This window comes from Zingiber officinale, chromosome 8A, assembly GCF_018446385.1.
Source record: "Zingiber officinale cultivar Zhangliang chromosome 8A, Zo_v1.1, whole genome shotgun sequence".
NCBI lineage: Eukaryota > Viridiplantae > Streptophyta > Magnoliopsida > Zingiberales > Zingiberaceae > Zingiber > Zingiber officinale.
The window spans coordinates 109,942,481-110,014,569 of record NC_056000.1 but is presented as its reverse complement, the minus strand read 5'-3'; the positions used below and the strand labels follow the sequence as shown (position 1 = coordinate 110,014,569).

Below are 72,089 nucleotides of genomic sequence, written 5' to 3'. Positions count from 1 at the left end.
GGATATGCTCGGGCGATTGCGGAATGACGTCAGGCATACTTTTCTGACACAACCCTACTGAGGTATGTTTGGAGAAGCGTGCACGCATCAAGGAGCGTGCCCGCGCCTCCCCGGGGTCCTATATAAGGACTCCCAGATTTCGACGGAGGTATGCAATCTTGATCACCGTAGCCACAGTAACGTTACTCTGCTTTTTCGTTGCCTGACTTAAGCGTCGGAGGGTCGTCGCCGGGAAACCCCTCCCCGCTCGGCTTCTTTGCAGGTTCGCCGGAGATCTACATCACCAGTCGGATCAGCAGCGGAGAGTGTCACATCCCCAGCGCCCGTCGACTCAGTGCTCGGACAAGATCATATACTTAGGTTTACTAAAATTGGCTAGTTCGGTCAATCACGATCATACTTATTTAGAGTTCATTCTTTCAAAACTCCTCATTATTTAGGGTTACCTTGTTTTAGAATTTTTCTTTACTTAAAATTTATTCCTCTAAAATTTCTCATTATCTAATATTACCTTCCTAAAATTTTCTCTTACTTAGAATTTACTTTTTAAAAATTTCTCATTATCTGAAGTTATCCCCATTGAAATTTTCTCTTACTTGGAATTTACTCTCATAAAACTTATGATCTAAGAATATCTCTTTTTAAAATTTTCTTTTACTTAGAGTTTACACCTCTTCCTAAGATTTGATGTAATTTGATGTGAGCATTATTTTATATATACATATATATATATACAACCGTGCTAGTAGAAAGATACAATATGCAACTCTTATAACAACTCTGAAGCGCTGTAAGATACCATATTTTAGTAGCTATTATAATAATGCTGAAATTAAGAATATTTTCAGGATAAAATTCCCCAGTAGGTGAAATCTGATGAACTTTGTTAAAAGGATGTTCATTGACAAATGATGTCCTAATTTTTGGTCAATATTTTTTTTTAAGAAAAAATCAAAAGACGCCTCAATGTTTTTTTCAAATCATTAAAAGGTCGTTCGATTTTATTTTATTTTTTTCTTTAAAAGTGTCCCATCCACAAATTTGTGATTCATGTATAATTATTTATCTACCTTTCAATGTATTATTATAATTATTATCTTTGTATGTAATTTTTACTTAAATCTTAAATTGAGGGGTGTTGTAGTCGTTATAATTTCATAACTGTTATAAAATAAATATTAAATAAATAATACAATATATATGATAGATGAACATAATTAAATTTATATTGTAATAATTATAAAATTATAACTAATACAGCGCCAATATATTTAAATATATTAAGTATAAATTATGGTAGCTATTAAATCGTATCTATGCTATCACATATAGTCGTTACACTAGTTTCAGATTAAAGTGTAAAATATATATAATAGATAATAATAGAGGAGGAATAATTAAGTAATTATATCTGAATTACTGAGCGGACTGCTTTTTTAAATTTTAATCAAAATGGTGTTGAATCGAAAAGCGCTAGAGGAGGGAGGGTGAATAGCGCTAGTGGCTTTCATGTTTCGGAATCGTAAATCGTTCGAGTAATAAAGTAGCGGAATTAATAGAAAGATCACACAAACACAGAAGACACAGGTCGTTTACATGGTTCGGAGCCTGTGACGACTCCTACTCCAAGGCCCTCAATCGTTGATCGCTTACTGTGGGCCAAAGAGTTTGTACAAATGTAAGTTACAAATGAGTGCAATAATTAAAGAAAACTTATACCAACGACAGAATCAAACAATGTCGGAGCTCCGGGTCGTCGGGAACTTGAAACAGCACTTCAAGGTCGTCACGTAGGCAGTAGGTTGATGAAAGATTGATTTAGAATTTCTGTTCTGAGCCTCTGCGTCGAACCCCCTTTTAAACAATGCTGGAGGCGCCTCCAAGCCTGTCCGAGGCGCCTCCAGGCCGCCGAGTCGCACCGTGGATCAGCTCTGATCTGGTCGCGCCTTATCCCATTGAAGGCGCCTCCAACGCCTGGTCCAAGGCGCCTTCAGCTTCCTCCAAGGCGCCTCCAGCTTCCTCCAAGGCGCCTCCAGCTCCTTCGGACAGCTGACTTCGGCTAGCACCCGAGGCGCCTCCAAGCCCCATGGAGGCGCCTCAGATCTCGGACACTGTTCATCCGAGGTCAAAATGTGCTTCTTTGTTCCAGCAAAATGTGTTAGTCCCAGACATAAAATCCTGTAAAACAAAGTTAGCACAGACATATTATAAGTGATATAATTGACAGTCATCGGACTGTCCGGGTCTGAGTTCGAATTTCCAACCGGAAACCCTAGGTCGACCCGACGCCTACTGTTCCCTCTACGGGGAACGCGTCCTCACCTACTCCACTCAGGAGATTTACCTGTTGCCAGTGCGATCCTCCAGATGGACTGGACTTTTGCTCAGCGTTCGAAGCTTCCAGACTTTCTGCTGGACTTCCGCTTCCCGGCCCGTCCAGTCTTTCACCTGGTTTGCGACACCAGAACTTTCCACCTAGGGTTACCCCCTAAGACTTTTACCTGAAGCTCTCGATCCGTCAAGACTTTCCGCATAGGGTTACCACCCCTATGACCTAGGGTTACCACCCCTTAGGGTTGTCCACCTGCTTAACCGCAGCTAGGACTTTTGCCTAAGTACCACTTAGGACGTTCCTGCAAACTCCATGAACTTGTTAGATCACAACACTACTTAACTTTGAATCCTTTGCCATTATCAAAACTTGGGTTTGATCGTCTGATGCTTCCCGCACCAACAATCTCCCCCTTTTTGATTATGACAACTCAAATTCAAAGTTAAGTAAAACAAAAATGCATAAATAAACATAAGCATGCTTTAAAATAATAAGTTTAAGCACAAATGTAAGCATACTTAAGTAACAGGTTAAGTACAAGCAAAAAGGTTTTTAAAATTTAAGGTAAACTTAAAGTTTCCAAGGTTAAGGCTCCCCCTTAATAAGAGAACTCTTATTCTTAATTTGAATTTTGTTTTGAATGAATTTTGTCCTACTCTTCCCCTTTGTCATATATCAAAAACTTTGTAGAAAAAACTTAGTAAAAATGTTGAAGCCCAAAAATAACATTTAAAAGACCTCGCTTTTAAAACTTAGTGAAATTTGGCTAAGTAAAAATAGTTTAAGTGCAAAACAACTATGTTTAGCCAAAATTTTAAAAACTGAAGCTTTTAAAGACTTTATTTAAAGATTTTTCATTAAACTTTTAAAAGTCTTTTTAAAAGGGAATTTCTTATGTACGAAAATTGAATTAAGTTTTGAAATTTTTTTTATAGAAAACCCTTAGCTTTAAAGAAAGGATGTTTGGCTAAAAAACTTTTCAAACACTTAGCTTTTTATAATTATTTTCATTGTAAAGCTAAATGTCTAAAGAGATAATTTTATTTCAATTAAGCTAGTAGAAGGTTTACTTTGAAAAGTAACTTTAGCCAATTTTGAAACTTAGTTGAAATCTTGGGGAAAAATATATTTTTCAAACTATGTTAAATAGATTTTAAAGACTTTATTGGTAAATATTCTTTTCATTTTGAACAAGTTTTTAAATAATAGTTTGAAAAGAACAAAATAAACTTCACTAAATTTTTCAAAGGATTTTGAAAAAAATATTAAGAAAATTTGAAAAAATGAATAATGAATTCCAAAATACTTAACGGCCAAGGAGGAGCAATTAAGGTTAAACCTTAGTGTCCAAGCATGAGTTGAGTTGATTGATTGTAAGTTAACTAAGTTCTTTTAGTAAGGTATCAGAACCCTAATGTGCAAGTTGAGTAACCCTAACAAATACTTAATTACTTGGCCACATGTCTAACCACTTAGCTACTAGCTGATTGTCTACAGGACAACAGTTTTTACTTGGTTAGTCAAGTTAAGTCAATAGATCCAGTTAGATTTGACTAGGGCTAGATGACTTGACTTGATTACTGTATATTAGGTATTTAACGCTCAGACTCATATTGATGCACGGATATAAGCATTCTTGAGTCCAGGCTGTACCCTATGCATCTCACACCATTCTATGTTTTTCAAGCACAATCAAGGTAAGCCTAGGTGTTTGTGAGATGTTCTGGCTCAATTCTAGGGGAGCATGATTTATAGGGTAGAGCCTAGGCTAAGTCCATATTTTGAAAATCTAAGAAAAATTGGGATTTTGAAAACAAACTTTTGCCTAGAATTTAGAAATATAACTTTAAACTTAAGCAGATTTTGTAAAACATTTAAGAGTAAAGTTAGGAAACTGATTTGAAAATCAATACCTATTTTACCCAACACATTCCTATTTGCCTTCTAAGTGCATTGAACTCAAGTTCAGGTAAGGGTTTTGTGAAAATGTCCGCTAGGTTTGATTTGGACTCAACATAGTTGAGTACAATTTCACCCTTGGCTACATGATCCCTTACAAAATGATGTTTTACCTCTATATGTTTAGTCCTTGAGTGGTGAATTGGATTTTTGGTTATATTAATTGAGCTCATATTGTTAATTAAAATTTTTGTATTTTTGTATTTTAGTTGATAGTCTTTTAATGTATGCATCATCCACAAGAGTTGAGAGGCACACTCTCCTAGGACTATGTATTCAGCTTCAGTGGTGGATAGAGCAACACAGTGTTGCTTTCTGCTTGACCAACTTACTAGCCACTAACCTAGAATTTGGCAGCTACCACTTGTGCTTTTTCTATCTAGTTTACACCCGATATAGTCTGAATCAGAATAGCCAAAAAGATCAAAGGTGCAAGTTCTAGGGTACCAAAGTCCTACATTTAGGGTACCTTTAATGTACCTAAGTATCCTTTTAACATATGTTAGGTGCGACTCTTTTGCACAAGATTGGTATCTTGCGCACATACCTACTACAAATAATATATTGGGTCGACTTGCAATTAGGTAGAGTAAGCTACCTATTGCACTTCTATAGTACTTTAAGTCTACTGGTTTTCCTTCTGGGTCAGAGTCAATGTTGATATTGGTTGCCATTGGAGTATTTATAATTTTTGAATTTTCCATGCCAAATTTTTAATTAATTCTTTAGCATATTTAGTTTGATAAATATAGATTCCATCTTTGGTTTGTTTGATTTGTAAGCCTAAGAAAAAGGTAAGTTCCCCAACCAAACTCATTTCAAATTCATTTTCCATTAGTTTAATAAATTCTTTTAAAAGTTTAGAGTTGGTTGAGCCAAAAAGTATATCATCGACATAGATTTGGGCTATGAAGATGTCTTTTTCTACGGTTTTTACAAATAGTGTCGGATGTATTTGTCCTTGGTTAAAACCTTTGGATATCAAGTGATTGGATAGTCGTTCATACCATGCCCTAGATGCTTGCTTTAATCCATATAATGCTTTTTTCAGTCTAAATACATGGTTTGGGTTGTCTAAGTCCTCAAACCCTGGAGGTTGACTTACATATACTTCTTCCTTAATAAACCCATTTAAAAAGGCTGACTTGACATCCATTTGATATAATCTAAATCCTTTATGTGTTGTATAAGCCAGTAGCATTCTAATGGATTCGAGTCTAGCTACTGGTACATAGGTTTTGTCATAGTCTAAACCTTCAACCTGGCTGAACCCTTTGGCTACTAGTCTTACCTTATTTCTCACTATATCACCTTAATCATCTAATTTGTTCCTAAATACCCATTTGGTGTCAATTATGGACTTATCTACGGGTTTAGGTACAAGTTCCCAGACTTGGTTTCTATCAAACTGGGCTAATTCTTCCTGCATGGCAATGATCCAGTCTGGGTCAGGTAGGGCTTCTTCAATGGTGTTAGATTCAATTTTAGAGATAAGGGCAATCTGACTCTGGTTTCTATAAGAAGATCTGGTTCTGACTCCTAGGTTTGGATCTCCCAAAATTTGGTCAGGTGGGTGAGAAGTACTTACTCTTGTTGGTCTTATATTTGGGTCAGAGGTTTGTTCCTCTGGTTTGTTAGAGTTAGATTGAATTTCATCATCTTCAATAAGTCTTGGGTTAAGATTTTCTGTATTATTTTTATTTGTTATTTTATTATCTTCATCAAATATTACATTTATTGTTTCTTCAACTTTTAGAGTATGTTTGTTATACACCCTATATGCCCTACTGGTTGTTGAATACTCTAAAAATATTCCTAGAGTTGTTTTTGACGAAAATTTATCTAAGTAGTCTTTGGTGTTTAAAATGTGTACTTTACATCAAAAAACTTTTAAGTAATTTAGATTAGGAATTTTATTATAATATATTTCATAGGGTGTTTTATTATGAGATTTGTTAATTAAGATTCTATTTTGGATATAACATGTTGTATTTATTGCTTCAGCCCGGAATTGGTTGCATAGTTTGTATTCATTTAACATAGTCCTAGCGGCTTCTTGTAGGGTTCAGTTTTTACGTTCTACTAGGCTATTTTGTTGGGGGGGTCCTAGGGCAAGAGTATTAATGTTGATATCCATTAATTTCATAAAATTCAGTAAAGTTATGATTTTCAAATCCCCCCCCGGTGGTGACTTCTAATTCTTTTTATTTGGGCGTCATTTTCATTTTCTATTAGTTTACAGAATATTTTAAATACTTCAAAGGTTTCACTTTTATTTCTTATAAGTTTTACCCAAGTAAATCTTGAGTAATCGTCGATTATCACTAAGCAATATTGATTTTTACTTAGTGACTTGGCTCCATGTGAATCAAACAAGTCTAGGTGAAGGAGCTCAAGTATTAATGTTGTTATATTAATGTTGGTTAATTTATGGTTTGCCTTAGTTTGTTTACCTTGTTGACATGCATTACAGGTTGAGTTTTCAATAAATTTTAATTTGGGCAAACCTCTAACTAGGCCATTTTGACTCATTTTTGCAATGAGTCTACTGTGAGTGTGTCCCAGTCTTCTGTGCCACAACTCAGTTTCCTCTTGTTGTGCTAGAAAACACTTTATTGAGGATGTTGGTAGGTTAATGGTGTAGACATTATCTTTCCTAGTGCCCTTAAGTATGATTTCAGGATTCTCAATATTTTTAACTATACATTTAGATTTTGTAAAGTGAACTGAATAATCACTATCACACAATTGACTTATACTGAGTAAATTAAAGTTAAAGTTTTCAACTAACAACACTTTTTGAATAGTAAAATCGGATTTGAGCGCTCGATGTTGCCTCTTCCGATTACCTTAAGTTTGTCATCGTTGCCGAATGTAACAGACCCTAAACTCTTTAGTTTGAGCTTTGTGAACTTTAACTTATCTCTAGTCATATGTCTGGAGCATCCACTATCCAACATCCACTGATTCAATTCTTTATGTTCCTACACATAAAGTGTTTGAATTGGACTCTATTTGATGAAAAGAAAGTGAAGTGATTAAATAAATATTAGGATTGTGAAAGTTAATTAAATGTTGAAAAATAATTAAGTTAATTAAATTTTGAAAGATATTTTAAGTTAATTAATTTTTTGAAAAATATTTTAAGTTAATTAAATTTTTGAAACATAATTAAGTTAATTAAATTTTGAAAGATAATTAATTAAATTTTTTGAAAAATATTTTAAGTTAATTAAATTTTTGAAAAATATTTTAAGTTAATTAAATTTTTAAAAAATATTTTAAGTTTAATTAAATTTGGAAAATGATTAAGTTAATTAAATTAAGTTAATTTAAGATAAGATAATTAAGTTAAAATAGTTAATTAAATCTGAAAAATAATTATGTTAATTAAATTTGAAAAAAATAATTAAGTTAATTTTTTAAGTTAATGGAATTTGAACGAATTTTGAATTTTGAATTTGAATTTGAATTAATTTAATTTTATTTACGAATTTTAATTTCGAATTTCAAATTTTAATTTGAATTAATTTAATTTTAATTACGAATTTTAAAATTGAATTTCGAATTTTAATTTGAATTTCAAATTTGATTTTCTTTTAATTTCTATCCCTTAGTCATCTCACCCGATCTAAATTTTCAATCAGGTAATCCTATAATTTTTGTGAGATGAATTAGGTTCAATTTTAGGGTTTAGTTTAACTTTGTGTTAGATTCAAGTTTAGCTTTGGGTTCAACAAGTAGACATTCTTTGGATAAACTTCTAGGCTATGGTGAGTCACAAGGACATCATTAAAGTAATCATGCATTTGAGGTTTTCCAAATAGTCCTACCCATTGAACTTAGTACAAAACCTTGGTCTAACTGGTTAGGATCCATAAAGGGTAGCTTCGGTCAGTTCCACTTAGTCAAATGCACCAGGTCGAAGCCATATCTTCCTAGACATGCGATGACTAAGTTTCCCTAACGTACTATCATCCAATATTTCACCAGTACCGTGAGTCAAGTTAAACCTAGCCCATTTTATTCTAACCTTAATTACCCTGCCGGGTAGTCTATTCTTGGTTACCCTTGTCGGGTGGATTAAGTTAGGAGGTGCCAGCTATTCTGGAGCCTTCCCTTGGATTTTTAAGATTTTGTAAGAATTTAATTTAATTTAATTTGAATTTTAATTTAATTTGATTTAATTTGGATTTTAAGTTAATTCAATTTAATTTAAATTTAAATTTATTTTTATGTTTACTGTTCTTCTTCTAGCTCCCCCTGGATCATAACCTCGGTATGGTCTATCGAGGTAATGTATTTGATCCTTAGGACCCCAATATTGACCAAGTCCAACTTGATTAACCAGGTTAGACTTGGGTACCCATGCTTGAACTGATTTACTATTTTATCTATTTGCTAAGGACAGGTAAGATCTATATTTTCTTTTAGTTTTATAACCTAGCCCAGTTTTGTTGTAAACAGCTCTTTGTGTCCCAAGAATCAGGTCAAGCTTCTTGGAGCCCAAAGAGAACCGTTCTAAAGTATTTTTCAAATCCTTGACCTGAGTTTTCAGACTGGAATTTTCTTCCTCAAGTTTTCGAACTTGAGTTGAATTTCCAGTCTGAACTGGGTCAGGCAAGGTTTTGGAGTTAGTCACTTCTTTAAGGACTGCTACTTCCTTTAGAAGTGACTTGACCTTAAGGTTTGATTTAGCTAATTTGTGTAATAAGTAATTAACTAAATTGTTTAACCGAGGTACACTTACAGCGGTGTCAGGCCCTTCGGAAACGGATACAGATCCGTGGCTTCGCTCGGACTCGGCTTCCGACTCACTCTCGCTCTCGGACAGATTGATCTAGTCCCGGGCCATTAGTGCGAGTAGACTTGTTTGATCGAGTTCGTCGTCGGTATCTTCTTCTGAGGATTCACCCCATGTCGCTTTTAGCGCATTCTTTTTCCTCTGCTTCTTTGCATCCTTCTGATTAGGGCAGTTGACCTTGATGTGTCCTTTCTGGTTGCATCCGTAGCAGATCACTTCGAGCTTGACTTTTGAACTGGATTGAACCTGCTTGGATTGTACTGTCTTCTTTAGATCTCTCTTGTTGAAGCCTTTCTTTTTCTTGTAAAGCTTCTTCACTAGGTTCATGAGCTCGGAGGTTAATTCGTCATCTTCATTGTCTGAATCGGGTTCGTCTTCCTCCTCTGGTTCAATCCTTCGTCGTGATCTTGGTTTGTGTGTTCGACTGGTACCTGCAATCAAAGCAATACCCTTCTCGGTTGGTAGTGTATTAGTCTGTTCATGCAGTTCAAATTCCGAAGACAATTCATCTAATCTAATGGAAGATAAGTCCTTGGAGACTTTGTAGGCATCTACCATTGATGCCCACAATGTACTCCTCGGAAAAGCGTTGAGTGTGTACCTTATGATGTCTCGATTCTCGACTCTTTACCCGATCGCATGGAGGGAGTTGAGGATGCCTTGTATGTGAGCGTGGAGTTGACTTGCTGTCTCTCCGTCCTGCATTTTCAGATTATATAATTTATTGAACAAAAGATCTCTTTTACTCACCTTGGTGTCGGAGGTGCCCTCGTGGAGTTCGATCAGCTTCTCCCAAAGCTCTTTTGCGTTGGAGAACGGTCTAACTCTGTGAGCTCCTCCTTGGTCAGTCCGTATTGGAGGGTGCAGGTAGCTCTGGCATCAGCTTCCACTTTCTTGATTAGTGATGGTTCCCATTTTTCGCAAGGTGTTGGCTTGCCATCTTCGTCGGTTGGTAGTTGTAATCCCGTCTTGATGATCATCCACGTGTCGAACTGTATCTTGAGGAAGGTTTCCATTCGTCCCTTCCAGTACCCAAAGTCTTCTCCGGTGAAGAGCGGGGGTCGAACGGTGTTGAATCATTCTTGTTAGGCCATTGATAATATACACAATAATAAAAAACAGAAATGTCCCAAGGCTAGGTCTTGGATTAGCAGTGCGGGAAATAAAATTAATATACGAGTTCGAGTGGTGTTGCACCAACTTCGAGCAAAAACCGATTCAAAAAAAAAAAAAAAAGGATATAGCTATTAAGCTAGATTCTAATTGACTCCCTAAAAATTCAAAACACCACGAAAAAATTGCGTGATCGGTGGTTGCACCAGATCAATGCGACCCCACTCTGATACCAATTGTTGGATAGAGAAACACTTGGGGAGGTGAATAACGCTCGTGGCTTTTACGTTTTGGAATCGTAAATCGTTCGAGTAATAAAACAACGGAATTAATAGAAAGAATCACACAAACACAGAAGACACAGGTCGTTTACTTGGTTCGGATCACGACTCCTACTCCAAGGCCCTCGATCGTTGATCGCTTACTGTGGGCAACAACTATATCGCGCAAAGAGTTTGTACAAATGTAAGTTACAAATGAGTGTAATAATTAAAGAAAACTTATACCAACGACAGAATCAAACAATGTCGGAGCTCCGGGTCGTCGGGAACTTGAAATAGCACTTCAAGGTCATCACGTAGGCAGTAGGTCGATGAAAGATTGATTTAGAATTTCTATTCTGAGCCTCTGCCTCGAACCCCCTTTTAAACAGTGCTGGAGGTGCCTCCAAGCCTGTCCAAGGCGCCTCCAGGCCGCCGAGTCGCACGCGTGGATCAGCTCTGATCTGGTCGCGCCTTATCCCATTGAAGGCGCCTCCAAGCTGGTCCAAGGCGCCTCCAACGCCTGGTCCAAGGCGCCTTCAGCTTCCTCCAAGGTGCCTCCAGTTCCTCTGGACAGCTGACTTCGGCTAGCACCCGAGGCGCCTCCATGGGGCTTGGAGGCGCCTCAAACACTGTTCATCCGAGGTCAAAATGTGCTTCTTTGTTCCTGCAAAATGTATTAGTCCCAAACACAAAACCCTGCAAAACAAAGTTAGCACAGACATATTATAAGTGATATAATTGACAGTCATCGGACTATCCGAGTCTGACTTCGGATTTCCAATCGGAAATCCTAGGTCGACTCGACGCCTATTGTTCCCTATACGGGGAACGCGTCCTCACCTACTTCACTCAGGAGATTTACTTGTTGCCAGTGCGATCTTCCAGATCGACTGGACTTTTGCTCAGCGTTCGAAGCTTCCGGACTTTCTGTTAGACTTCCACTTCCCCGCCCGTCCAGTCTTTCACCTGATTCGCGACACAGGACTTTCCACCTAGGGTTACCCCCTAGGACTTTTGCCTGAAGCTCTCAACTCGTCAAAACTTTCCGCATAGGGTTACCACCCCCTATGACTTAGGGTTACCACCCCTTAAGGTTTTCCACTTGCCTAATCGCAGTTAAGACTTTTGCCTAAGTACCACTTAGGACTTTCCTACAAACTCCATAAACTTATTAGATCATAACATTACTTAACTTTAAACCCTTACTATTATTAAAACTTGGATTCAATCGTCTGATATTTCTGACACCAACAAATGAGATGTCGATGCTTTTGATGATTTAAAAAATAGCGACGGTCTTTGGCTTTTGCCAGAGTTCTATATTGGTAAATTTATTTGGTTGGGTCAAAATTGAATTATAATATATACATATAATTATAGTGATGTTATTATTAAAATATTTTAATAATGATTTATAAAATGTATTCATCAAATTTTTAATCATTTAGTATTCTACTTATTTTATTTTGATTTATTATTTATTCTGAATCTCCTATCCGTTTATAGTCCACCTTGTCTCCGTGAGAGCCACAATACTTTGAACGGCGCCGCGCGAAGCTGTCGAAGAGGGATGGCGCAGTTGGGCTCCTCCTCCGTTGCAGGATCGAGCCTCGCGTCGTCTTCTTCCTTTTTCCTTACAGGCCGACCCCTCCTTCGGTCTTCGTTTTCTGCTGTCCGAGGAAGAGGTACTATGGACTTCGATGCGCTTGCGTCTCTGGTATGCTGTAACTTTACTTAGGGTTTGTCTTCGTCGGGGATCTTTTCAGGAACTTGAAAACCTTTCCGATAGGATCGTTCAGTTGTTCTGGAATCAGATCGATGGTTTTTTTTAGTAGGAATGAAACTCAATGTTTGGGTTTAGTAATGTTAGTGACGATGCCGCCGTGGTTGCTTTACTTGATTGCTTTTCTACTGTGCTTTCTCGTTTTCTATTTTGCGCAAGTAGGTGGTCATAACTTGCCCCCGGATTAGAAAACTAATTTATCGTATTTATTATTCAATTGTCTTAGATGATCATAATTCATAACTGATATAGTGATATTTTCCATCCGTTAGATTGTTAATTGGTTGTTTGTATACCGTGCAATTTACTCAGTTTTTGATTTTGTGACTTCTTTATTGTTCAGAAACTGTACTTATTCCAAAGAAAATTTCAATTTTATCAAGAAGGTTATCAGGACTTGAAGAAGCCATGCGAATTAGGAGGTAAGTCTGTGAAGTGACTTTGTTGTTAGATATTTCATTTTCAATGAAGTTTCCTAGTGTGATATAGTTCTAACCTAAGTTTGTTACAAATGGAGCTCCATATCCACACACTCTTCGACACCCTAGAGGTTTTGAAGAATTTGGAATGTACAAAGTTTACTAATAGTATACAAACTCCAATATTTACACATTGGCATCTACTTTTTTCTGTCTTTGCCTTTCCCTACCTCATGTATGCATATTGACAGGTTAAGCGTGAATTTGATTATTGTTAAATATTCTGCTTCCCCCAGGGCTAGAGAGCTTGAGAGTTTAAATAAAGCAAGAAAAAAGCCTCCTCTTAGACGTGGTAAACTGTCAGAAACACTTCCTGTGCCAGAGCACATTCTTAGGCCACCATATGTAACCACAAAACTACTACCTGAAATTTCTAAAGAACACCAAATACATGATGAGGAGGGCATTGCTTGCATGAAGGCTGCTGGTGAGCTTGCTGCACGTGTATTAGACTTTGCAGGGACACTAGTAAGAGTAAGTTTGAAGTTTGCAATTTATGGGCTCATTTGAGGTTGCAACCAAAGGAATATAATGTCTATTTCTGATTGCATTACAAAACAAAATTTAACATATCTCCAAAAATTCTAATTTGTTAATATTGTTTTGACATTCTAATTTGTTATCATCATGCCTCTTAGTTGGCAAAGGGCCTAATCATTCTCATTTATCCTATGCATTTCCAGTACACCATCATTTTAGAAGCTGATTTTTAACTGTTTTCAATTACTCTGAATTTTTTGATGAATTTTGTTGTGTCTTCGCTGTTCTAGCCCTGAAGCTCATCAACCGTTCATGTGTGTACTTGTCTATGTGAAATTAGAGTTGACTGCCTTTGGCATTATAATCATTATGCAACTAACATATCTTTAACTACAAGTATAGTAGGATGGATATACATATCCTACAAAGTTTCTAATTTTCTTCAGGGAAGGGTAGTACCTCCAATTCAAGAGGAACGGACATAGACCACTACTTTACAATTTGCATATCCATATAAACCCTAGCATCCATGCTTCGTGGGTTTACAAGCTCACTAATTAATACAAAGCTCAACAGCATTTGTTTCACCACTCCACAAAGGTGGACCAACATTGGCCACTTAAACTTTTAACGTTTTATACTTTTTATGGCACCCTCGTAGTCACTCCAACAAAAGCCATATATTCATTGCAACAATGCCCGATTTATACCTCACTTCTTTCTGTTTCTAGACTTTAGGAATCTCATCCAACTTTACAAGGTGATTCAAGATGCAATCTGCCTGTCTACAAATGCTTTGGATGTTATTGCCGTAGCCTCATCAACTATCTTTTACTGATTGAGATAATCTGGTTCTGGCAATCCATTATAATATGTTGTCTTTTCCAAATTGTTTTCCCCTATTATTATATCCGTTTAATGTAATCATTTGCTTCCTGCCAGCCATCAGTAACTACTGATGAGATTGATAAAGCAGTGCATAAGATGATAATTGAAGCTGGTGCTTATCCTTCTCCTCTTGGATATGGGGGATTTCCAAAAAGTGTTTGTACATCAGTTAATGAATGCATGTGTCATGGAATACCTGATTCTCGACAGTTAGAGGTTACAAAAGAGATTTTCTTAGTATTTCCATTCTCTAAATAAGATTTTCTTATTCATATATTTTGAGATTATCCCTCTTTTGTAGGATGGAGACATAATAAACATAGATGTGACAGTTTTCCTGAGCGTATGTTCTTTACTCGATTTTTCATTTTATAATCTATTTTTTTTAAAGATATAAATGTTTCATCTTGAAAGCTTCAGCCGACCATTCAATTCATTATTTTAATAAATATTATCCTTGTTTGTCTTCTCATTTTATTCAAATATTTTGTTTCTAAGATTTTTTGTTTTTGGATTATTAGTTCCTTAACATTTGGCAATTCCTTGGTTGCATTGGATAAACTTTCAAGCCTGAAAGGTTGAGCTAAGAGAATCAAAAGAGAAATTATTTTCCTCTTATATGTATCTATTGGTAAACTAGCGTAGGTTTACCTGTATGTGTGGATAGGATCACCTTAGGAGTTGTATATCACATTAATATTTACCACCCTAATTGGTAATAGAAGCAAAATATTAGCTTGTGCATTGAATCAACATTATTGGATTTGCCATTGATAATTTCCAGTTGTTTTGCAATCAAATGACTCTTTATGACATGCATTGCCATTAAAAGGACATTTATCGTGTCCATTGCGATCAAAAGGATATCTAGTCCTTAATGGTTGATTTTTTTTTTTAAACAAGATCAAAAGTGAAATCACTTTGGCTTGTATCCAAGATGACAAACCTACTTTTGAGTTTTCCCAAAATGCATATTCTCTTTCTACATATCCAGATCACCCTAGTTTGATGAACTAAAATCTCTTTTTATGTTTATTTTAATAATTCAAGCATTCTCATTTTCAAGAAATATTATACTTAGTGAAATTTTGAGTGAGAATTATAAGAAATTGAAATGGATTGTCAACCACCTTTCATCAAAAACTCATTAATGCCCAAAATTATCTTATTTTGGCCACAAAATAATACTAGAAGTTTTCTCAGAGTCTTAAGTAGAGTCTTTATGTATTTTTAAGCTGAAAAATTCTTTAATGGTTCATAACATATCATTTTGGCTAAAATCATAGCTATTTAAGGAGTGAGGCGCTCAAAAGCACATAGATGTTATGGGACTCGAGGCGCATGACACAAGTTGAGGTGCACGCCTTACCGAAGTAAGGCACATAGGTGCCATAGGTGCTCTATTATCTTCCAGACGGATTCAGCCAATGCTCTGCACATTAAGGAGGCACACACTGGTTGTGAAGAGTCAAAGTGCCCATTACAATTAGACCGGAATACATATGAACCTTAAGCCACACAGTTTGCTTCAGTCCTACTCATCTGTGTTAATTAATTTTTATGTTTTTCCTTACCATGTTGCTTCAACCTGCTCTGCACTGCAACCTTTATCTATTAATATATAATGGTTGAACATCCTTGGTTCACTCAAATTGTTCTTTTTTTTTTTCAAAAACACCTAAATACTCAACTTAAACTCCTTTGAAGCTTCTAGTATGATTTCTAGCGAAAATGATATAATTTTGGGCCGTCAAAAAGTTTGGGCAAAAACTCTATGATATAGATGGAGTGTTTCAACTAAAAGAAAAAAAATGGATATACATCTCATTCCCATAATTTCACTGATTTAATCCTTGTCCAAAGACAGTAAGTCTTGGCCACCAAAACAATTGAGAAAGAGAGGGATCAATACATCAAAATAGGGATATTTTAGGTATATAGAGTGAGAAGATTCTTTTTTGAACAAAACAAAGTAGGTTGGAGTCTTTGGAAAAACATAAAAATTTGCTTGTCTATTTTCTCTTGTATGCATCCATAGACTCATTAACTTGGGATGACTTTCATGTGTGAATGGTATTTTAAATTTTGTATTATATAAATATTTGTCCGTGCTAATTCTTAATAAAGAAATAAAATATTAGCTTGCTTCCTGAATATGTAATGCCTGATAATGCTAAATGTTTAAATTTATGCAATCAAGGACATTTATATTTCTATTTTCAAAATTTTGAGGTCAGAATGAGGAATTCTAACATACTTCCACTTGAGCTCATTTTCTTTCCACTTAACTCCTGTCCTATGTTTTCTTGATATCTTATCATCCTTCAATTGCTATAATTTCATCCAATATTTTCCTAAATATTTATCTTCTACATTATTGACATTTATGATGGACTTAGTTAATCCTTTTCTAGTTTGATTAACGAGAGAATAAGATAAAACGAAAAAACTCTCAAGTTGAATGATATAAAGCTACAAAATATATTGAAGGATACTTATATTATTAGATAATTGTGAGAATAGCTCAACAATTTTTATAGTACAAGAGGGTGCCTCTGATGTACTCAAAGACAAATAAAGGTTAACTAGTATATAAGGAGGATACAAGAGGAAAATAAGAACTAGAATCCACACTCATACCAAATGAAACAAGCATGATATTGTAGGATCAAATGACCTAGCTAGAGGCAACATATATAAATAGAAATGTAAAAAATGGCAACAAGAAATTTAACGTGGTTTAAAAAGCCCTCCTACTCCACATCCTGGTTGCGTCCGATGCAACATGCTCCAAAGAAATTCACAAAGAGTTAAGGTGCTCTCACAATGGTTTTGACGTATCTAGAACCTTAGATTTGATAATACAGAAGTGTCTATAGGATCCTTGGAGACTCATACTCTCTTTAAAACTCACATTGTCTTTAAAAGATATATATTAAGCACAAAATAGAAAATTTATAGCCTCTATCCCACCATAGAGAATGCAAAGATTGTACTAGTTGTGAAGAAGCTACCCAATGAGAGTGCTTGAAGTGCAATTGAAGCCGAAGCTCTTGGAGAGAGTTGTTAAATCAATGTGAATTAATAGTGAAAGCTTAAAAGATAATGTGTAAAACCCCTCTAAAGGCCCTTTTAAATAAGAGCTCCAACAAATACTTACATAAGCGGTCCACAACACTTGTGTCAACCAACTTACAAACTTAGTTGATGCACTGTGTAAAAATAGCAATTGAAAAGCCCAACATTAAAAAAATAGGTCTCTTGGAGAATGTGTGTCGACCAACTTTTACAGTTGGTCAACACACTTTGCCTTCTGTTTGTGCATCTGCCAACTAACTTGAAGCTTAATCAAAACACCTGCTAACAAAATGCAAAAGATGTAGACAAGGGTGAAATTCCAAGTTCATCTCAACTTTTTTGTCATCCTACAAAAGCCGAGAATCAATGCTAGGCTTTGCAATGACTTCTTGGACATTCTTTAAGCTCCTAAGACATTTCAATTTCACTTATGAAGTTGGCATTGCTTTTGATCAAGTTCAAGCATTGATTTAGAACTCCCTACATCGACCGTAGCCTGTAGGTAGTCCTCAATAGTTTAGTCTAAAATTCAAGGTTCTGATTCAAAGCAGGTGTGACATGACTTCATAAAATGTCATCTCTAGGTAACTGCAACCTACCTACATGCAAGAAAAACATTTAATGCAATCCGCCCAAAATACATAACGTGTCTTATGCCTTCTGTTATTCAAGTTCATCTTTAACCTTGATGACATCTCTTTGAGGCTGAAGCTTTCCACGGTTTCACATCTGATCCAATAAATCCATCCAAGCTTGAGATGTGTCATCCTCTGTACTCAATTTAATTTGTCAAACACAAAACTGCTCACTTAACAAGTGAAAGAGTAGATTAACAGAATGGGAGTTAAAAATATTTGAAAACTAGGAATGTGAAGATAATATGAAGTTTACTCGAGATTAAATATTGTTCCCTCGACCCAAATATGCCATGTACCCTTCTGACCAGCCATGGTCAAAACACCATCAGAAGTCACAACACCATTTTTTGCACTGTGATTGCATTTAAACCTTGAGTTTACCATTTCATGTTCAATAGTTACCCCAAAATAATCTAAATGGTTATAAGTAGTTAATGGTATAATGTTTAGGGGCTGGAATGCATCAGGAAAATACATGGTTTAGATGCCAATTTATTTGTATTTGTTTGTTTAAATCAAGTCTTCTTCCATGTATATGATGTGACACAGTATGCGGTCAGCAATACTTGGGATAATAGAGAGCAACATGCAAAGAAAAATTGTATGTGACAACCTCTTACAATACAGGGTAAGACTGCGTACAATAGACCCTTTCTCGAGACCCGTATTTGTAGGAGCTTTGTGCTTCGAGCTGCCCTTTGTTCATTGAATTTGACATGATATATCCAAGTAAATATAGGATTGTGTAGGCGTTAAGGTCATGTGAGTGTACCTAACAAGTGTTTATGGGTGTTCTTAGAATTGAATGGGCATGAGAAGAATAGAGTATTTTGCAAAATAAAATGTTATATTTCAGATGCAATGATGTCTTCTTAGGTTTGTATTGTAATTGAATCAAGAAAACATATTTATATATATGTATATTGGCAGAAAATTGGAATTAACACATTAATTTTTCCTTGTGAGTTTTATATGTAACATCTGTTTTGTTTGTGTTTCAGGGCTACCATGGAGACACTTCAAAAACATTTTTATGTGGAAATGTTGACGAACGCACAAAGAGACTAGTAAAGGTTTTGTTTTGGTCTATTGCACAAATAAGTTATATTATCAATGTTTGCGTTGTAATTCTATGGTTTAAATGCTATTGACATGCCAATTTCCTGTGTTTAATCCAAACCAATTTTTAGAAAAGTTCTGAAGTGAGAACATTAGTTTTTTTAGAAAATCATTGCTGCCGAAGGGGAGCCTTGGCGCAACGGTAAAATTGTTGCCATGTGACCAAAAAGTCACGGGTTCGAATCCTGGAAACAACCTCTTGCAAAAAGTAAGGTAAGGTTGCGTACAATGGATCCTTCCCCGGGACCTTGCATGGCGGGAGCTTCGTGCACCGGACTGTCCTGTTTTTTTAGAAAATCATTGGTGCCATTAGACATATTTTCACCTGAATTTGTGTTGAGTGGATTGCAAACTTTGATGATGTGACACAGCCATTGCTCTTACAACCAGGCTCGTGAGGGCCTAAAGTGAGAATATTATTATCTCTCCTATTATTGCCTAAGGTAATTTAATGCCTGCTATATCATTTGCTACTAAAATATTGGAATCCTTATGTTTATGATTTTATTTAGACAACATCTTGAATGACACAATCAAATCATTCTCCTTTATGCATGTGGTTGTTATATAGCCTGCAATTCCCTATTTCAACTGATTGTTGATTCTGATATCAGTAAATATGTTCCATATTAGGTGACTGAAGAATGCTTATATAGAGCCATTTCAATCTGCAAAGATGGTGTTAGCTTTAAAAAGATCGGCAAAAAAATTAGGTATAAATGTTCTAGAAATTTTCATTATTTTTGGGACCAGATTCTTAGTTTGTTCTTTCTGTATGGTTGCTATTCCATTCAGTAAATGTGGCTTAACCTCCTTACAAATAGACTGATAAACTCATGATTCCAACATATATAAAGTAATTACAGAAATACAATAACAAAAATGTCGTTAGTCCCAACTATATGTAGCATTTGGGTTGCATTGATATAGCATATGCGGTCTTTCTTATGTGGAAGGTTCTGGGAATGCTTTCTCAAAGTGCTTTTGAGAATCAAAACACTTTTGGATGGAATTAAGGTGTTTGAAAATTGAAGTCTAAGATCCTTTTACTTAAATCACTGCATTTCCAAAGTCATTTCTTCGATGCAAGCTGGTGGAGGGTGCATTCCAAAAACTGCTTTCTCAAAGTGGTTTTTAAATGCTTCTAAATATTAATGTAAAAATTAGATAAATAGTGAAACAATAAATATTAACTAATGTTAGTGGTTAACAATAAATATTGCGATAAAATATCTGTTGTGATTTTAACCACACAAGCTGATTTGCAAAATCAGTTTGCAGCTAGAAATAATAACTTAATTGCAAAGATATTTTGTATTATAAAATATAATAACATAAAATTTCTGAAAATTGATAACTGTTGGGATGTATATTATAAGCCTAGTTTTTGTTTGAGCATCTGTTTTGAAATATTTTGAAATGAGAATCACTTTGGTCAAATGTTTGCATTTTATATTTATATATATGTCGATGTAGTTGTCCATTTAATTTATATTATAGATAACATGGTGTGTGGTGTCACACAGAAGATCATGTTATTGGTTCCTTATAAATTATAAATAGTAGCTCACAACCAAGATGGATAGGGACAAACCATTGGAACGGTTGTAGTGTAATTTGGTATTAGTCTGTCTTAACTATAAAATTACACTAGTACACTATGCGTGTATTGAGAAGGACCATCTGACATTGTTCGATTTATACTGACTACATAAAAGAACAGAACCTCTGTTATTATGGATGTGCATCCTCTTAATCCCTATATAATAACAAGCACGTATACTTAGTATTTATTTCTTTAACTTATCAATGGGTGAGATTTATTCGTTAAATCAATAGACCCAATGAGTTGGGAGATAATATTATTTATATGACGTGTTGTTGATTATAGAAGGAATTTGTATCCTAATTATTTAGGTTAATGATGTCCCCTTGAGGAGCTCATAAGGATTATCATGTAAACCCTGCAGGTGGACTTAGTCCGACATGATAATAAGGTTGAGTGGTACTACTCTTGGAATCAGATGTTAATTAATTGAGTTGTCAGTAACTCATTTAATTAACGAACTTACGATATCTTAACACAAGGAGTTTAACACACTCATAATAAGGAGCTCATATTGTAATATGGGATTGATGCGGTAGTTCAATAATAATCCTTTAGTGGTATGAGTTATTATTGATGAACTTGGGTTGGGTGTTCAGGCCGAACATAGGAAGCGCAAGCCCATCAGGAGGTCTAAACCAATTCCTCCTCTAGGTCCCTGTTGTAGCCTCTATATAAAGCCTCACATCCACCCATCCGGTTTGGTTTAACTTGGTTATAGAAAGGGAGATTTTTTTTTAACAGAATTTTGTTATTTTTTCTTTCTTTGTAACCGACGGCAAAGGTTATAAAATGAGTAGGTGGTGCTCCCTAAAACCTAATTTTCCACAATCCTCTTCCCTCCTTGTGGTCGGCGCCCCTCTTCCCTTGCTAGGGCCGACGACACATAATTCCCACAAGCCTCCTCCACCTTCCTAAGGGTCGGCCCCCCGCCCCCCCCTCTCCTTGCTAGGGTCGGCATCCCTTCCTTGCTAGGGGCCGACGGCTCTTACTTATCCTCCTTGGTGGCTCCCCTCATCTCTCCTTGCTAGGGTCGGCATCCCTTCCTTGCTAGGGGCCGACGGCTCTTACTTATCCTCCTTGGTGGGTGACAGCTTGGAGAAGAGGATGAAGATTAGAAGGTGCCCCATCCTAGAGCCTCCTTTTGTAGCCGGCAGTTTGGAAACCGAGAAGAGAAGGAGGGTGGTGTTGTCTTGGTAGATCGTCGTCCACACGACGTCCAAGAAGAGGAGAGGAATATGACAGAAGATCAAGAGGTCTTTAGCTACAAAGAAAAGGTACAACTAGTTCTTTAATTCCATTGCGTAATTAGTCGAGTTTTCTTTGTATCGATTTTGAATACCAACACAAGAGGTCAGCGATCTTGTACTTCGATCAAGGTGTGCTTTGATCCGTCAAGAACTTGCTTGATTGATCAAACACATGTCTGATCGAACATGCGGGTTGCTAGGAATAGTTCTGTACTTGTACAAATTTTGTATAGGGAAATTTAAATAGAACGGAATTCCAACGACATTCAATAACAAGATGTAAATGTATTGTAGTGTTGCTCAAAGGGGTGGAAGTGCTTCCAAACTAACCAAATACAATATCACAAAGTATTTTTGAGATATATGACTATGTTACCAAACACTTATCTACTTTCGCATAATGCACTATAGTACAAAGCGTTGGTGCAATCGCCTCCAGGGTTTTGAGTGTTTGTTTGAAGTTTGAACAATATGTTTAAGGAAATTTGGTCAAGGGTTGATCACGGTTGATCGAGTTGAGTGTAGAGTCCAAACAAGTCAAGGTTGACTTAAAGCTCGAAAGTGTGTAAGAAGTCCAAGTAGGACCAAATGCTTGGCAATTGGTGAAAGTCTTAGTTGGGAACTCCTAGTGGGACTAGGCAAAGAGAAGTCTTGGTTGAGATCCAGGCAGTGGAAGTCCTAGCAGGGCTAGGCAGTGGAAGACCTAATTGGAAACTAGGCAATGGAAGTACTAGCAGGGCTAAGCAGTGGAAGACCTAGTTGGGAATTAGGTTAAGTCCAAGAGAGTTAGCTGGGAGTTGAACACTTGGCTAGTGGGTTAGCTGGGAGTTGAACACTTGGCAAAGGGAGAAGTCTTGGAGGAGTAAGCTTCAAGCAAGTGAACCTAGTAGGTTAGGTAAAGTAGGTACTAGGTTTTGCATGTTTGTGTGTTGCCTTGCATGTTTGTTTTGCGGGAAACAATAACTGAACGATGGTCGGTTCGGTCATCTGGAAGGTAGTCCAGTCGACGTGATCGGGCTCGCACGAGTCGATCCTCGGATAAGTTTAGACTAAGCTCCAGACAACCGGAGGGTGTTCTATGGGAGGTCAAGATTTAGCTCAAAGAGATCTAGTTTGCAACTGAGTCAGTGGACAAGTCGACTGAAGGGAGGTCCAATTGACCAAACAGTGCAATCAAGCTCTATAAAAGGCTAGTCGAGGCAACGTCTTCCACAACTATTGCAAGCAATCTATTCTCATTTTATGCTGCAAACAGTGCTCTAGTTCTACCCGTTGATCTAGGAAGATCTAGGATGAGCACCTTCACACTTAAGATTTCCAATCCGGATCCACGTGTTTGCTTACTTATATTTACGTACTTCTTTTTGATAGTTTTGATTGCCTTACAAATTTGTAAGAGGTTTTTCCGTCTCTGGAAGGATTCTGGGAAGGAGAACAAATTGTGCTCACGTTGATACATAACCTTGGACCTGTGTTGCATGGATACGGATATGGGTATTGTATCAAATATGATACGGATACGGCAGTACGAAAATTTTTGAAAATATAAGACATGATACGGCTAGAATATGACGATTATTAAAAAATAAAAAAGTATTATATATATAGAGTATTAAAAATTAAAATCCTAGAATAGAAAATTATGTTCATATTACATCAGAAAGAGGCCATTGCGAGCGGAAAGTAAGCATAACGGCAATGGGTTGCTGCGAGCAACGATGGAGAGAGCCAGAGAGCGTAGGAGAGGAGAGTGCAGGCGACGATGGCAAACAGTGTTTAGTCGCATCGTGATGAAGCAAGTATCGGGAGCCGGGAGTAATTTAGGGTTTTTTATTTTAATAAATAGTCCTCAGAATTTTATTGTTCTTGAATTTTACCCTCAAAATTTTTAGAGAGCGTTTGGTTATCACTATTTTCATTTTCATTTTCTAGAAAATGCGCGTTTTCTAGAAAATAGAAAATGACTTTTAGACATTCACATTCTCTACTTTTCCCGAAAATGCTATATCTTTTTTAGAAAACAAATGTGGAAAATGTAAACCAAATACTATTTTTCAGAAAATGCACGTTTTCCAAAAAATGAAAATGGAAAACATGTAAACCAAACGCTCTCTTAATTTTTTTGCAATTGAGCCAAACGTGTCTGGAAACATGTCCGATCCGTGTCCTAGCCGTATCTAACTAGTCAAACTTTTAAAAAGTTAACGACACATTTTTTCCAGTGCCCGGAAAAAAATATTTTTTGGAGTGTCTGTGCTACACTACCTTGGATGTAGCACCTCAGGGATGGGGTGTATGAACCAAGTAAAAAATCTTTGTGTTCTTTGTATCTTTTGTTATTTTTATTTATTATGCCACTGTGCTTCTAACAAATTTTGCTAGAAAAGACAATTACTTTATTTATCCCCCTCTAGCGACAAATAGATCCTACACAAAGTGCATTTCCTAGATATACGTTTGAAATGCCAATGTGATGCAAAACTCATCTTAATAGGTGCTATATATGGAGACAAGAAAAACTCAACTCATCAAGTCCTTTGAGAGTGAATGAGTACTCTCAAACAAGGAGGAGCTCTTAACAATTGGAGACTTTGACAAGTAGAAATTAATTCAATTGGAGAGTGAAGAGTGTGATACATCAAAAAGGGCTTCATGGGGGCTTCTATGATGATATTTATTCTTGAGAAAACCAATTCTTTATTCTTCTATTGAATACTTAAATAAACAAAGTATTTGGTCTGGTATTTTGTAACTTTTAGCTTAAGCACTTATTAGCAAGTGTTAACACTTTATATATTGAGAATATGCCCACACATATATACAAATTATTTTAATTTGTTAGATATTTTTATCAATATACATAATTTTCAATAATGACAACTATGCCAACCAGCATATGCACTATATAGTTGGTTGATCAAAACTTTGATATTGGAGGTTATATTATTAATAATACACATTTCTTAAATCACTTAACTATATGAACTAGATTTTTTTATGTTTCCCACCGTTTTCACTTTCAACACTAATTGATTATAAAAAAAACTTTAATATGCTAGTTCAATCATTGGATTGTTTGATGGAGCATCCTTTAAGCATATTTTATGCATATACTCCAGTGGATAGGCTTCTTGATTCACACACATAGTCAGTATACTTCGAGCCAGAGTGTGCATTTACTTGGAGGATAACTTTGGAAAAAAAAAGGACATTGTATAATCAATCAAGGTGTTTTTTTGTCACTTGCATGTAGCAGGATACCGAAACCAATATATTTTGTATAAGTTGGCATATAACACCTTAGATAAGTTGTAGACCCACTTAATATGCACATTAATAGAGGAAGAGGGAGACCAAAGAAAATTGATTAGGGATGATAAAACTAGATAAAATTTATTTAAATATAGATGATAATATAGTAGAGGATCGAGCCGAATGACGTAGGAGGATCCATATAGCCGACCCCTCTTAGTGGATAAAGGCTTGATTGTTGCTATTGGTATATAACATCTTTACATAAGCGGTTGTTGAATTCTTTGTTATTAGTATTTGCTTATTGAGCTGCATTGGCTCTCACATATTTAATAATTTTAGTGAGCTTGCTGAAAGATACGGATTCAATGTGGTGGAAAGATTTGTTGGACATGGTGTGGGTCAAGTATTTCACTCTGAGCCAATAATTTTGCATCATCGTGAGTATCTTATTTCAATATATGTCTAATTATCTTTGATTAAGAGCTTGAGCTTTGGGAAGAATCTCGAGTCATTTTTTTTGTTCATCAAAGATACGCTTTAATCATAGTTTTTATTTGATCCAAGATAGTTTTACTTTTCAACATCTGATCATTATCTTCATTTATTCAACTGTTAGATTGGTCTATGCTCTTGATATGTTCTTAGTGTTTATAAGGGGCAGTTTTCCTGATTTTGAAGGTCTAAGTCAATACGTATACTTGTAAAACCATGGTTCCTTTTTGGATAGTAGATCGGATGTTCACTAAAAAGAGCACATCCACTGCTTGCACCAAGAGCTTTCCACTTTGTTCTATCACTTTGTAGGGGAGTGCTATCAAGTTAAATAAGAACATTAGTAATGCTATACTATTGTCTGAGAGGCTGAAATCACAACTCTTCATATGCATACATGTAATTGCGATAAGGTTATGTGCAGGTATTACATGCTTGCACATACTTGTGTGGTTAGGGCCATTCATATATTGGATCTCTTTAATGACTTATTAACTACTTAAGATATGTTCCTCAAAATTCTGATCTCCAAACTTCGACAGGCAATAATTATCCTGGCTGTATGGTTGAAGGTGAAACATTCACCATCGGTATGTTTCTTATCCCTCCTCTCTGATATAAACCTAAAGACTAATCCTCTTTGTTATATGGTTTCTTCCAATAATAAGCAGGGTTTTTTCAACTAAACCATGCTTGATGCTCATGACAAAATCATGTTGGCACATCATACTAAACTCATTATACTAATTGTTAATCTCGTGCCTATTGTAGCATGTCCAGAATTTTACCTATAACATTTAGCTATCTTTTTCTGGATCAAGCCTGGTTCCTAGCCTTACCTAAAACATTTCTTCTGTCAAAAGATATAATGTTCAGTTTTTGACTGAAACCAAGAAAATGGGTTTCGGAGACTCACAAATAAATTAGCTAAATCTTTGCTCCTCGACCTCAATTGTTTATTCTTGATCATCATCTCCACAGAGCCCATTCTTACAACTGGAAGCATTGAATGTGTTACATGGGACGATGGTTGGACTACACTCACAGCTGATGGCAGCATGGCTGCTCAATTTGAGCATTCCATACTGATCACTAAGACGGGTGCAGAAATTTTGACCAAGTACTAGATTGACATCGGCAATTGATTTCCTTTCTTTTCTTGTAATTTTATCATTTGTCGTAAATGGTGGCGGCAAACCTTCACCATTGCAAAGTCTTCCTGTAATATCTGGAACCTGCATATATCACTAGATTAAGAATCTGATGTGTATGATGATTCTGTTTCTGTGTAGGTTTACTTACCTAATTCCGGCGAAGATTGCAATACCTATGCAAGAATTAGTTGTATGTTATAATTGGATTAGGCAGAGTCTGTGGGTTAAACTGATTTTACTTTTTTTTTTATGGTTATAAATTCTTGTTAATAATCAAGTTCTTGATAAATTACCTCAGTTTTTCATATTCATCTTTTGGATTAGGCTGTTTGAGCGAAATTAGGGCCTTGGAACTATGTTGTATCTCGTGTTAGCATTGTTGATGCAGGTCCAAGCTGTGTTGAAGCTCAATATGAGTCTTTAAATTTCAAACGGATATAACTTTTGACTCGGGATTTGGAATCAGACTTTCTCTATCGTCATGCGTGTAAAATTTGAAAACATATATTTGTTATCGATGAAATCGTCAAATTTTCAGTCCCAAATTTTGTCATTTAAATCTTTTTAGGATATTTTTGTTATTTTTGGTAAATTTTATTTTTTTTAGATATTTATGATAATTTTTATATTTTTAGTATTTTATATAGAGGATTTGTCTTGATTCGAGTTAATTATTTTTCTTTTCGGGTAAAAATCTATATTTTTTTTACAAAATTGAAATTAAGATATGTTAATTGTAATTATTATAATTTCTTTTCTTATTTGAGTCTTAGGTTATGGTCTATATAAGAGTCATGTGTTTAGATGTATAAAAGTTATGTTTAGATGTTGAGGAATTAAGCCCTCAAGTTTTGATAAAAAAATTTTTTTTTGGAGGTTTTTAATCTTCTCCTCAATTTTTTTTTTCATGTCAGTTCACAGGATAATTGTTATCCATTGTTATCCTGTCCCGTGTCAATTGTCTACTTGTGGTCATTTTATTTTCGTTGTCATATACTCTCTAGACATGGTCAACTGAATTAATAACATGATCATTTGCACTATTAATTCTTTATTTTGTTTGTGTTTTGTGCAAGGAATTAAATTTAGGTGTCTTGATATTCATTTCACCTATAGTCTAATGATAGTAGATGTTATAATTTAAGTGACATTGTTATAGATTTTGAAGCTTAGAAAATGCCTAAGTAGTTTAGAACTTGTAGTTGATCCTTGTAAATGTTAAAACTAACTGGATTTTCATGTCTCCAACAAGTGTGTTGATTATGACATAACGTTGGTTGACTTGTACCAGAATATTGGCTTCAAAGTGTCAATCGAAGTTGATGCAGGGGTATTTTTCAAGGGTCATATGACTAAGAGGATTAATAATTGAGCTAGGATGGTAGGCGTGGTCAACGAGGGCCGACCATGAGGGCCGACTCCTGGCTACTCCCCGACTCTCGGTTCTCAACTACTCCCCGACTCCCGGTTACTCTCGACTCTCGGCTACTCCTGGCTAGTCTCTGACTCTTGACTTCTAGCTCTTGACTCTTAATTACTCGTGACTTTTGTCGATTCACGTTTCCTACTTTCTCAAACTAAGCTGAAACAACTCCAACTGTCAAGAATTAAAACAACGAATCGTTGTTCTTTTATGCAACTGTTATTGTGAGAAAGATAGAAAATACTGCTATTTATCCTAACATAAATGGATCATAATGGTTATTTATTTTGGGGAACGTGACTACGATAGCAAGAAATGAGGAGGCATGAAAAGAGCGTGGAGAGTTTGATCGTATAAAAGGTAGTCAACTCTCATGAACAAAGGTATGTGCACATAACATTCCGAATCCTAATTTCCAAAACTACCTTCTTTACCAAAGGCTGACTTCAATGTTGGAGTGGCCTCGCCGGAGACTTCCCTGACTGTCATTCTAACCCGTTCTCTTTGAGTATTCTTCCTCGTAGGATGGAAGCCTCGCCACCCTCCTAACCGCCCATAATAGTAGCGTAATACCGGCAAGTCAGACATCTCCGTTCTTAGGCAGAATCAAATTGATGTCGTCTGTGAAAACATGAGTGAAAGACGTTGAGCAATCACTCCGATGATCTACCCAAACTGGTCAATCAAAACATCATTTGTACAAATCTGCCAATTTATTGGTATTCCTTATTTTTCTTGCGAGTATCTACCGGGGCGGTCATTGGTAAGTTCTTCCTTCAATTTATGGTGGTGGCGAGACATCATTGCCAATATTTTTCATTCCATTCTTCCTCTACTAGAGTAATTGTTTTAATGTTTCTCCTCTTCTCCTTTCCTTAGGATCTGTGTTATGAGATGAATTGATAAAACAAAACTAACGTAGTTGTCTTAGTTCGGATCTTTTATCCCGAACTACGTTTGACCCCATGTCCTACTCAGAAAACGACAGATGTGAATGGTAATGCACATGCAAAACATATGCAAATCTCTCCCAAAACCCGCAGTTTATCGAAGGGGTTTCTGTGCCCTAAAATCTTTCCGAAATGAGCCCTTCGACTCCCTCTATCAACGGTCATTGGTAGTGCTAGCTCCATTCCCTCCCGAAGTCGACGACAGCTAGTAGCAAGAAAACTCCATCCCCTCCCTTTGTCGACTATCGACAATAGCTCCAGCTCCGTCATACCTTTCTTCCTCCCCTCTCTCTCCCCTTCTCGAGGTGCAGCCAACTGGCCATGTCCTTGGCCAGCAATGATATTCAATTTCCTTCATCTATATTCATTGACATATCATTGTTGTTCTCTATGTCTATGCTAGAGCTTTGTTGTTCTTGATTACACTACTACTATGAAAGTTCTACAATGCCAGATCATGCATAGTTTCTTACTTTCTTTGGTAGCAATTCTAATTGTTTGAAACTTCAATCCTGTCTTCAGCAATCAATCATTTAGCCATTGACACTTAAACTTTCATTCCTAAGTTTTATTTGCATCAAGCTAAACCTGTGATAATTGTCATTTTCTTTCGATTTACACTAATTTATTAATAACTTGGACTTTTTTAGTATTTCTCAACATACTGGAAAAAATATCTTCTTTTCTAACTATACTGAAACCTGTGATAATTGTTATAATTGCATCATATATATAAGATGTAATAGTTTTGTCGTTTTTTTAAAAGAAAAGATATAACATCAATACCCTAGCTCATGTAGTGTCCGGTCAATCCTTTGACCCATTTGAACTTTCTTCCTCGTGCTAAGCGTCCGGTCAACCTTATTGACCCACTTGGACTTACCATCTCGTGGCAAGTGTCCAGTCCTCCATGATCCACTTGGACTTCCTTTCACCAGATGCCCGGTTATTCTTGACCCATTTGGATTTCCTTGTGCCAAATATTCGGTCAATCCTTTGTCCTACTTGGACTTTCTAATACCAAGTGTCCGGTCAACCTTGATCCACCTGGATTTCCACGTACCTGGCTTCACTCACCAAGTCTTTCCACCTGCCTAGTTTCACTCACTAAGACTTTCCATCTGCATGACTTCACTCACCAGGACTTTCCATTTGCCTGACTTCACTCACTAGGGCTTTTCATCTGCCTGACTTCACTCACTAGGACTTTCACCTAGCTTCACTCACTAGGATGTTCATCTGGCTTCACTCACCAGGATTTTCCCACTGCCCGACTTCACCCACCGAAAATTTCTCCTGCCTGGCTTCACTCACCAGAACTTTCACCTAACTTCACTCACTAGGATTTTTCTACTATCCGGCTTCACTCACCGGGACTTTCACCTGCCTGGCCTCATTCACCAGGACTTTCACCTAACTTCACTCACTAGGATTTTCAACTGTTTGGCTTCACTTACCAGGACTTTCCCAGTCAAGTATCTGGTCAACCTTAACCTACTTGACCCTTCTTCACATCAACCTGGTCAAACCTTAACCAGAGGGGAATTGCACCAACAATCTCTCCAATCAGACGATTGCACCTACAATCTCCATATATTGTCAAACATCAAAACCCAAACATCAAGACTCAAGCTAGAGCCAACTCAAGCTTAATCAACTTGGCCAACCTTGACCTAGAGGTATTGCACCAACATTTATTAAATTAATTTTATCTATATTATTATTTTTTAATTTTGAATTTGTTAAATTATCTTTTTCTTGGATAAAATTTCATAGCTTATATTATCTAGATTATCAAATACATTATTAAGAATTTTATCTATATTAACTTTGCCATTTTTCAAATCTTCATTAATTAATTTATTTAAATTCATATTTTTTTAAATTAATTGAATTTGATTTTTCTTAATTAATTGAGTTTGAATTTTTATTAAGTTTAGAATGATCAGAATTATTCAAAATTTTCAACTTTAATTTTTAATACAAAATATTATCTAATTTATTGCCCAAATTATTCTTTAATGTATCATTCATAAGGGCATTTTCATAATAAAACGTACTAATCGAAGTTGCAACTTCTAATTCTATAGGCTTCTTCGTTGGATTGGACTTGAGCCTAAATTCATTTTTATCTTGCTCCTCTAGCTTTAAGGACTCTTCGTGATGCTGGTCAGGCAGGTCCAAAACTCATGGATGTCTTTGACCTTTCTTATCCAACATGTAACTTTGTTAGATAATAAATTTGAAATTAACTTTATTATCTTTTAGTTTAGTTTCGAGTTCTGAGAAGATCGTTTCTGCGCCATGCCACTATTGAAGTCATTCATCAGGATGAAGTTTTCCATTTGCATCATCCATAGATTGAATTCGTCCTTCTTGTATATCTCGTATGGAGGTAGTTTGTTGATGTTCCGCCCGAGCGTCTCTTTGTGTTCCATTTTTTCCTTGCACAATACAATTTCAAAGAGAGATTCCAAGACTAGGGTGGTGTTTGGTTCTCTCCTAGGAATCGGAATGGGAATGAGTATCATAGTATTGTGGAATAAGAATGAGTATGAGCTTGAGTATCATTCTTAAAAATAATATTTGGTTAGTTGAATATTTTCAATCGGAATGAACCTAAATTTCCTTTTTAACCTTTACAGAAAAATAAGAAAAAAAATTATATGGAAGAGAAAATTGAATGTGAAAGAAATATATGATGAGAGAGAATGATGAGAGAGAAAGTGCGATGAGAAAAAATAAAGAGAGAGAAAGTGTGATGAGAGAAAATGAGGAGAGAGAACGTGATAGGAGAGATTGAAAAGAGAAAAAGTATGATGAAAGAGAAAGTGTGCTGAGAGAGAAAGAATGATGAGAAAGAAATGAAGAGAGAGAAAGTGTGATGAGAAAAAATGTCACGCCCCAGAGGAGTCCCTGTCCGAGAAAATTTCGGCAGCATCTCCCCTGTACGGTGGACAATCTGAAACTTTTCTACATCTCACATCTACCTCAGCCACAGGCGGCTGGAATAATAACAACAAAATAAAGCATCACCACGCAGTTTATATAAGTAAACAGATAGATTATACCCTGACTCGAAATCAACCCTACTCCACTACACTCGTAAAGCTCAAATCCGACGAACTCACCTCTTCTGCCGTCCAGGCAGGCATGTAGTAGAATAAATCCAAATCATACCAAAAGTCCATCAAACGGAAAGATTCCATACAATATCCATATGTAAAGTCCAAAACAAAACTAAAACAAAGTCTGATAGCGAAAAGCTAAAATAAAACAATAACTCAAAAACCAGCAGAGGAGTAGCACTACGTCGTGGGGACCAATGACTAGAACTCCCTCCCGGATCAACCCGAAAATAACAACAATGGAGGCGGGTGAGTCCAACACTCATGTACAATTGATATGCAAAGTAAAGAAACAACACCTAGCACTAATCATGCGTATCTGATAAGAAAGATAAAAATACATCAAGTAAACATCTAGTGAAATAAAAACTAGAGTATGTAACAAAACCTAAGAACTGTATGCATGTCAAACATAGGTATCCAAACAATACGCATATAAATGCAGCAACCACAAACACAAGCAATAAATGCATCATGCATATGATGCCAATGATGCGTCTGGTCACCCCCAGCCGATCATCTCACACACAATAGTGAGGCCGAGTGGGTAGGTGACAACCGTACACTCTGTCGTTATACTCCCGATGAGTGACCGAGTGGACGGGATCTTGTCGAGTACACCTATCCTCCTACCCCAAATCATAGGGGAGCGCAATGCTCTCAACTCCCAGTACACGATGACGGGAGGAATCACTGCCGGATAACACGTTGTGTCACACTACCCATGAGCGGACCAACGGTGCCTAACGAGTCCCCACTCTGCCTGAATCGACCACTAACCAATGAGTGGTGGTGTGTGCAGATCCATGTAACTGGCGATGTGCTCAACAATAATGGAGCGGACTATCGCACAACATGCAATCATGCAAATGATGCATGGCAATAACCATATAAACATCCTGACCTAATCCATATATATAGAAAAGTGCACCCTAGGCCAACGAATCATATCGAATCAAAGGTACACAGAAGGTATAAAAACCTAGGTCCTGAACATGGTGAAGCATGGTATATCACTACCCCCTATAAGCATGTATAAACAAATAAAGTATACATGGGATGCAAATCAAGCAATCAATCAATCATGTATCAGATATTGGGTAGTGACTAACCGAAACAAATAAAGGACATAATTAATGCAATATGTTAATTTCATTACTAAGCATATCAAAGACAAAAAGTCAAAAGTACCCGCCTCCGAAAAAAGAAAAGTCCAATTCCGACTCCGAGATACTCGTCTCGCGTCAAAATCCTGTGATATCAAACATACGTTTTTATTTAGCTACAATTCTAATAAATAGCTAACCAAAAATCTCTAACCCTGAATTAGGGCAAAACCCTAATTAATACATGAACATAAACCTAATTCACACTTAGTCAATTTGTATCCCTTTTACACTGACATGCTACAATTATCCAACCTACATGAATCAGCAAAAATCACAAATCCATATTTAAAAATTTACTACTAAACGATCAATGCACCCATATTCACAAACACAACTCCAATCCCTACCAAATTTGATATCAACCACGTCTTACCCAAATTGGTGTCAATCGCTTCCTCTTTAGCGATTCTTGTATCCGACCAGCAGCACTCTACTGTTGCACGCGATCCGGGAAACCCACTGCCGAAATTGTGCAGTAAGCAACAATTGACCTCCATGCCATATACTCAATTTAACTCTTATATAGATCAATCTTACCCAAAGCTGAAATGGTTGCTGCGATGGATGAAGAAAGAACCCGACAGTGGAAATTCTAGGGCTCGGCAGAACCTGATGGTCGGCTAACCCTTCCCCTCTAACAAGCAGTAGTGGCGTCGGCTAGGGCTGAGGAGGAGCAGTCTTGAACAGGGAGGAAAAGGAAGAAGAAGACCCAATCCAAAAGCCTCGGCTTACAAATAGGGCAGAGGATCGGCAGTAGAAGGCGGCAGTGGCGACTAGGGCACAACTCAGCGTCGGTGGGCAGAGATCAGGCTTGAAGAAGAGGAGGCAGTAGCGTCGCGGCACAGAGGAGGTCGGCGGCTTGATCAACACTGCTTGGCTTTGGCCGGCGGTAAGAAGAAAGGAGATGGGTCGCCGGCGGTGTCGCGAGCCCAAAGAGGAGGAGGAGTCGGCGCCAATTCAGAGTCAAGGAAGAAGAAGAAACTTCGGCAGTGGTGAGAAGAAGAAAAATTTAAGAAGTGGCCGAGGGTTTTGTGCTCTCGGGGAGGAGAAACCGCCCGTGCGGCCGGTTAGGGCACGGGGAGAAGGCGCGCGATCGGCGTCGGGAAGAAGAAATGAGGAAACGGCGAAAATGCAGGAAAAAGGAAATAAATAAATAAAGGAAAAGAATTAAGAAAAATTCAACTTTTCCTCATTTAATTGGGGTAGCCAAAACAGGCTTTTCCGGACCCCGTTTTTATCCCCGTCAACTCATCCGTACGAGCTCCGAAAAATTTCTGAAAAATTTCCATAAATTCCGGAAAATTCCCTTATTAATATTCGCCTATTTTCCGGTATTTTACAAAAAAATGAGAGATTGAGGAGAGAAAGTATGATGAGAAAATGTGATGAGAGAGAAAGTGTGATGGGAAAAAATAAAGAGAGGGAAAGTGTGATGAGAGAAAATGAGGAGAGAGAATGTGATGAAAGATAATAAAGAGAGAGAAAGTATGATGAGAGAAAATGTAGAGAGAGTATGGTAAGAGAGATTGAGGAGAGAGAAAGTATGATGAAAAAATGAGGAGAGAATGAAAAGAGAGAAAATGATGAGAGAATGTGTGATGAGAGAGAATATAGAGAGAAAATGGTAGAGAATGTGTGATGAGAGAGAATGAGGAGAGAGAAAGTATATTGAGAGAGAAAATATGATGATAGAATGAGGAGAGAGGAAGTATGATGAAAAAAATGAGGAGAGAATGAAGAGAGAGAAAATGATGAGAGAGTATGTGTGATGAGAGAGAATACAAAGAGAAAATGGTAGTGAATGTGTAATGAGAGAGAATGAGGAGAGAGAAAGTATATTAAGAGAGAAAATGTGATGATAGAATGAGGAGAAAGAAAGTATGATGAGAGAGAGTAAGGAGAGAGAGTGAAATGAAAGATAAATTGAACAAATATACTAAGGGTATTTTCGTCCAAAACTTAATTCTCATTCCCATTCCATTAAAACCCAAGGGAGGGATGAGTTTTATCCATATCTAAGTTTTTGGGTTTCATTCCAAAATCTTAATTCTATTCCCATCAACCAAACACAATGTTTGGGAATGAATCCATTCCCTCATTCCCAAACCTCTAGACCAAACGCCACCTAGGTCTTGGGGTAAGTAGTGTGGGAGGAAAAATGAATAAAGACTGAGTCGAATGATGTTACAACAATTTTGAGGAAAAATAATCAAATATTAAAAATAAAAAAATAATGACAAATTTTGTCAAAGGGTTATGTCATCAATTCTAACTAATAGTGAAAAAATGAAAATAAAAAAAGATGTAAGAATATTTTTTAATAATATATAAATATATATATATATACTCAATTGGTGGTTTCACTAATTCAGAGTGGTCTAGCTCTGATACTATTTGTTGGATCGTTACGCATGTGAGAGGTGGGAGGTGAATCACGTGATTTTGAAATTTTGACTTTTTCAATTTTGAAAACAAAATGCGCAGCAGAAAACTAAACTTGAAAATAGAAACTAGGTCGGTTTTACTTAGTTCATAGTTTTCGACGACTCCTACTCCAAGACACACAATCTCTTAGACCATATCGATGGATAATCCACTAAAAGCCTTTTTTGGAACTGTCGGAAAAGGGAATTGAATACATGAATGATGTAAAGGATAATGCAACAACCTACACTGCCCTAGCAACAAATAAATGACTTAAACAAAATTGTTACCAACACAAGGTTTGTCAAAGTAGAGAGTTCGGGTGTTGGTGTTTGCTTGTCGGTAGCGATCGGAAGTAGCAGAGTGGTAGCGCGACAATAACAAAATAAATTTAAAGCACCAGAAGGATCATCCAAGCTTGTATTCAAGTACTGTGTAGTGTGATGCTTGAACAGGGCATATATAGCCTATGGAAGGTGCCTTCAGCCACCTTGAAGGCGCCTCCAGTAGCAACTTCTATCCCCTTCTCTTTGGAGATGATAACATCCACATCTCAATTATTTTATCTTTTGGAAGGTACCTTCAGAGCTCTCCAAGGCACCTTCTAGCACCTACCCAAGGCGCCTTCCTTCACATGGAAGGCGCCTCCGCGCTCTCCCATGCGGACTCTTCGACTGAGCATTCGAGCCGCCTTTAGAAGCACCGAAGGCACCTTGAGCACTGTTCATCAAGATTGTTTGTTGCTTTCTAACTCTTGAAAAAATATGTTAGTCTAAAAGTAAAGTGTATAACCTACAAAACAAAATTAGCACAATAAAAATAGTATTAATTAGATCTTATCTTCCAGACCTGAATCTAGTTATGGTTTCAATTTAGGTTTTCCAAAATAGAACTAAATTGGACCGGCGCCTACCGTTCCCTTAAACGGGACGCGTCCTCACTGACCCACTCTCCTCCAGTGATTTACCTTCACTTACCAAATGTCAAGTTATCTCCTTGATGTCTAATCTGACCTACTAGATCTTCCTGCCGGAATCACACATCCGGACTTTGCCAATTGGGAATCAAACATCCCAACCTCCTGCCAAAATAATATATTTAGACTTTAATCCATTGGGAATCAAACATCCTGACCTCCTACCAGAATCTCACATTTAGACTTCACCACTCAGGAATCACATATCCTGACTGGACTTCTTGCCTGGTGTCTGGTCCTCTTGACCCATCAAGTTAGTCAATCTTGCACATTCGGTAACAAGGTTAGATCAACAACACATCTAACTTTAATCCACTTGTCATTCATCAAAACCTAGGTTTAATCATTGGTATCAACTGCACTAACATATTCATCTTGGCTAGTTATATTAACACCGTATAATTTACTACCATGGATGTGCATGAAAAATAAATTTATATTCCTTACTGTACTTATTCCTGGTCCAACCATTCCCAAAGATAAGATAGATAATTTCTTACAATCTCTAATTGTCGAGTTGAATAAATTATAGAATGTAGGGTTGGTCACTTATGATGTTGTTGTTGGTTGCTACTCGGAATATCATACCGGTTCCCCTATACAAAAATTTTGGACAAGTCCTAAACATTTCCTAACAACCTATTGTGTTCTTTAGAAATTAAATTTGGAATCGCAAACAGAACTTAACATTATTGATTCCAAATTCAACTTATCTATTCTTAGAGGTTTAGACTTGGATCGCAAACGATGCTTAACATTATTAATCCAAATCCACCCATGTTACAAATTTGATTAAATATTTATTTCAGAGATCGGTTTCCAGGTTAAACATGGCGAGGCACTAGGCCTTCTTGGGTATGGGATCATCCACCACTTCCTAGACAAAACCTTTCAACGAAATTCAATATTTAATCTCCTTATAGTAACCCTAGGTTTAACCATTAAGAACAATTGAATCACAAGATCGAAAAAACAAAAGAAACACAAACTCGAATCATAAATTTGAAACCTAGATACATTAGCCTCTTGTGTTTAGTATTTCAAGATCTAAACAAAAAGATGAACTAGTTATGATGCAGAAACTAATAACTAGTTATACTTTTTGTAGCTTATAGACCTCTCGATCTTCTATCGTATTCCTCTTCTTATCTCGGACGTCGTGTGGGCTACAATCTATCGAGACAAGAATCCACCCAAGCTTCCTTCTTCTCCAAGCAAGTTTCGACCATCACCTATCTTGAAGAGATAAAGAACTTTTGGCCACCAACCAAGCTCCAAGGGATGCTAAGAAACAAAGCCTCCTATCTCTCCTTCTTCCTCTAACAAGATTCGGCCACCACCAAGCTCCTTGAGATGAAGATGCCGCCGGCCACACAAGCAAGAAGAATAGGAGAGGAAGAGGAAGAGAGGGTCGGCCACCACCAAGGAAGAGAGGAACAATAGAAGATGTATTGTTGTTATGAGGTGAGACACCTCTGCCCTCTCTTTTATATTCCTTGGACTTGGCAAATAAGGAAAGTTTTAATAAAAACTTCCTTATTTTCTTTGCCATTGAAAGGAAAATTTAATTGATAAAAAAAATTTCTTTTCTTCTATTAATGTGGTCGGCCACCTCAAATCCTCCAAACAAGGAAAGTTTTAAACACAAAATTAAAACTTCCTAATTTGTTTCTGGAAATTTTTAAAATAAAATTTCTCTTTAAAAATTCCCTTCATGGTTGGTTATAAAAGGAAACTTTTATAAATTAAAATCTCTCTATTAAAACATGTGGATGATTACAATAAGGAAAGTTTTCTTCAAAATTTAAATCTTCCTTTCAATCTACAAATAAGGAAAGATATCAAACCTTTCTCTTAATCTTTTGTAGAAACTATAAAAGGTAAAATTTAATTTTAAAACTCTCTTTTAAAATCATGAGGATGGTTACAAAAAAGGAAAGTTTTATAAAAAATTAAAATCTTCCTTTTAACCACAAATAAGGAAAGATATCAAACCTTTCTCTTAATCTTTTGTAGAAAGTTATAAAAGGAAAAATTTAAATTTTAAACTCTCTTTTAAAATCATGACTTTCACATAAGGAAAGATTTTTAAAATAAACTCCTTTTATTTTTTATGTGGTCGGCCACCTAAGCTTGGGCTCCAAGCTAGGGCCGACCACCTACTTGACCCATCTAATCTTGGTTTGGTCGACCCTAGCTTGGGCTCCAAGCTAAGCTTGGTCTGCCACCTTAAGGTGGGTAAAAAGGTGGGTATGGGTGGGTATAACACTTTATAATTAAGAGGTTACGATATGAACCAAGAGGAGGAATTGGTTTTGGTCTTCCGATGAATTTGAGCTTCTCGTGTTCACCCCAAACACCCAACTCGAGTTCATCAATAATATCTCATTCCACTAAAAAGTTATTATTGAACTACCGCACCAATCCCATATTATTATATGGGCTCCTTCTTATTATGAGTGTGTTAGTCTCCCTGTGTTTTGTTAGGATCGACGGTCGCGGCTAGAGAGGGGGGGTGTGAATAGCCGCTCCAAATTCTTCGCGTTTCTTCCTACGATTAGGGTTAGCGCAGCGGAAATGAAACCGTAGAAACGAAAAGGAAGAAGACAAACCTCAAACTCGATGGATGTAACGAGGTTCGGAGGTGATACTCCTACTCCTCGGCGTGTCCGTAAGGTGGACGAGCCCTATCAATCCGTCGGTGGATGAGTCCCCGGAAAACCGGCTAATAAATACTCCTTGTGGGTGGAGAAACCTCGCCACAATAGCTTGCAACAACAATATGGAAATACAAAGAAGAGCAAGAACAAAATACATAATGAATGTACAAATACTCGCTTGCCTTCTCGTCGACTGAAGTCCCGGATGAAGCACCAACTTCACGGACGAATGCCAACAAGCAACTCAGTCGAAGAAGCTCACACGAAGCTTCGGAGCCCAGCAAAGCTCAAGAGCACAACTTTCAGAAGAACAACAGCTCAGTTCAGAGGAGGAAGAAGAAGGAAGAAGTAGTCCCTCTGTAGAAGCCCTCAGCCTCTTTTATACCTGCATCTGTTAGAGTGTATACTAAAAGCCTAGCTTTTGGTATAAACATTTATCTAGAAATAAGAATCACATTGGTCAAATGTCTACATTTGTGATAAATATAGTTGTTCAATTAATTTATATTGTAGATAACATGGTGTGTGGTGTTACACACAGAGGATCATGTTATCAGTACCTTATAAATTATGAACAGTAGCTCACGACTAAAATGGAAAGGAACAAACCATTAGAAGGTCGTAGTGTAATTAGGTATCAGTTTATCTTGACTGTCTAATTACACTAGTACACTTAGAGTGTATTGAGTAGGACCATTTGAGGTCGTTTCTTTTATACTGATTTTATAAAGAAACAAAGACCTCGGTTATTATGGAAGTGTGTGCTCTTAATCCTAATATAATAACAAGCACATATATTTGATATTTATTTCTTTAATTTATCAAAGGGTGAGATTTAGTTCGATGAATCAATAAGCCCGATAAGTTGGGAAATGGTATCACTTATAGTGTGTGTTGTTGATTATAGAAGGAAACTGTGTCCTAGAGATACTAGGTTGATAATGTCCTCAAGAGGAGCTCATAAGGATTGTCATGTTAAACCCTGCAGGTGGACCTAGTCCGACATGATGATAAGGTTGAGTGGTACTACTCTTGGACTAAGATAATTAATTAAATGAGTTGTCAGTAACTCACTTAATTAGTGGACATTCGATATCTTAAACACAGGGAGACTAACACACTCATGATAAGAAGGAGCCCAAAATGTAATTTGGGATTGGTGCGGTAGTTCAATAATAGTTCTCTAGTGGAATGAATTATTATTGATAAAATTAAGTTGTGTGTTCGGGGCGAGCACGGGATGCTTAATTTTATCGGGAGACCAAAACCAATTCCTCCTCTCGGTCCCTATCGTAGCCTCTTGTATATAGAGATTTATACCCACCACATACCCACCTTCTTACCCAACCAATAGGGGCCGGCCAAGCTAAGCTTGAAGCTCAAGCTTAGGGCCGGCCAAGCCTAAAAGTTGGCCTTAAGGTGGCCGGCCAATAGCTTGGAGCCCAAGCTTAGGTGGCCGGCCACATCATATTAAAAAGGATTTTTTATTAAAATTATTTCTTATGTGGATATCATAGTTTTAAAAGAGAGTTTAAAAATTAAATCTTTCCTTTTAAAAGCTTTCTACAAAAGATTAAGAAAAGATCTTTCCTTATTTGTAGATTGAAAGGAGATTTTATTTTTAAGAAAAACTTTCCTTTTTAACCATGATAATAATTTAAAAGAGAAGTTTAAAAATTAAATATTCTCTTTTATTAGTTTCTACAAAAGATTAAGAAAAGATTTGATATCTTTCCTTATTTGTAGATTGAAAAGAGATTTTAATTTTTAGAGATAACTTTCCTTTTGGAAATTATCCACATGTTTAAAAGAAGAATTTTAATTTATAAAATTTCCTTTTATTGGAGAAATTTTTTATAAATTTCTGGAGACAAATTAGGAAGTTTTAATTAATTAAAACTCTCCTTGTTTATAGCTTGATGGTGGCCGACCATGTAAATTGAGAATAGGAAAATTGTTTTTAATTAAATAAAATTTTCTTTTTCATGTCAAAAGAATTAAGGAAGTTTTTAATTAAATTTCCTTATTTGCCAAGACCAAGGATTATAAAAGAGGGGGTAGAGGTGCCTTCATGGGTGATCAACTCTATTATTCTTCTCCTCTCTTTTCCTCCTTGGTGGCCGGCCCTAGCTTCTTCCTCTTCTCTTCTTCTTATGGCCGGCGGCAACCTCTCTTGGAGCTCTTGATGATGGCCGGTTCTAGCTAGGAGAAGAAGGAGAGAAAGGTGGTTTTGTTTCTTGCATCCCTTGGAGCTTGGTGGTGGTGGCCGGACCTCTACTTCTCTTGGAGAATTGTGGTGGCCGAAACTTATAAGGAAGAAGAAGGTGCTTGGTGGTTCTCATCTCGGAAGATCGTTGCCCACACAACGTCCGAGGTTAGAAGAGGAATACGGTAGAAGATCAAGAGGTCTTTTAGAAGGTATAACTAGTTATTTTTCCTTTCCGCATCATGCTAGTTATTTATGGAAATAATACTAAATACAAGAGGCATACGATTCTAGAGTTTCGAATTCGTTTTCGATATAGTGTTCTTTTGTTTTTCTTTTCCTTGTGATTTGATTGTTCTTTTCGGTTAACCTAAAGTTATTTTAGGAAATTAAATATTAGCTTTCTATAAAAGGTTTTGTCTAGTCGGTGGTGGTTGCTCCCATATCCAAGAAGGCCATGTGCCTCGCCACGTCAGTACTGGGAACCGATTATGGAAATTAATATTTAATGGAATTAATAACTTAAGGTGACTTGGGTCGAACGTGTTAAGTTCCGCAGGAGATCCAAGTCAAAACCTAAAAGAACAAATAGATTAATTTTTGGATCAAACGTGTTAAGTTCCGCAGGCGATCCAAAATTTAATTTAAAAGAACACATGGTAGCTAGGAAAAGGTTCAGACCTTTGTACAAAATTTTTGTACAGTGGAACATCTAGGCTTTCCGAGTAGCAACCAGCAATTGGTATCAGAGCTAGGGTTTTGCCTCTGTTTATTTGGTATTAGTTTAATTATGCACATGTCATACATAATTTAGGCAGGATAATAGTAGGATGTGCTAACTTTGTGGATGCAGGATCCAACTATTATGGCTTATAGTTTTATGTGTGTGATTGGACCCTTGGACATGTCAAGGGCATTTATATGTGTGTGCATGATTGTATTATAAAATACAGCAGGAGCTGTATTTAGTTTTATTAGGATTTTATTTTTGATCTAGATACATGTACATTCCTTTTATGGAATATAGGATCAAAATTGTAAAATTCTATTTATGTCGCGGATCGAATCTTGCAAAGCGTGGAACCTTCTAAGGACCAGAGGCGCAGCGGAACAAGGAGCAAGATGGATGCGACAGCTAGACCCGGTGGCGGTGGCCAAATATGGCAGCAGCTTGGGATGATAACACACGGAGGACAACTAGAGATAAAAGCCATAATAGTTGAAAATTAGATTTTCTATTTATTGCTTTTATATTGTGCTGTGTGTGCATGTTAGTTTACAAGTTTAGTAGGCTAGCATAGTTAAAATTCCTCATTAATAAATAACTAAGTGGGAGAGGGATTTTTAAGTAAATCCCATGGTCTCCATTACTGGTTTGTAAGTGATGCAAACAAGCTTGCGCGTTGGCTCTGAGTGCCTTCCTCCATAACGGATGAGCTTGTTTGCGGATCACTAGAACATACTTCCATTTTTGGATGACTATAGGAAGTTAATTAAGAGCGTGTGATCTTCCCCAACGAAAGGGCATAATCTTATTAATGGACTTAGTGTCAAGTAATGGTATACACTTAGACACATCTAATAGTATCCTCCCCATCGGAGTCACTGCTATTATTTGTGTGACCAAATGAAACCAACTATTAATTTGTCATAAAACTAGGTTGACAAGATAATAAAATTAAAGGGTTAAAACCCCTCTTACAAATGATTGATTTTGTATACGTCCACACTAACGTGGCATACAAAATTAACGGTGTTTGAGATAATTTTATTTGTCATAAAGTTACGTTGACAAGATAGTTAATGGGTAAAACCCTCCTTTTACAAATGTTGAATTTGTATACGTCCACACTAACGTGGCATACAAAATTCACGGTGTTTGAGGTGTTGGTGAATTTAAATAATATTGTTTGAGGAATCAATATTTTTTTAAAAATTTAAATTTAGAGTCTTGACCAAATATTTGATTAAAGATAGACCAACTATTAATTTTATTCGTCATAAAGTAAGGTTGACGAGATAATAAAATTAAATGATAAAATTTCCTCTTTGAATTTGTATACGTCCACACTAACGTGACATAAAAAATTCATGGGAATTTTTAAGGAGTTGGTCTTAACCAAATATTTTTGTGATTCTTAGGAAGATGGTCAATCCCTAGCTGATATACTTTAGGATAGACTTAGTGGTCCCAATTATAATTGATTGGAAATAGAATTTGGACATTAAGGTAGACTGTCCTCTTAGAACTAAGAACAATATAGGTGTATTTTATTCATTAGTTGATACATGTTTAGTGGAGTTATCTACCGGTACCTGGTGTGTAGATATGGGAGCCATTGATGTCTGCAATTCATTGCAGGGTTCCAGGAAACCCGACAACTAAATGAAAATAAAAACACCGTCCACATGGGCACTACTGCAAAAGTAGCAGCTGTTGCAATGGGAGAGGTTTATTCTCTAATAGGAATAAAATTTGGATTATTAGGAATTGTCTTTACATACTAAGTTTAGAAAGAATCTGATTTCAGTTTCTAAACTATTATAGAATATATATTGTGTCTATTTTGATAACAAAGTTGTTATCAAGAAAAATAGGCAAGTTATCTATTCTGGTATGTTGGTTGACAATTTATAATCCAATAACTCCCACGATGCAACAAATGGAAATTAGTAACACATCTTCTAACTTAAGAGAAAGCAACCTTCGAAAATGAACCAATTATATCTTTGACATCTAAGGCTAGGTTATATTAACTTAAGTAGGATTCATTGGTAGCTGATGAACTTTTGGGTTCATTAGTAGTGGAAATCTTTCCAACCTGCGAGTCTTACTTGGAAGGAAAATAACCAAAAAGCTTTTAAGTCTAAGGGGTATGGAGTCAAAGATATGTTGAAATCGGTTCATTCTGATTTGTGTGATCCTATGACTATCCAGACAAGAGGTAGTATTGAATATTTCATCTATTTTATAGACAACTATTCAAGATACAAATAAATTTACTTAATGTACCGCAAGACTAAGTACTTTGATTAGTTCAAAGAGTACAAGGCTGATGCGGAGAAATGTTAAAGTAAATGTCACTATGGTAAGATCGTAGTGGCAAGTACCTCTTGGGAGAATTTAGGAGTCACTTATCAAAAGTAGGGATTCAATCCCAACTAACTGCACCTAGTACACCCCAACAGAATGGTGTAGTAGAAAGAAGGTAAAGGACTCTTATGAAATAATTAGGTAGATGATGAGTTATTTAGAAAATTACCAAATTTGTTTTAAGGATAAACTCTGATAACGAAAGTGAACATAGTACCTTCCAAGTTAGAACTCTCTACTCATATAGAATCGCTGAATAGGTGAAAACCTATTTTGAAGCATATTCGGATTCGGGTAATCCAGCACATATGTTAAAGAGAGACAATGATAAGTTGGATAGGAGTTCACTTGTTTGTAAGTTATCCTAGATAAACAAAAGTAGGTTTATAGTCTTAAAAATTAGAAGGTCATTGTTAGCATCAATGACTGATTTTTTAGAAAAGGACTATATAATGAACCACGTGCTCATAAGTAAATTTGTTCTTAAGGAAATAATAAAGGACATGTCTAACCTAGTACCAACTGTACAAGATGAGATACCACAAGAAAACTGCAACACGTATCACAAATTGATACACAATTACAGAAAGTGTCTTATTGTAGTGGGAGGGTTGTTATGCAACCTAAATAGGTTCATGTTTTGGGAGAGTTTTTGGACTCGATCCCTGGAGGGCATGAACCTGATCTTCGGTCATATGATGAAGCACTCCAAGATAAAGATACAGCATCTTGGCAAAGAGTAATGAATAAAAGAATTAGAATATATGTATTCTAATAAAATCTGGAAGCTTGTAGAATCACCAAATGGTGTAAAAGTCGTTGGGTGTAAAAAGGTCTATAATAAGAAAAGAGGGATAGACAGGAAGGTAGTAACTTTCAAAGCAAGGCTTGATGAAAAAGGAAACTTTTTCACTGGTAGTCATGCTTAAGTCGGTCCGGATTCTTTTATCTATTTGGCAAGTGGATGTCAAGACAGCATTCCTTAATGGAAGTCTTGAAGAAAACATCCATATAAAGCAACCAGAAGGGTTCATTGCAAAGGGCTAAGAGCATCTTGTGTGTAAGCTCAATCAGTCTATGGACTGAGGCAAAGCTTCAAGGTCTTGGAATATCCGGTTTATCAAAGTAATCCAGATCTATGGATTTAGTAACCGGATAAGTCTTGTGTATACAAAAGATGTGATGGAAACGTGGTGGTATTTTTTGTACTATACTTAGATAACATTTTTGGTAGTTGGAAACAATATCAAAATGTTGTCAGAAGTAAGGGTATGGTTGTCCAAACAATTTGATATAAAGGACTTGGGAGAATGTATATATTCTTGAGATCAAAGTAATAAGGGATCGCAAGAAAAGAATATTTTACTTATCCCAAGCTTCATACATCGGAAAAATCCTTGTTCGTTTTAAGCATACAAAACTCCAAGAAAGGTTTCTTACCTTTTCAGGATAGAGTAACTTTATCTAAAGATATGTCTCTGTAGACATCAAAGGAGATAAAGGAAATATATGCAGTTCTTTATGCTACGGCTGTTGAAAGCCTAATGTATGCTATGCACGAGATCAGAAATCTGTTTTGCCACAGGCATAGTTAGCAGATATCAAAGTAACCCTAGACAAGGATAGTGGACTGCAGTAAAGCATATATTGTAGTACCTTAGAGGCACTAGAGATTATATGCTAGCTTACAAGACAGTTAATTTGGTCCTTGTGGGTTGCATGGATTTTGACTTCCAATCGGATAGGGATAATAATAAGTCAACTTCGGGGTTTTGTGTTTACTTTAGGAGGTAAAGTCATAGCTATGGAAGAGTGATAAGCATAGGTGTTTTTCTGGACTCCACCATAGAAGCTTAGTATATGGCAAGCCTCTGAGGTAGCTATAAAAGCTGAATGACTCAATAATCTCAAGATAGACTTAGATATGATTTCTGGTTTGTCCAAAGATTATTACAATTTATTGTAATAATATTGGTGCAGTAGCAAACTCGAAGAAACCATAAGTCTATAAAGGCAAGTAAACACAAAAGAGCGCAAGTACCAGCCAATACGAGAAATCGTATAAACGAGGAGAAGTTGTTGCTGCCTAGATTGCATCAGGTGATGACCTATAGATCCTTCCACCGAGGTCCTTAAGGCAAGAGCTTTTGATGGACATGTTGAAGGGTTAGGAATCAGATGTATGGCAGCAGATATAGCAGTTTAGTCTTTTAGTATAAGTGGGAGATTGTTAGAGTGTATACTAAAAGCCTAGCTTTTGGTATAAACATTTATCTAGAAATAAGAATCACATTGGTCAAATGTCTACATTTGTGATAAATGTAGTTGTTCAATTAATTTATATTGTAGATAACATGGTGTGTGGTGTTACACACAGAGGATCATGTTATCAGTACCTTATAAATTATGAACAGTAGCTCACGACTAAAATGGAAAGGAACAAACCATTAGAAGGTCGTAGTGTAATTAGGTATCAGTTTATCTTGACTGTCTAATTACACTAGTACACTTAGAGTGTATTGAGTAGGACCATTTGAGGTCGTTTCTTTTATACTGATTTTATAAAGAAACAAAGACCTCGGTTATTATGGAAGTGTGTGCTCTTAATCCTAATATAATAACAAGCACATATATTTGATATTTATTTCTTTAATTTATCAAAGGGTGAGATTTAGTTCGATGAATCAATAAGCCCGATAAGTTGGGAAATGGTATCACTTATAGTGTGTGTTGTTGATTATAGAAGGAAACTGTGTCCTAGAGATACTAGGTTGATAATGTCCTCAAGAGGAGCTCATAAGGATTGTCATGTTAAACCTTGCAGGTGGACCTAGTCCGACATGATGATAAGGTTGAGTGGTACTACTCTTGGACTAAGATATTAATTAAATGAGTTGTCAGTAACTCACTTAATTAGTGGACATTCGATATCTTAAACACAGGGAGACTAACACACTCATAATAAGAAGGAGCCCAAAATGTAATTTGGGATTGGTGCGGTAGTTCAATAATAGTTCTTTAGTGGAATGAATTATTATTGATGGAATTAAGTTGTGTGTTCGGGGCGAACACGGGAAGCTTAATTTCATCGGGAGACCAAAACCAATTCCTCCTCTCGGTCCCTATCGTAGCCTCTTGTATATAGAGATTTATACCCACCACATACCCACCTTCTTACCCAACCAATAGGGGTCGGCCAAGCTAAGCTTGAAGCTCAAGCTTAGGGCCGGCCAAGCCTAAAGGTGGCCGGCCAATAGCTTGGAGCCCAAGCTTAGGTGGCCGGCCACATCATATTAAAAAGGATTTTTTATTAAAATTATTTCTTATGTGGATATCATAGTTTTAAAAGAGAGTTTAAAAATTAAATCTTTCCTTTTAAAAGCTTTCTACAAAAGATTAAGAAAAGATCTTTCCTTATTTGTAGATTGAAAGGAGATTTTATTTTTAAGAAAAACTTTCCTTTTTAACCATGATAATAATTTAAAAGAGAAGTTTAAAAATTAAATATTCTCTTTTATTAGTTTCTACAAAAGATTAAGAAAAGATTTGATATCTTTCCTTATTTGTAGATTGAAAAGAGATTTTAATTTTTAGAGATAACTTTCCTTTTGGAAATTATCCACATGTTTAAAAGAAGAATTTTAATTTATAAAATTTCCTTTTTATTAACAACCATGAAGGGAAAATTATTGGAGAAATTTTTTATAAATTTCTGGAGACAAATTAGGAAGTTTTAATTAATTAAAACTCTCCTTGTTTATAGCTTGATGGTGGCCGGCCATGTAAATTGAAAATAGGAAAATTGTTTTTAATTAAATAAAATTTTCTTTTTCATGGCAAAAGAATTAAGGAAGTTTTTAATTAAATTTCCTTATTTTCCAAGACCAAGGATTATAAAAGAGGGGGTAGAGGTGCCTTCATGGGTGATCAACTCTATTATTCTTCTCCTCTCTTTTCCTCCTTGGTGGCCGGCCCTAGCTTCTTCCTCTTCTCTTCTTCTTATGGCCGGCGGCAACCTCTCTTGGAGCTCTTGATGATGGCCGATTCTAGCTAGGAGAAGAAGGAGAGAAAGGTGGTTTTGTTTCTTGCATCCCTTGGAGCTTGGTGGTGGTGGCCGGACCTCTACTTCTCTTGGAGAATTGTGGTGGCCGAAACTTGTAAGGAAGAAGAAGGTGCTTGGTGGTTCTCATCTCGGAAGATCGCCCACACAACGTCCGAGGTTAGAAGAGGAATACGGTAGAAGATCAAGAGGTCTTTTAGAAGGTATAACTAGTTATTTTTCCTTTCCGCATCATGCTAGTTATTTATGGAAATAATACTAAATACAAGAGGCATACGATTCTAGAGTTTCGAATTCGTTTTCGATATAGTGTTCTTTTTTTTTTCTTTTCCTTGTGATTTGATTGTTCTTTTCGGTTAACCTAAAGTTATTTTAGGAAATTAAATATTAGCATTCTATAAAAGGTTTTGTCTAGTCGGTGGTGGTTGCTCCCATATCCAAGAAGGCCATGTGCCTCGCCACGTCAGTACTGGGAACCGATTATGGAAATTAATATTTAATGGAATTAATAACTTAAGGTGACTTGGGTCGAACGTGTTAAGTTCCGCAGGAGATCCAAGTCAAAACCTAAAAGAACAAATAGATTAAGTTTTGGATCAAACGTGTTAAGTTCCGCAGACGATCCAAAATTTAATTTAAAAGAACACATGGTAGCTAGGAAAAGGTTCAGACCTTTGTACAAAATTTTTGTACAGTGGAACCTCTAGGCTTTCCGAGTAGCAACCAGCAGCATCCACCTGCGAAGAAGAAGCCAGAAGACAGCAGAAGACAGAAGACCATTGTGAGCCAACGGATAGTTCTGGATCGATCAGGCTCCAACCTGATCGGTCCACACTATCCCTGATCGGTCTTGGGGACCGATCAGGCTAAGCTTGGACCGATCAGGCTATGTCCTGATCGGTCCAGGAAGACCCTGATCGGTCCTGGGGACCGATCAGAGCTTCCTCTGATCGGTCCAGGGATCGATCAGCATGCATGTCCCTTCCTTTTTCTCCCGAACTTCTTGCCTTCTGATCGTTGTTTCCTGATCGGTCTGTAGACCAATCAGATAACATACAGTAGCATACTGTTTGGTTACTGATCGGTCACCAGACCGATCAGATAACCCAGTGTATCACTGGATCGATCCACTGATCGATCCAGCTCTTGGTTTTTGCCCAAACCAAGTCCCACGCCTTCCAAACCAATATCCGGTCAACCTTGACCTATTGGTATCTCATGCTTAGCATCTGGTCACTCCCTTGACCTGCTAAGACTCCCTACCAAGTGTCCGGTCAATCCCTTTGACCCACTTAGACTTTTCTCTTCGTGCCAAGTATCCGGTCACTCCCTTGACCTACTTGACCTTCACAACACTAGATGTCCGATCACCCTTGATCCATCTGGATTTTCCCTTGCCCGGCTTCACTCACCAGGACTTTCACCTAGCTTCACTCACTAGGATTTTCACCTGGCTTCACTCACCAGGATTTCCAATCTGCCCGGCTTCACTCACCAGGACTTTCCAACTGCCTGGCTTCACTCACCAGGACTTTCCCACTGCCTGGCTTCACTCACCAGGACTTTCCCACTGCCTGGCTTCACTCACCAGGACTTTCCACATCCAGTCCAGAGAACGAGCTACCGAGCCCTCTCTGACCACAGTTCGGGGAACGAGCTACCGAGCCCTCTCCGACTTCCATCCGGTCCAGAGAACGAGCTCCCGAGCCCTCTCTGACCACAGTCCGGAGAACGAGCTACCGAGCCCTCTCCGACTTCCCATGTGCCAAGCTTCCATACTTGGACTTCTCCGTGCCAAGTCTCCATACTTGGACTTTTCCCGTGCCAAGCTCCCTGCTTGGACTTTTCACCATGCCAAAACTCCCTGCTTGGACTTTTCACCATGCCAAACTCCCTGCTTGGACTTTTCCCATGCCAAGCTCCCTGCTTGGACTTTTCCCGTGCCAAGCTCCCTGCTTGGACTTTTCCGAGTCAGGTCAACTCACCTCGGGTCAACCAGGTCAACCTTGACCACGGGTTGCACCCACAATCTCCCAAGCTTGTATCCTTGTAAAACATCAAGATACAACTTTTCTGTTCACGTCAAACATTGTCAAACATAACTCGTTAAACATCAAAACACAACTTGAGTCAAGTCAACTCGAGTCTGGTCAACCAGGTCAACCTTGACCTAAGGTTGCACCAACAATCTCCCCCTTTTTGATGTTTGACAAATCTCATAATCAAACTTAGGTTTTTTAATGTTCTTCCTTGAACATTCTCCCCAAACCTACACTCTCCCCCTTTTTGACACACATCAAAAAGAGTGAATCAAGGTCAAGAGTTTCTTTCTAATGAAGGTCCCATACCTTTCATTGAAACCTTTAATTTCCCCCTTGATACTAAGGTCAACAATTAACTTAGTGATAATCTCATATCACTCAAGTCTTTAGGAGTAAAAACTCCCCCTAAAAGTCAACTCCCCTTGACTAATAGGTAAAATTCCCCCTAAAGGTCAACTCCCCCTTGACCATTGCACTAACAATGTCTTGGAGAGTTTCAAACCTTCAAAATACCAACTCCCGAGCTGAAATTTCAGACAACCAGTCGAATTTCAGCAATTTGGCATGCCCTGATCGGTCACCAGACCGATCAGGCTCCCTCTGGATCGGTCCAGTGACCGATGCACGACTCTGGACCGATCAGAACCTCGATCGGTCCACACCTCTGATTTCTGATTTCTGAATTTTTCTTCTCCCGAAATTCAGAAACCTCTAGAAAATCACAGAAAATTTCAAAAATTGTAAAATTTTGAGGATACATTCCTCATAACATATACTATCATGGAAAAATAGTTTTCTATGAAAATAGCTTCCATTTTTCACTCTTGATACAAAGTTCACAAGTCTTTGAAATAGCTCAAAGTTAACTCATCTTTGTATCACCTTGTTCAATGATGAATGCTATCATTAGAAAAGCTTCATCAAGGTTTTTCAAATCAATTTTAAAATGATTTCAAACCCTTTAATTTAGGATCACAATCTTAGGGCTAAATGTACATGACTTGTACACAAGCTTTCCCTATGATCCTCAATTTCGAATTAGGCTCATCTAGGTACAAGAACTATGCACCTTGATCCTAACTCATAATCCTAATATCTCACACACACCTAAGGTGTATCAAACACATCCAAGTCAATTTTGATGTGAGATATGGGTTTAGGTCATCTTAAGCTAAGTTCTCATGCATTTTCTAAACAACAATTTGATTTCCGTATCAAATTATGTTTTTGTCCTTAAATCAAATTAATTGATTATAAATGCAAAAGATGATGACATGGCATATAATGATATCATAAGTAAAAACATGTGCCAATGTCATGATGTCATGGCATAAAGTATGAAACTTAAATAAGGCATGACATCTAAATAACCTAAGCATTATCATGACATTTCAAATGATACTAAATTAAATATGATGTCATGACATGGCATATGGCAAACAATATATGGCAAATAACATGTAAAGGTATAGAAGATACCTAATTCTAGCCTTAATTGCCATTTTTGATAGTTTTAATCATTTTGCCATAAATTCTATATTCCTAAGTGTAATAGACCTAAAATCATATCCTCAAGACTTTTAGATCACTATGTGCCAACTAGATTGACTCTAGAAAAATTCCTCAAATGTGGTTGGCACATCCTAATTATCTTAGGAATAATTTTCACTTTTATTTTCAAGGCTTGATTACACCTTGAAAATTCCTAAAGTGCCACCTTTTGCCATGATTAGGTTAACTACCTATTCAAGTAAGGTTGACACACCCTAACTCATCTAGCGTGATGAAATCACGCTCCTAGGAACCCAATACCTATTGGAGCTCATTGGGTTCACTAAATATTCACTAGGGATGTCTTCCCTAGCAACCCTCCTAATGACCCTCCTAGGCTTTAAAGCCTTGGTCATTTGAGACTCATCAAGATCCACTCTAGGGGTGACTCCCCTTGTGACCTTGGTGATGGTCTTCTTAGCCCTAGGTCTTGTTCCATAATCGAATGGAACATTATGATAAGCGGGCTTGACCACTTGAGAATTAGGTTTGTGACCCAAACCTCTCATGTCCTTGGGCTTTGATTTTTGACCATTAGACCCTAGAGTTGACTTCTCCAAATTCTTAAGAGCCTTTTCTAAAATGTCAAGTCTTGACCTCAAGACTTGATTTTCCTTTTCTAATACCTCAAGTTTTAATTTGTCATTTATCTTTGAGGTATTCCTAGGCATATGTCTAGTTGTTTTGGGATTCCTACCTAGGTTTTCCTTAACCTTGGATGAGTTAATTCTAGAGTTAGTATTTCTAGAATTGTCCTTACCTAGGCTAACATGTTTGGCACCTAAGCACATGTATTGATTTCTATTGTTATCATGCCTATCTTTATTGACAATTGCAACAAAACTACTATTAACATGTGTCTTATTCGAATTACAAGAATGTGCCTTAAAAGTTGCATCAGAATGAAACAATCAATAGATTTTCAAAGACTTATTATACCTTGGACAAAGATGATAAGCAAGATTTATGTAGTTGGTTAAAAGAAATCAAATTCTCAGATGGGTGTGCTTCAAATGTGGCTCAATGTGTGGATATGAATAGGTTAAAGATGTTTGGAATGAAGAAACATGACTGTCATGTATTCATGTAAAGATTTATTCCAATAGTTTTCCATAACTTAAAATATTTAGCAAACACTCACAAAATTGAGTCTATATTTTAGAGATTTGATGGTGAGGTGTATTATGATAGATGATATGTTTCAGCTAAAAACAGACATTCCTCTCATACTATGTAAGCTAGAGCGTATATTTTCATCTAGTTTTTTTATTCAATGGAACATCTACCAGTACATTTTTAATACGAGGAACAAATAGTTGGTCCTGTACAGTATAGATGGATGTATCCATTCAAACGGTTTTTAAGAAAATTAAAGAATAATATTCATAACAAATCAAGAGTTGAGGGGTCAATATATAATGCTTATCTGGTTGAAAAAGTATTTTCTTTCTCCTTCTATTATTTTGCTGATAATGTGAAACTAGATATCGCAAGTGGCTTAAAAATTTTGATGATTCTTAGCCGATAGACCCATCAATGCTTTCTATTTTTAAGTTTCCTGGTAAGCCAATGGGTGCATCATTTTCTAGATGGTTAACGTAAGAAAAATATCATGCTGCAAGAACATACATACTCTTAAACTGTGATGAGGTCAAACCATAAAAAAAGTAAGTTGACTTCTCCAATCAAACATTTATCCTCAGTTTAAGTTGTTTTCTTGATATCTAAATTATTTTAAAATTAGATTTTTTTCCCAGCTTGTATGAACAACAACTATATCTACAAAATCTATCAATGGGTGCAAGTGAGGTAGCTATGAAGTTAGAGGCCGGATTTACATTATGATTTCAAATATATGAAAGTTAGAGAATTTTTGAAATTTTTTAGTTTATGTGTATTAAGAAGTGTCCTAATTTATATCATAATTATTTTTATAGGTGAAAGACCGTAGAATATCAAATATGCTAGATGATATGATAATGAATATTACATCAGGACCCTTCCATAAAATAAAAGTGTACTTTGGTTATTATGTTAATGACCTCAAATTCCACGTGACACAACGAGATTCACGAAGATTAACCTATAATTATGGTATTTATTGTTGGTCTGGTGGGTCGGCTGGAGAGGGTCGAGTTGCCTAAAACACTTAAATAAAATACCTTCTCGATCTTTCAACTCGGATTAGTAATGCAATTATAACAGAAACAACAACTTAAAGAAAAACAGTAAAAGACACCAGAGTTTACTTAGTTACAACCTAGATGGTTGTTAATCCAAGACAAATGAATGCTCATTAAGAATCTCCTTCATTGAAGGCGGAAAAGCCTTTTACACTCGTTAATAGCCTAGAAAAGACTAGGAAATTGAATACCGAAGTTGTTACATCTTTCCTAGGTCCAAGGATTTTTTAATAGTCCCTGGAAAAACTTATCCTTAGGCTAAAGGCACCTTCCATAGGGCTGGAAGGCGCCTCCAGCTAGGCAAAGGATAAAACTTTATCCTTTCTTCCAACAACCAGATTTCCTGGTCGAAGGCGCCTTCAGCCATTGAAGGCGCCTTCGGCCTGAAGGTCGCAGAGGCGCCTTCAACTCTTGTTGAAGGCGCCTCTAGCAGCTCTATAACTCCACTTGAGCTCTTCCGCTGCTCCGATCGCCTGGGTGATTTGTAACGCCCACCCTTCTTACCCAACCAAAGGTGGCGCTACGTTCTTATACTACTTACGTACATGCTTTAGTTATAACAGCGGAAGAATAAAAACTTTAAAGAATTTAATTTATTAAGCATAATATCACATATTCTGATTTGTTCAAATGTGCATATATTGAACTTATAACTAAAAATATTAATTTGTCTGAATCGTTCTTGCCGAGCCACCACCACACACATCACTATCTGCTCCTCCTGCTGCTCCGTTGTACATCCAGCTTTCTCTTTTATCTGCGGTACAAGGAAAGTAAGCTATGAGCACTCATGGCTCAGTAAGTTCCTTTCCTACTCACTAAAACCGAGAATCATCGTATATCAAGAATGGATCAACATATCATCGTCTCAACTAATCATAACATAACATATCATTCTATTCAAACATATCATGCATATTTCTTATTCACATATCATTTCATAGAAGCATGAATATCATATCATAAAACAAATAAATCACAAGCATGAGACATACAAGGGCATCATATTCATATCATAATATCACATGACATTATATCATATCATCATATAATTCAAGCACATATGAATGTAGGCAATGCATCGTGAATTTGAAAACTTATACTTAATAGTACTTGAAATTAATATCATCATCATTTGGGATCCCGGTTTGTACCACATACATAATGCGTAGGTCCAAGGTAGCAAGTCTTGAGCCCTACCATGCATACATACTAGGCCCGAGTCTTACTCTATCGACCTAGGGCACTCAAAGGCCCATTACTGACGAGGCCCGAGTCTTACTCCATCGACCCCGGGGCGTTTACGGAGCCCACCCTTGGTACAAACCATAAAAATAACTTATCATGCATAACTATCATATCATGTCCTTAACAATCTTTCATGCATTTATTCTTTTTCATTTCTTTTTATTATGTATAGCATTTTCTATGCTATCACATATCATAACATAACTTCATTTCTTTTCATTATGTATAGCATTTTCTATGCTATCACATATCATAACATAACTTCATTTCTTTTCATTATGTATAGCATTTTCTATGCTATAACACATCATGGCATATTTCATAATATAACTTCATTATGCATATCATTTCGTAACTAAAGCAATCATGCATTCTAACTTATTATCATATCATTTTCATACAGCATGGCATAGACATATTTAATTTTTGTTCTAGGGTTTCTAGGGCATCTATCCCTTCATGGACGAACACATAATGATTCATTTAGGTCATACAAACATGTATCACATTCACACATTATCAAGTTTTCATAAGAAGTACTTTTAACCCCTTAGGTTTCATTTCCAAGGCCTCTAGGTCCTTTAAACCTTACTTGGCCGAAATTCATAGAATATAAACTTCCTTTAAGTGGCCTAAAGCATGGGAAACCTAAGTAATTTCATAGCAAGATTTACTAAGAACATCATACACAAGGTTGGATCATAAACAAGCTAGGACTCTTGTGATCTTACATGTCATAAATCATGTAACTAATTTTCTACATTCCAATTAAACATGAGAGCATTAATCATCTTTCATAACATAATATCATAGAGGTCATTGAGCATATTAGAATTTTGTTTAAGCTTCTCTAAACTATCACCTTACCATGGCCGAAATATTAAGAGTAAGGTTCATGAGTTTCTTTCAACATACAAGTATACAACTCTTAAGAACTTTATATCATGTCATATAAGCATAGTTATTTTAAATTCAAGGTCCTCCTAACCCTAAATTCTTTCTTGGCCAAAACATGAGAGTGGGGTTCTTTTGGTTCCAATCAACTTCCAAGCAAGAAAACCATAGGAAGGTCCTTAGCATTTCATAGGGGAAAACTTGCACTAGTTTGGTTAGACAATAATTTTCCTAACCTATTTACAATATTTTTGATTGAAATTCTAGGGTTACATACACCTCTGATCATGCATCATATATGTATACAAACATAGGGGAAAACTTTCTTTCAAGGCATAGAAAAAGAATCCGAAAATCACATGAAAGCCTTGTACCGCAGGTGAGGGGAAGCTTACCTTCTTTGCTTAAGTTTCCTAGAGTTGAGAACTTGCTTGTGGACCTTTCTTCCTTGCTTGCTTTGCTCGGCACCAATGGAGGAAGAAGTGGCTAGGTCTTTTGGTGGAGCGGAAGAGGAAGAAGAGGAGGCTTCTTCCTCTTGTGTTGCTCGGCAACAAAAAGAAAGAAAGAAGGGGGAGAGTTGTTGCTCTCGGCAACAAGAGGAAAGAGGGAGGGAGAGTGCTCGGCACAAATGGCGGAGAGGAGGAGAGTGAGTTGAGGATGAAGCCCCCCCCCTCCATGCCTATTTATACTAAAGTGAGGGGAGGAAAACTTGACTTGATTCATCCTCCTCATTTACTTCTCCTCTTAATGAGAAAGAATATGCTAGAGAAATGCTTCTTGAGTTTCTCTCTTTTCTTTCTCTTAATTTCTCTCCTTTCTTTCTTTTAATTATAATTCCCATCTCTCCTTTTACAATATTCACTCCTATCACACTTGGTTAACACATGCATGCATCCACAAGAGAATCAAGGATCAAATCATTCTCCTAACATATTTTTGTACAAAATAATTCATGTATATGCATTATGCATAAATATTTCATACATGCATATATAATATCTCATATCTCTTTTGTTTACATTAATTCCTTGCATTATAAATCATGTATAGAACTTTATATTCTCAACTTTATTTTCTTTCATAAAGTTTTTAATCATCTAAATCCTTCCCATCGTAACATTCAACGTAGACTATCTACACATTCTTTTCATTACATTCGTACTCTCATTGCCCTTACTTTATCTAGGCTTTCTAGGGGTGTTACATGATTTTGGCCAACGGAATAGGGCTCACCTAAATCCAATTTCCGGCCTTCTCCTTGAGCAAGCTTCCGCTCCGACTTCTCGTCCCTCAAACATCGCGCACATCCTTCTCATCCACCGGCATACTCTTCCGTAGCGTCTCGCCCTCAGACGCACCGAGCCCGTCGGTTCTCTCCCGTGCCGTCCTTATCGCTAGCCGCGTCTTCCGCTCAACTTCCTATGCTCCTAAGCTCTTGCACACTTAGACACAGGGATAAGAATATAGTAGGATCTAACCTAACTTTGTTGATTACACCAAAAATACCTTGGGTTTCCAACAATCTCCTCCTTTTTTATGCGAGCAACCCAAGTTAAGTTAGGGTAAACTAATATAAAGTTAAAGTAATAAAATTACAATTATGCAATAAGGTGCAAGAAGATTTTCAAAATAAAATTTTTAAATTTTAAATTTTTACTACTACCTCGCCCTAGACTAATCTTCCCTTCTCCCCCTTTGATCACATAAAAAATTAGGGTAACAAAAAAGCTAAGGGTAACTATCCAAAAACAAAAAGTAAGTTAAAAAAAAACTTAGCAAGTTTAAAATTTTGAAAAAAAAATTTGAAAATTCTTTTGATATCACTTAAAAAAATTGCAATAATTTTTTTTAGACTCTAAGTTAACAAATTTTCTAAGTTATGAAATTGACAAAAATTGAAAACATTATTTAACTAACTGTTTCATGCTTATTAGTTTGTCAATTAAATATTTTATTTCGTTAATCGACTTCTAAGCTGTGGTGAGGCACTAGGCCTTCTTGGTTATTGGATCATCAACCACTTCTAGACAAAGCCTCATAATGAAATTAAATATTTAATGTACTCTCTGAAAGTCCTAAGTCTAATTAAAATTTAATTTAGACAAGTTTTTGGAACCCAAAATAGGTTCCTTTCAACTGGGTTAATTAAAAATTTTAAGGGCATGTAACTTTTGGGTATTTTTCTGATTTGACCCTTGTGAAATCTAAGATACCAGTTCAGATTTTTATATTTCCTAATATGTTTATTATATGCACTATTTTTCAGATATTCTATCTCTGTTTTAAATTTATCGTTTTCTATTTTCAAATCATCATATAAATCTAGTGGGCATGCTTTGGACAATTGTATTTTCAAATCTAAGTTTTCTTTTTCTAACTTGCAACAATTTTTTGATAAGAAGTTAATAAATTTGAATAGCTTATCAGGTGGAAGAGATCGTACATGACTTACCTTGTCAATCTCGTTAGTCGTAGCTCCCTTTGAACTGCTGCTTTCTTCTGATGTAGCTGTTAGTTAGAGCCCTAGAGCCAATCATTTGATGATTGTTGTATGGACTAGTTGTATCATATTAATAAAGGCATTTGTTTTGGTTATTATACTTACTTGTATTGGTGTCAAATAACTAAGTATAATAACGTCCTTGAGTAGAAGGTTCTTACCTATATCAATCGATTGGTTGAATCGATAGTGAGATGATATACGGAACACTACTCTTAATCATTCATAGTCAAGTATTAACATTCAGGGACAATGTTAATATGACGAGACTAGCATGTAGGTCAATTCGATGACTTGATCTCACAAGTCATGGATATGGAGATATCAAGTTGACACATGGGTATGCATTAGAGAATGTATACTGAATGACCCGCCATGAGAAAGTATCATGGATCGTTATATGAGTGTCATATACTTTCTTATGTGGCTATTAGTATGACTACTAGTCCTTGGACCTGAAGTCACCATGGTTCCCTACATAAGGAGTTACGTACTTTGGTTTCGTCAAACGTCACCCGTAACTGGGTGGACTATAAAGGCGATTATTGGGTATGTAACGAATTATGCAGAGGGATGTGAGTGATGTAGATGGGATCTATCCCTCCTATATGACGGGAGTGACATCGATATTCTTGATAGAGTAAGACTACTAAGTACATGGCCATGTCCAAATGAGTCAATATGAGATATTGAACTCATTTGATTGAGTGAGTCTACTTGGAGTTCAAGATTTAGATTGATTAGAGGATGACACGGTCTATGTCTCACATTGATTAATCTAGATGTCTAGGATAGAAGCACATTGTCATATATTGTGAGGAGTCACAATTAGTAGTCACAAGGTGATGTTGGACCTCAACATTCTTGTAACTTGGGTAGTAATGTTGTGTTACTAGATATTGCTCATTACTTATGCTTTGAAATGAGTTTAGGAGCATTGCCAACGTTATAAGAACCTATAGGGTCACACACAAAGGGCAATTAGATGGAGATTAGGTTCATTTGATGAACCTAAAGGATTAGGCTCATGTGATGAACCAAATTGGATTAAGAGTAATCCAAAGTAGGCTAATTGAGTTGGACTCAATTTGGTTCATGTATTAGATAAGTCTAATTTGGACTTAGACTCATTGAATTAATTTAATTCAATGAATAGAGATTCATTAAATTAAATTTGACTTGAACCAATGGTTAGATTTGATCAACCAAGGGAGAGAAGTGGTCAAATTTGACTTGACTTGAGAGGAAGATGAAGGGTCAATTTTGACTTGATCATTTGCCACCTCACTGGTGAGTTGGTATTAAGTGGCTAATGATGATGTGCCACATCATCAAGGCTAGCACATGTATGTGCCACCTCATGAGGGAGATCAAGAGTTGTGACTCTTGAAATCCCATAGAGTATATAAACCTTTTTGAAAGGTGGACAACCACTTTTGTGGAGTTACAAGCTTGAATTGATTTTTCATTCAAGCCATCTTCTTCCTCAAGCTCTTCTCTTCTCTCCCTCTCCTCCCTTGGCCGAACCCTAAAAAGGTGCTAGCACACCTTTTGTTTGGTCTCTCCATCTCTTGCTTGTGTGGATACACATAGAGAAGTGTCTACTTTGACACTCTCGAGATCCGGCAAACTTTGGACGAGCGGGATTAAGCGAAGGGCTTCGCATCAAGGGTAAAGCTCTTCTCCTTTGTAGATCTAGTTTAGATCTAGGTTAGAAAACTCATACTCGAAGTTTTACGAAATTTTAATCTTCGCACGGATCCGTGGCATGGGAATTTCGGGGTTTCCGTAACGTAAAAAGCGGTTTTGCGGCCCGAAAAACCCAACAGTGGTATCAGAGCCACGTGTGAAGCGAGTATGAGTTTTAATTTGTATTTTTATGAAAATTACAGATCTGTAACTTTCTGTGAATTTATGATTTTTGGTATTTTTATCGTAGAAGCGAAGCACAAGTGTTTAGACACTTGTAGGCTTCGACTACCGAGAAAATATTTTCGAAATGGCAAGGTTTCGCCCCAAATCGTTTTGGGACAGCGGACTAAGGCGCTGTAGGATCGCTTAGGAACACTAGCGATTGCGCCCGAAAATCGCTAAACGGGGCTGCCGGGAATTTTTACTCATAAAAATTGTAAGAAAAATTACAAAAATTTATAGAAATTACATAATTTAGAATTATGTATTATTTTGTGATGGTCATGGCCCAAAAAAAAACAATAAGATTGGAAAAATTGTGTTGTAATTCATAATACGGCCTGCGTGCCGTCATGTGATTGTGCGTGTTGTATATTTGATTCGCGACCTGCGCGTCGTACTTTCTTAATTTTATATTCCTGTTGTAAATAGTTTAGACTCGAATGTAACTCGAGTTTCACTTTTGTAATGTACAAAATGGAGCGGTGGAAGGTCCACTCGAGACGGAGTTACGAGGAGGGCGCGAGCAACACAAGGTGGTCAAAGGAAGGAGCTTGAGAAGCTGTTGACCTTAGGTTGACCATCCGATCTTCTCATTGGCTTGAGAAGATCGTAGTAGGGCCATGACTAATCACAAAAATATTTAATTAATTACTTGTGTGTGTATATGTGATGCATGCTAGAATAGTAATTAATTAGCTCCTTAACGATTCGATTCGATCAATCGCGTATATGATACACCTCGACAATTAGATTAGATCTAAATCGCGTACATGATGCACCCTAACGATTAGATTAGATCTAAATCACATATATGATACACCTCGTCGATTAGATTATATCTCAATCGCGTCAACTCGTAATGCCTACCATGTCGTGATACCTATCACTACCTCGATCACATGTTGTTGAATCTGCCAAAGCAGAGCAACACATATTATCTTGGTAGGGTACGGAGGGACAATTTTGGTCCCGCCTATCAAGGCATGGGTGAGTACAACTCAATTAGATTGAGTAACTAGTTAACTCAATTGGATCGAGTTTAACTATAGGCATTTTCCAATGGTTGGTATATAGGTCAAAATCACGTTTATATTAACTCTTGAGCGTATTAGCCAAAGCTAACTCGAGTTTTAATATAAATGCAGATCTTGATCCTATAAACAAGAGTTGCATAGAGATGTAATTGGTATTAGTTACCTACCGATCATACTAAGTCTTGGGCGATTTAGCCAAAGCTAACTCAAGGCATAGTATGATGTGGATCTTATCCTATATGAATTATAGAATTCAGTGGGAGTATCATTTAATTAAAAGGTCGAATTAAATGATTAATAGAATATGATATTTATTTATTTTCTGCATTTTTCTGTTGTAGATAACCATGACGTCAAATACGAACTCTTTCTCCCTGTGTTCCGTCCTTGAGAAGGACAAGCTCAACGAAGCAAATTTCCTGGACTGGTACAGGAACCTGAGAATCGTTCTCACACAAGAACATAAACTGTACATTCTGGAGTAGCCCATTCCGGTGGCACCTCCTGCTACTGCCACACGAGCTGACCGTGATGCTTACAAGAAGCATCAAGATGACGCATTAGATGTGTCATGTCTTATGCTCGCGACCATGAACTCTGAGCTTCAGAAGCAACACGAGTTGATGGGCGCTTATGATATGGTTGAACATCTTCGTCAACTATATCAAGGACAAGCGAGGCACGAGAGATTCGACATCTCTAAGGCACTGTTTCAATGTAAGATGCAAGATGGGATTCCCATAGGCCCATATGTACTCAAAATGATTGGGTACATAGAATGTTGGATCGAGACGCGCTAGAGGTGGGGTGAATAGCGCTCACGGCTATTTTGTTTCAATTATTGGAATCGTAAAGGCGTAAGAGTTAAAGCAGCGGAATAAATAGAGAACAATCACACAGAAAGACGCAGGAGATTTTACTTCGTTCGGAGCCTAGATCGACTCCTACTCAAAGGCCCGCGATCCTTGATCGCTTTGCGTGGGCAACAACTATAAGCTTGATAAAAATGATTATAAGATGAAGTACAATAGCTAACAATAAACAATTGAATTATATCGACGACAGTGAGAAAAACTGAAGTTTCGGAGCTTCGGGTCGTCGGGTGGTTGTCACAGCAGTTCGGGATCGTGTCGTTAGCAGCTGGTCGTAGAGAGATTACTTGGAATTGCTTGTTGTGAGCTGCTGGTTGAGATCCCTTATAAAGGGTGTTCAAGGCACCTTCTACTGTTCACCAAGGCGCCTTGAATGAGCCGAGTCAGCCGCGGAGAAAAGGGCTGAACTGGTCGAACCTTATCAGGTTCAAGGCGCCTTCAGTCTCTCCAAGGTGCCTTCATCAAGCTGTCCAAGGCGCCTTGGCTTTCTTCAAGGCACCTCCAAGCTTGCTTCGCAGCCAGCTCAAGTTTTGCACGTGAGGCGCCTCCAAGCTCCATGGAGGTGCCTCGGTACTATTCATCCGAGGCCAATTTTGCACTTTGGTCCCTGCAAGATATGTTAAACACAAAAATACCCTGCAGCACAAAGTTAGCTCATAACACATAAGTGATAGTATAAAAGTGAAAATTTGACAGTCTCCGGACTGTCCGAGTCTGACTTCGGGTTTCCGACCGGAAACCCTAGGTCGACTCGACGCCTACTATTCCCTCTACGGGGAACGCGTCATCACCTACTCTACTCAGGAGATTTACCTTTTGCCAGTTTGGTCCTCTAGACTGACTTGACTTTTACTCAGCGTCCGTTGCTTCCGGTCTTCATGCTGAATGTCCGGTCCTCGACCCTTCCAGACTTCTACCCGGTTCGCGACACTAGGATTTTAACCTAGGGTTACCACCCCCTAGGATTTTTGCCCGAAGCTTCGACCCGCCAAGACTTTCCGCATAGGGTTACCACCCCCTATGACCTAGGGTTACCACCCCCTATGACCTAGGGTTACCACCCCCTAGGGTTTTTCACCTGCCTAACCGCAGTTAGGACTTTCCTGAAACACTCAATCAAATACATTAGATAACAAGTAAGCTTAACTTTGAACCCTTTGCTATTATCAAAACTCAGATTCGATCGTCGGATGTTTCCTGCACCAACAATCTCCCCCTTTTTGATTATGGCAACCGAAATTCAAAGTTAAGCGAAAAGATGCAAAACGTATAGGCATAAGTAAGCACAGACATAAATAAGGCATAAGTACATACAAAGCTCCCCCTTAATAGAAGCTCCCCCTTAAGAACATCTCTCTCTTGAATTTTCTTTGATTTTCTTTAATTCCTTTGAATTTCCCTATACTCTCCCCCTTTGCCATATATCAAAATAACTAAGAGAGAAATCAATAGTAGTAAACCCTTAAATTAATTTTCTTGTAAATATTTAAAGCTTAAGTGTATTTTTCAGTTTTTGGAACAGATTTTGAAATGATTTTCAACATCATTTTTAAAGGGTTTCAGAATGAGTTTCAAAATATTTTTCAAAAGATTTTCAAAGGATTTTTCAAAAGATTTTGAATAAGTTTTTCAAATATTTTTCTAAAGATTTTGAATAAGTTTTTCAAATATTTTTCAAAGGATTTCAAATATTTTTCAAAAGATTTTGAATATGTTTTTCAAATATTTTTCAAAAGATTTTGAATAAGTTTTTCAAATATTTTTCAAAGGATTTCAAATATTTTTCAAAAAATTTTGAATATTTTTCAAAAGATTTTGAATAAGTTTTTCAAATATTTTTCAAAGGATTTTGAATAAGTTTTTCAAATATTTTTCAAAGGATTTCAAATATTTTTCAAAAGATTTTCAAAGGATTTCAAATATTTTTTCAAAAGATTTTGAATAAGTTTTTCAAATATTTTTCAAAGGATTTTGAATAAGTTTTTCAAATATTTTTCAAAAGATTTCAAATATTTTTCAAAGGATTTTCAATAAGTTTTTCAAATATTTTTCATAGGATTTTGAATAAGTTTTTCAAATATTTTTCAAAAGATTTTCAATAAGTTTTTCAAATATTTTTCAAAGGATTTTGAATAAGTGTTTCAAATATTTTCCAAAAGATTTTCAATAAGTTTTTCAAATATTTTTCAAAAAATTTTGAATAAGTTTTTCAAAATATTTTTCAAAAGATTTGGAATAAGTTTTTCAAATATTTTTCAAAGGATTTTGAATAAGTGTTTCAAATATTTTTCAAAAGATTTTCAATAAGTTTTTCAAATATTTTTCAAAGGATTTTGAATAAGTTTTTCAAATATTTTTCAAAGGATTTTTAAAGTGATGGTTGATTTAGTTTATTTTAATTAAATTTGCTTAAATTTTGATCAATTTGAACTTTATTTGAACATAGATCCATCTCACCCGATTCTAAATTATCAATCAGGTAATCTTAAATAATTTTGTGAGATGGTTATCTTGAATTTAGGTTATTTCTAATGAGTAATTTACATTTGAGTTAAACTTAGGTTTTCCAAAATAGTCAATTAAATATATCTTTCCATGATTGATTCCCAGGTCAGGGCGAGGCTCTAGGCCTTCTTGGGTATCGGATCATCCACCCCTTCCTAGACAGAATTGCTCAAAGAAATATATATATTTAATTTTCTTTTTGAAACTCCTAGATTTAACTAGCAAGTGTAAAATACGCCTAGATCCTTAAGCTATCCTAGTCTAAGCATGTATATTGCAAGAAATAAATAAACAAGCATCAATTAATTTATATATTTATTGAGATGGTTTTTCTATTGGCTCCCTGGATCATAGCCTCGATATGGTCTATCAAGGAAATGGATCTGATCCTTGGGGACCCAATAGTGGCCAGGTCCAACTTGATTAACCAAGTTTGACTTGGGGGCCCATGCTTGAATTATGCTTCTATTATTTCTAGTTACTAAAGATAGATATGATTTATACTTACTTTTGGTTCTGAATCCAAGTCCGGATTTGTTGTACACGGCTCGCTGTTTTCCAAGAATCAGATCCAAATTCTTGGAACCCATGGTGAACCGTTCCAACGTGTTCTTGAGTTCTTTAATTTGAGCTTTCAGATTGGAATTTTCTTCCTCAAGTTGTTGGACTTGAGTTGAGTTTCCAATTTGAACTGACTCAGTTAAAGAGCTCAAGTCAGTCACTTCCTTAAGGGTTGTTACCTCCTTTTGGAGCGACTTAACCCGGATGTTGGATTTAGCCAACTTTTTTACTAAGTAAGGTAATAATTCATGCAAGTTATCTTATTGAAATTCTGCGAGTAGTGAACTTACAATGGAGTTTGGTCCTTCAGAAACGAATGCGGATTCGTGGCTTTGCTCGGACTCGACTTCCGACTCGCTCTCGGTTTCAGACTCAAATTCAGACTCGGATTCATCTGACGACTCAGACCAGGTTGCCTTCAATGCCTTCTTTCTTTTCTTCTTGTTTGGACAGTCTGGTTTGTAGTGCCCCTTCTGGTTGAATCTGTAGCAGGTGACTCCAGTCTTGTCCTTCTTGGTTGTTTGAGTTTCCCTTTTTGACTTGCATATTTTCCGCACGAGATTTATCAGTTTGGAAATAACTTCGTCTTCGTCATCTGCGTCCGATTCGTCTTTGGACTTGGATTTGCGCCTCGTCGTTGGTTCGCGTGTTTTGCTGGTACCTGCAACCAAAGCAACACCTTTCTCGACCGAGCGTGCATTAGTCTGCTCATGCAATTCTAATTCGGAAAATAATTCATCTAGTTTTATTGAAGATAAATCCTTGGAAACTTTGTAAGCATCCACCATGGATGCCCACAAAGCGTTCCTCGGAAAAGCGATAAGCGCGTACTTTATTACGTCTCGGTTTTTGTAACGACCCACCTTCTACACTACTACTACTCTCTAAAGGTGGGCGCTACTTAACTACTAACTCTACTTAACCGGTACGCTACTTAACTACGAGAAATCCCTACCAAAAATTTCGACAGAGTCTCCCTTGTACCGGTGACCAAATCCATAATACAAACAATATATACGCAGCCACAGGCGGTTGGAACACATTTTTCACAACCACGCAGTAATAAAATCACACTATAACCAAGGCAACTACTCTAGCAAAAGCAACCAACTACATCACTCCACAAATAATAAAAGTAAAGTGCGGAATAAACTTAAATACAGTCTCAACTCATAATAACACTTAAGGAAACTAAAAGAATTAAACATAAAGTCTTGACAATTTTGCCAGCTAATTCTGGATCTCTCCACTGTCCAGTCATCACACACCTTCATCACCACCACCACCACCCTATCGTCTCCCTTTCATATCTTAGCTTTTCCTTTATCTGCAGTAGGAGAAAGAAAAATAGATCTATAAGCGAAACGCTTAGTAAGTACTAATCTATCTCACAAAAACTCGAAGTGCATACAAGTAATGCAACAATACTAAATCTGAAATGCTAAAAGGAAAGCTGCATGTACTCATGGTATACAGAAATAAAGCTGAATACTAAACATGCTCACTAACTGACAGGAAAATAATGAAACTACTACTGTAGGCTTAGAATTAAAGAACTAAACTTTTATTGATTCTAAGCATAAACTTGTTTCATTTTCTTATATCCTTATACTAGAAATTAATCTTTTAATTTCTCTTTTACTTTCTTTTTCTTTGGGCCCAGGCTTAGTACCATCTTTGTTTTTGCGCGCTCTCTAATAGTGACTGGGGTAGCGAGCCTCCAGCCCTATGAGGATAAAGACCTCGGTCTTATCAGGGCCAAAACCTCGGAATTGGTCACCTGGGTTTGTTTAACGACAACCTCGGAGGTCGGGTACTAGCCTCTTATTTTAATTTACTTGTTATCTCTTTTTAACTAGACTTTAGTCTTTTTCTTTACTCATGCTTCTTATAATCCTTTATTGGAGCCTATTAGAATCCTATAGATATATCTAACAAGTATAGGATTACAACTAACCAAGCATGCTATATAAAAATAACACAAAGGAAAGCAAATCTGAATTCTCTAAGCATGATATAAAATAAAGCAAAGGAAAGCAAATCTGAACTTACTAATCATGCTATAAAATAGAGCAAAAGAAAGCAACTTTGAACTTACTAATCATGCTATAAAATAGAGCAAAGGAAAGTAACTTTAAGCTTTCTAAACATGCTGTAAAATAGGGCAAAAGAATGCAACTTTGAGCTTTCTATACATGCTATAAAATAGGGCAAAAGAATGCAACTTTGAGCTTACTAATCATGCTATAAAATATAGCAAAATCAATCACTAAAATGCTGGATAGGGTAGCAAAATAAGCTACACTACAAGAAAAAAGTCAAACAACAACGGTTTTTCACTGTTGTCGTAGGCCATTTTGAACTGTTGTTAAAAGCTGTGTTGTTAAAAGGGGTGGCCAAAGACAATAGTTTTTAACCGTTGTCTTTGAAGGCAAAGACAACATTTTTACAACGGTGAAAAACTGTTGTCTTTTCCTACAAAGACAACAGTTTTTCACCGTTGTCTTTGAGCGTATGCCTAGGCTCTTCAACAACAGTTTTGAACTGTCTACGACAACGGCTAAAAAGCGTTGTCTTTTTTGCCAATGACATCGGTTTGACAACGGTTAAAAACCGTTGTCTTTTTAGGCAACGATGTTAAATAACATCAGTTTGTCACTATTGTCTTTTAACACCATTGACAACAGTTTGACATATTTAAACTGATGTCTTTGGGTACAATATACAACATTTTGGCAATAAATAAAAAACTTATTAATCTTTTCCTACTCAATGGTTTATAAAAAACATCCAGTGCAAATTTCATTGATAAAAAACCTACATAATCAATATTTACAATGCAAATTTCATTAAAGTACCAAACATCATCTTCCAAACATCATTAAAGTACCAAACATCAACATTCAAACATCATAAAAGTTTACACAGCCAAAAGTTTATATATATCACACATATAGTCCAAAATATCATGTTTTGTTGGAGCACGTCTTCTCTACCTGTGCATCTTCTAAACTGCAGCCTTTTCTGGTTTCTCCTCCCTCCTAGCTTCTCTTTTCTTCTCCTTTCACAGAAACGGGTCATTATCTTTTCCCTGAGGTAAATAGCATATGATTGCAAGTTAATTCATTTCCCAGGAGTAAATGGCATAAAAAATGGATCTCTTGGAAATTTCACACCTGACCTTATTACAGTTTTACAAAAACTCAGAGTAGTATGTCTTAAAAGACCAGCTATATGGCTTTACAAGTAACTCTTAAGTATGGTAAACCAAACCTATCAACTTTACATATACCAAAAAAAATTCTATCCAATTTGAAGTCTAGCGAAACTCCATCTACTATGGGTTCAACTGCTTTGTTAGCGAGATAATCCGCCAGCAATTTCTTTAGTAAATTAGCATAATTATTTAAATTAATCTAAAAATCGAAGACTTGCAGATCTACATATAGCATTTGCTTAATTAATAGCAAATTCAGGAAAATCTACTTGCAGAAATGGCTTAGAGCAACAACCAGATTCTGGTTCTATCATCGAGCATCAAAAAAGCATTATAGAATCTAGCTAAATTAGACATGAAAAATCAAGTTCCAACTTATTTCCAGAGCATACAAAATTACAAATACAAACAAGGGTTGAAGCAACAAAGCAGCACACAGAGAATTAAGAAAACAAGCTTTACTAATTTAAATTCACAGAGCAAGCAAATTAATCAACCCACAATTATCATAAGGATCTACTCTCTTGATACTCAAATAGACTCAGTAAACGGCCTAACTTCTAGCAGGAATCAAAATTCCTAACTATATTAGCATTTTCCCCAATTCATATTCGAATAAAATTCTCCAACAATCATGCAAAAGCATAGAGATGGTTTATTTAGTTTTTACATGGAATAGAGAGTAGAAAAGAGCAATCCAAACTTCCAACAACATCATAGAGGATACCGCTAATTAGATCATGGAAATCACACAGATAGAACTAGTAAAGAACATAAAAGCCCAATATTTAACGATGAGACTAAGGGATTTAACAAAGGACTTGCATCTAACCATGTATCAAACCAGAAATTAATGTGATCTTCACCTAAACGTCATCTAATATGCTCTTCTGCTACGTTTCTCATCTGTAACGTCCTTTTCCAACAATGTGAAGCTTTGTTTTTGAGTAAAACCACCACAGGAGAGAATGCCCCACAGTACATGCTAGACATAAATTTCGACAAGTGTGTTCTCTACTCCCAATCCTCCTTCTAGCTTAGGTTTACAAATATCTTTCCAAGAGATCTAGTGAATCTTCCTATTGGAACTGATAGAACCCCAGAAAAAATTGGCCATAATCATCTCAATTTGATGTAAAATACCCCCTTCGTCACTATTAATAATGGAGTCATCTAAAAAATGAAGATGCTGCAGTAACAAGATTATTACCCTTCTAAACAAAGACATCTACATTATAAAATTGAGAACCCCAGAAAGTTTGTTATGTAAATCAAAATACAGTATAAATATTTGACAAAGGATTAAGGTTAATCATTTTTTATATTTGACAAAGGATTAAGTTATCGGTTTGTATTTGATGTTGGCGCATCAAGTGTGCAGTTTAGTCATGCTGATTGGATTTGGTAAATGGACTCAGAGACAGATATCTCCAAATCAAGTGCAATCAAGTATAAGCAGCATGTATTCAATTTAACTGAATATTATTATTGTCAAATGCAATAAGATGAACTCATGTATATACCTATTCATAAATATGATCTTGTATGCATTCTGCTATCTCAGAGCGCACTTCATCAATTTCTTCTTGAGAGTACTCCGCTTTTGTGAACTGTGAACACATATAAATTATATGATCTTAAAGAACAAAATATAATTAATTGGAAAAAAATAATAACTAAATAACTTCTAATTATTTGAGATGATAAAGATAATATTACTATCGATGGTAGTGTATCCCCCTCGATCATTGCATTTTCTTCAGTAATTTGTCTCATAAATCTCATCACGTAATAACCACATTGTTTCGCATCTGGCTGCCTAGGAACCTACGTTAAAGGAAATTGATATTGTTAATGATAAATATACACATACCTTGATTGATTGAAATAGAAGTACCCATACCTTGATTACTTCCCATTGTACATGCTTTCTTCCTTTCCTTCCATTGTTCGAATTAAACAATCTTAACGCCCTTCATATATACATTCAACATAGTTGATATATAAGTGTTTTATGACTAAATTAAATACATAATAAAAAGCATATATAAACTCACATTTCCACAACATATTTCCAAACTTCATCACGAATGCGATGACTTAAAGAATCCAACAAGTAAACAATCTCCTTATGAGGTTTAATGACAATCAAATTCCAATGGAAACTACACACAAATACAAAATTAGTGCATACAATTCACTAAAATAATCAATTGAAAATGATATTAAAGATGTTCATTACCCATTGCAACTTGGCACCAAAACTAATTGATTAATTGATGCACCACTCATCCTATCTGCTAAGAAACTCACCCTCTGGTTCAACCGTTCAGTTTTACCTATTTTGTCTTGTGTGTTTTTTGAAAGTTTGGGATGCTATGCAGATTTACAAATCTGAATTTATCAATCTTATTTTCTTTTACCAACTTTTTATAAAGATGCCTGCCATTTGAAATAAAAAAATTAGAACTACATTAGATATTAAATACTGATCTAATAAAGTATGTGCTTCTTATATACTAAATTTAAAAAAGAACAAACAATACTACAAGGTAATTCGAAGACTTACCATATGTAAACAACCACACAATTTCCTGAAATTGGCTCCAAGTGATACAAAGCACTAATGTCCTCAAGATGCAAGTTCAGTTCATAATCATCTTGAAATACCTCATGATCTAAAGCAATTGACAATTTCCTTCCATTCTCAAGAGCACGCTTACAATAACAATACACCATGTGCAATGATCTTGGCACACTTGATAACAAGGTCTGGTTATTTTCT

The 72,089-nt window shown here is 36.5% G+C and overlaps 1 protein-coding gene across 1 annotated transcript; it reads left to right on the top strand.

Moving 5' to 3' along the window:
- Positions 1 to 11,984: 11,984 nt before the first annotated feature.
- LOC122009941 (methionine aminopeptidase 1B, chloroplastic-like) lies at positions 11,985 to 26,845 on the top strand. The gene is made up of 10 exons (XM_042566259.1): positions 11,985 to 12,156; positions 12,598 to 12,676; positions 12,970 to 13,207; positions 14,156 to 14,317; positions 14,403 to 14,444; positions 18,819 to 18,890; positions 19,570 to 19,649; positions 25,387 to 25,484; positions 26,082 to 26,129; positions 26,521 to 26,845. Exons 1-10 carry the CDS (start codon positions 12,042 to 12,044, stop codon positions 26,664 to 26,666), a joined length of 1,080 nt encoding a protein of 359 aa, XP_042422193.1. The 5' UTR covers positions 11,985 to 12,041; the 3' UTR covers positions 26,667 to 26,845.
- The last annotated feature ends 45,244 nt before the right edge of the window (positions 26,846 to 72,089 follow it).

Coding starts and splice junctions, on each gene's coding strand:
- LOC122009941 (XM_042566259.1), top strand. CDS start 12,042: ATGGCGCAGTTGGGCTCCTCCTCCGTTGCAGGATCGAGCCTCGCGTCG. Junction 13,208..14,155: donor TTGCAGGGACACTAGTAAGA/GTAAGTTTGAAG, acceptor GCTTCCTGCCAG/CCATCAGTAACTACTGATGA. Junction 19,650..25,386: donor AAGATCGGCAAAAAAATTAG/GTATAAATGTTC, acceptor TAATAATTTTAG/TGAGCTTGCTGAAAGATACG.